The following is a 64,486-nucleotide window of genomic DNA, read 5'->3' on the forward strand; positions in this document are numbered from 1 at the left end:
CCATGATGAGAAGGTGAGGTGAGGGAAATGAATCTTCTGATCTTGAGAGCTTTGAGGTCTTTTCCGGTCCGTCTGTCCGGTCTCACGGGAAAGTAGGAGCTGACCCATAACGTAGGTCAAGATGTCATGTTCAGCCTGACCGAGGCCGGGACTGGGACCCCATTCGGCAGGCCCGGCTGCTGCCTTCTGATGCCTGGGGGCGGGGGGCGGGTCCTGATTATCCAGGGGAAAGGCCTTGTCTCTGAGTATAGAGAGAAAGGGATGGGATTTCCAGAGTGAGGATAGAAACCAAGTCAGTCCTGAGGACCTCAGTTTCAAATGGTGCCCTGTCGTCAGGTTCCTTCCTGAGAAGTTAAGGACTGGCTTGTTCAGCAGCCTCGGTTGAGTGCCTGCTGTGACCCGGGCGGCTTTCAGGTTCCAGGGAAATGCAGAGCGATGTGTTTGCCCTGGAAGAGCTCACAAGCTGGTATTATAGACATGTGAGCAGGTATTAGTGCTGCATGTGGCAGCTGCTATCAGAGACGCTCCAGGGCCGTTGGAACATGAAACACTGCCCGGGAGCCTTGGCGGGCCCCTGCAGGGGGTCGCTGAAGGTGGGATAGGTTTGCCAGAGAAGAGGGGAAAATATTCTTCTGAACAGATATTTATCCTGTGCCCACTGCATGCCTGGTATTGTGCCGGGCCCTGGAGACACAGTGGTGACCCAGACAGATGGGGCCCTGCCCTCAGAGTTTATGTCCAGCAGAGAAGTCCATTGTCGAAGGACCCTCGCACTGGCACATGAGATGTGTGTTAAAAGGACAAGTGTCGGAAGCTGCAGGAACCTACCGGGGACCAAGTCTGTATGTGGTCGCCCTCTCTCTGTATATATTTTCTAAGTCTCAGTGGTTGACATGTTGGCCACTGGAGTCATCACAGTTTTATTTTATAAAAAGGAATTGTATGGATTCACGTGTCCCTCATGGTGTTTGCTGTAACTTATTTCTTCCTCCACCAGCAGTCAGCCTGAGCTGGCGGTGGGCCTGACGGCAGAAGACAGCAGCCGAGACGCGCTGGCGGGGCCAGGGGCTCTCTGGGAGGCCCTCTGGGCGCTCCTGCCCCGCACCAAAGAAGAACTGCGGTTGGACCTCGGTGCGAGCGTGGAGGGGAGTGTGGTGGTGCTGCTGCAGCAAGCCGCCGACCTCTTCTACGGGGGCAGAAGGAGCGAGTGTCTGCAGACGAGCGAGGTGGTCCTTGACTACTCCTGGGAGAAACTCAATACCGGGCTGTGGCAGGACGTGGACAAAGACTGGCGTCGGGTGTATGCCTTCGGCTGCCTCCTGAAAGCCATGTGTCTGTGTGAAGCGCCTGGGGACTCGGCCACCGTGGCCACAGCCCTCAGAGTCTGTGACATGGGCCTGCTCATGGGAGCGGCCATCTTCGATGACATCCTCATTAAAGTTGCTGCCGTCCTCCAGGCGCACCTTCCCCCTGGAAAAAGGCCTGCCCAAGGTCCGGCCCCGGAGCAGCCCCGCTTAAAGGTATCATGGTGGCATTGTCCTCGACCACACCTAACACAACCCAATAGCCCTGTTTTTCTAGAAGTCACCTCTCTGGCTGAAAATAGCATCTCCATCGACTTGGAAATAGAACAGCTCCATCTATTTTCTCAGTTTCTTCTTCCGGTTTCTGCAGAAGCAGTGTCCTTTTGGGAGAGGAAGGGTGCAGCTTCGTCGTTCCTAAGAGAAACAGCTCAGGGATTGTGTGGGTGAGAGTGCAGCCAGCTCGCCCATCTCTTTCAGCTTCTTGGTCAGCTGGTTGAAGTATCACCCACTTTCCTGGCTGCCTCTGTCCCTGTGCTGCTGAGTTTGGGGGAGATAGCACAGTTATCTGTCTTCTGATCAGGTGACTGATCAGTCCTGCCCTGTAGATCCTTGCACATGTCCCTGCTGGTATTTAAGCGCACGTGGCAAAGGATGGTTTACTGAGACGGCTTCAAAGCCCAGTGCTGACACACAGACCTCTGGGCAGGTCTGTTCACAAAGAGGAAACATCTATAAAAAAAGTGTGGGGAAATGTTCAACCTCATCTTGGTTTTAAAAAACAGGCAGTCATTTTTAGCTGTGAAATTATTAAACAAGCTTTTGTACAATATCCAGCATTGCCAAGGGTGCCAAGAGCTAAGTACATGGTGTGTTCACTGACCTTGGAGAGGGCAGGGCAGACGTGTAGACCAAGGGACAAAAACCTGTCCCCTTTGACCCAGGTGTTACAGTGCCCTTTCCCATGCTGAGTCTGTCCCAGGGCATATGGAGCTGGCTTCGTGGCCAAGGTGGTACTCATGGTGTGGGTGGTGTTGGCCAGTGGACATGCTAATAGATAAGGGCCTGAGAGCGCAGGCTCTGGAGCCAGCCTGCCTGGGCTCAAGCTCCCACACCGCCATCCACTACCTGTGAGTCAGGCAAGTGTCATAGTCCCTCTGTGCCCCCGCTGCTCCCTTGCCTGTAAGAGTGGGTTTTCTCAGCAGCTTTACGGAGCACCAGCAGTGGCCCAGATGTGCCAGCGCTAGGTGATGGTACAGTACAGAAGGGCCCAGGCCCTGTCCTCCCAGCGCTGACAGTCGAGTGAGGCTGTAAAAGGTGGGGGGAGGCAGCTTCAGGGAGTGTTCAGGGAAGGCCTCTTAGATGAGGGACATCTACATATATAAAAGCCTAATACGAAAAGTGTCCCCTCCGGAGTTCAACTGATGGAGTTCCATTGCTCACTATGACGTGCCCTGACCACCAGGGGGCGGTGCAGAACGAAAGAAGGCCCCGGCCAGCAGCAGACAGCCAGCAGCCGCTAGGGACCCTACCCATGCATGAATTTTGTGCACTGGGCGTCTAGTATGAACACAAAAGCTTGTTGTGACAGTGACGAGAACAAGCAGGTACAGGTCCCAGCACATCCTCTGCATGTAAGGATGTTAGCTGCGCTGCTGCCACTGCTGCAAATGTGGAGAACAGGCTTGGGGTCCGGCGATGGGGGCAGAGGACGCTGACACACGCCAGGCGGTCATCCTGGGTTCACACATGAGAGCTCGTCTCCCAGTAGTTTAACAGATAAGGAAACTGAAGCTCAGAGACAGTCACTTACTCAGGTCAGTCAGTTGGGAGATGAGTAAGTAAATTATGATGTAACCACTCCTGGGACATTGCAAGGACTGGTGGAATCAGGGAAACTGCTTTAGATAAATTATTGGACGGGAGAGGCGGAGTTGCGTGTTCATCATGAGTATATTACCCACAGATCAGCAATGTGTCTGAAATGGTGGGGAAGGCACTAGGGAAGGAGAAAGAATGCCCTTATGTTAGATGATGGAGTGTGGGATAGTAAGTTTTCCTCTAATGCAGAATTTCTGTGAAAGCAACATACTACTTTTATAATTGAACAAACATTGGAAATGACCTGGTAAAGAAAAAAATACCTTGCTCTCAGGAGAAGTGAACAGTAGCAGCAGCAGTAATGATGATAATAAATGTTAGCTATTACTGTTATTAATGACCCAAAGCTCTCCTACTGTTGATGCAAATTCCTTGGTGGTTGCCACCTGTTTTGTTTTATTTTAAACAGAAAGCCAGGAATGGCCATGTTTCGATTCCCGATATGAGGTCAGAGAAAGCAGTCCCCCGGCTTCACTGTCCGTCCCTGCAGCATTTCAGGAAGCATTATTTGATTCCACAGACGCCTGTGATCTTGGAAGGCGTGGCCGACCATTGGCCGTGCATGAAGAAGTGGAGGTGGGTGGCTGCTGAGGGCCAGAGGTTCTCCCTCCTTTCAGCATTCCCAGACTCCCTGCACTCCTCCCCAGCATCTCTAAGTAGCACAGCCCCTGGACATGTCACTACCAGGCCCTAGAGTGGGTGGCTGAGGGTTAAACAAGAACTGACAGCCCTGGTCTGGTGTCTCAGTGGTTAGAACATCAGCCTGCACACTGAAGGCTGCAGGGCAAGGGCACATACCTGGGTTGCAGGTTCGGTCCCCAGCCTTGGTCAGAGTGCATTCAGGACGCAACCATTCGATGTGTCTCTCACATCATTGTTTCTCTCACTCTCCTCTCTCCATCCCTCCCTTCCACTGTCTCTAAAAATCAATGGAAAAATTATCCTCAGGTGAGGATTAACAACAACAACAACAAAAGTTGTGGACTCAATTCTTGGTCAGGGCACACACCTAGGTTCCGGGTTCAATCCCTGGTAAGGTGCATACAGGAAGCAACCGATTGATGTGGCTCTCTGACGTCAGTGTTTCATTCTCCCCTTTCTTCTCTGAAATTAAAAAAATAAAAATGGGAAAAGGAGAAATATGTAATACTTTAAGCAATAAATAAATAAGTAAATCCTCGGGTAAGGATTAAAAACAAACAGCACCAGTCAGAGCTCTGGATCTTCGCCAGATCTAAGACTCTCACCCTCCCACTTGCTTGCCCGAAGCCGTTTTTAATTCGGGCTTCAGGGCAGTCCAGGGTTAAGTCTCTTACGCAGTTTTGTAGGATCTTGGGAATTTTGTGCACTTCCTCGAGGGCCCTGAGGTTTCAGAGTAGAAATAAGGGCCCCAGAAACAGCCTGTCCCCTTCTCTGGGCACCTACGGCTCTTGTGTTTGCTTCCTCCTCACACCTGCCTGTAGTCCCGCCTCAGGCTCAGGCTCAGGGAGACAGGCAGCTGGAAAGGGGCCGTATCACCATAGCTGCGCATCTTTTTGGAAATGAGGAGGGTCTCTAGGGAAGGGTGAGCGAGTCAGCCTGCCACGGTGGTAGCCTTGTGGAGGAAGTGGCTCCCACTGAGACAGAGGAGCTCTGACTGCAGCAGCCCATGTGCCAGCAAGCATGCGGCATACGTGCCAGGCATGTTTCACTGCGTGCCAGGCGTGTTCCATGTTTCACTGCATGCCAGTGGTGTTGCATGTTTGCTGTGTGCCAGGCGTGTTCCATGTTTCACTGCATGCCAGTGGTGTTGCATGTTTGCTGTGTGCCAGGCATGGTACATGTTTCACTGCATGCCAGTAGTGTTGCATTTTTGCTGTGTGCCAGGCATGGTACATGTTTCACTGCATGCCAGTAGTGTTGCATTTTTGCTGTGTGCCAGGCATGGTACATGTTTCACTGCATGCCAGTGGGGTTACATGTTTGCTGCGTGGTACATGTTTCACTGTGTACCAGGTGCCAAGACAGGCCCTTGCCATGTTTAACTCTCTTTTTCCTGGTTCCTGTGGGACAGGCACAGTCGTCACCACCATTTTGCAGTGATGACCAGAGGCTCAGTGAGGTTAGGTAACTTGCTAGATCCCCAGGTCTATTGCGGCAGGGTTTGGAGTCAATGCCAGGCCACCAGGGTTGAGACCCAGGCACTTCTCCACGCTGTACTGCTGGCCATTTACTCAGCTGCGTGACAAGGCGTGCAGAGAGAAGGCTCCTGGCAAGCTGTAGCAGAGCAGCCAGGGAGAACTGAGGCAAATGAGGTTTATTGGATCTGTCTGCAAAGCCATCCAGCGCCAGGAGGGCGGAGCCTCACCTCTGCCCGTGGGTTCTAGTCCAGTGGTCGCCAACCGGTGGTCCGTGAGGTCCAAAAGGTTGGCGACAGGTGGTAGCCAGTGCAATGGGGGTGGCAGCTTCCACCTCACAAGTGGTGATGCTGAGAGGAGACCAGTGTCCAGCGTGCTGAGCAGAGTGCCCTGCACGCGCGAGCAATAGTGATGAAGTGACGTGTATGTTTTCTGACAGCTTGGAGTATATACAAGAAATTGCTGGCTGCCGCACTGTCCCGGTGGAAGTGGGCTCCAGGTACACCGACGAGGAATGGTCCCAGAGGCTCATGACGGTCAGTGAGTTCATCAGCTGCTACATCCTCAACGAGGTATGTCATTCTGACTCGTTTCTAATACTTATTGGAGGAACACGTTACATTTGGGCACATAACTCCGTGCACCGCACTGGAGGGTTGGGAGTGGTCAGTCTCTAGGAGTCTTGTCAGGAGGCGGCCACAGCCAGGAAGGCAGGCTGCTGGGTAGGCAGGTGGGCCACGTGACAGGACGTGAGGGGCTCATTTCAGAAACGTTGTTGTACATTTCAGTGTCTTGAGTATATTCTAACATTGTGCAACCATCCCTACTGTGTAATTCCGGAAAATGTTTATCACTCCCAAAAGAAACCCCAAACTCAGTCATAGTCGCCTCCCACTCCCTTTTCCCCATCTCCGGGCAACCACTAACCTGCTCCTGTTTCTGTGGATTTGCCAGTTCTGGGCACTTCCTGTAGATGGAGTCATGCAGTGTGTGGCCTTCTGAGTCTGGCTTCTGTCACTGAGCCTCATGCTTCCAAGGCTTGTGGCACCTGTCAGTGCTGCCCTGCATTCCTCTTTACGGCCGATCGTATTCCACTGTGTGGAGAGACCATGTGCTGTTTATCCGTTCGTCATTGGGGGCAGTTGAGCTGTGTGCACTTTCCGTCAGTATCAAAATGCTGCTGGAGCCCTGGCCGGTGGCTCGGTTGGTTGGAGCATCTTCCTGTACACCAAAAAGGTTGTGGGTTCGATTCCCTGTTGGCACAAAGCCAGGTTGCAGGCTCCATCCCCAGTCGGGGCACATATGGGTCCTTCACATATGGGGTGTGCTGCGTGGGCCTGGGCATCTCCCTCCGCCAGGAGGAAGCCTGCTTGCTCGGCAAAGGCGGAGCCAGAGGGTGTGCGCGGGTCAGGGTGTGCGCTTGCAGTTCAGGCAGAACAGCACTGTATCCAGCACTGGCCCTGGCTGGCTGTGTGTCGTCGGCTGGTTACTTAACCTCTCGGGTCGCCAGTGCCCTGACCTTTGGTTAGTTAGGTCGGTTGGGGTCGGTTGAGGTTACCGACTCTTCCTAGGGTCATTTCGAGAGTAGCAGGGGAGCTCCAAGAGCACAGCTGGCGCTCAGTTACCACGGCCTTCGGTCCCTCTGCACCAGGGGCTGGAGGTCACGTCACATCTGGCTCTGCCGGCGCTTAGTGCAGGGTCTGGCATTTTTAAACTGTTTGTGGGAAGGAAGAGAGGATGAAGGAGAGAGACAGAAAGACAGATTTTTGAGGAATCCTGGGGGAACTTCTTTCCTTCAACACCGTTTCAGCCTCAGAGCTCGAGGCCAAGCCAACTCCGCCCTGGAGCCCGAGGGCTGCACCTGGCGTCCCTCCACTCCTCCGGTGGATCCTCACCGAGGCCCAGGCGCCTGCAGAGAAGCCCTCGGCCCGGGGCCGGTGTGTGAAACTGACCTTTTCACATAGTGATAATCTCCAAAGATGTAGGAAAATGGGCGCTCAGATTAATTGCTGGAAAGAGTCTAAATCATTTAACTTTGGGGCAAATAACCCGGCAGAAGCTATGAAAATTTAAAAAGCACATACTCCTTGTCTCAGTTCTGCTTTTGGACATAGTATCTTATATAATAAAGAGCTAATATGCATATGGTCATCACACCCTCATGACAGGGCCGGGGGACCTGAGGCTGAGCCTCCTGCCTTGTGGGGCTTGATGGGGGTGGGGCTGGCCAGGTCTGGGTCTCACGCGATTTCGAGGCGTGCACGGGTGGGCAGGGACTTGACTCTGGGTCCCGCGGCACACCCCAGACTCTGACAGGAGGGAGATTTTTATATACATTTTATTAATTTTCTTTTGTCTCTGACACTTCTATTATAGAGAAAGGGCAAACAGCAATATTAAAATATTTCCTCTAATTAATTCCATTTTAATGTGCACGAATTTCATGCACCGGGCCACTAGTATGAATATAAGGACCAAACTATTAGGCTGTTGATGAAACACTAGCAAACACCCCAAATGGGCAAAACAACCCCAATGTCCACCAGCAGGGGGAAAGGTGAGTTAATAACAGTGTATCTGTCAATAAAGAAGTATCCCTCAAAAGAATGAGTCAGACACGTATGTATCGACTTGAGAGATTCGTGGTGAAATGAAAAAAGCAGATTTCAAAGTAATACATATAATATATATAATATGATTCCATTTTTATTTTTTTAAATCATCCCCTTCATTTTTTCTCCAAGAGGATATTAAATTGTTTATTGATTACACATGGTAATGGATGATACACAGGTTTCATTCCCATCTGTAATTTTATCTGGTGCTGTAATTCAGTGTAGATATATTGCACAGGATAAGTCAACAATCAGTAATAACCTAATAGACTCCATGACTCTGCTTGGGTGACCCTTTTAACGGTGAACTCCAGGCCACTACACAGTAGCTGTCAGTTCAACACACCAGGGTTTCTGAAGACACTGGCTTCTGTGCCCAGCAGTTTCAGATGGAACCTGACATCACTCTGAAGTGATTCCGACGTCACACCTTTGGGGTAATTTACCAAGATGGCTTCAGAGCAGCCTAGCTTTACCCAGCACATGTAATAAAAGACACGTCACTCGGTGTCGTGATCCGACTATTCCATTTAGCCATCAACAGCATGGTGCAAAAAATCTACATCAAACCCTTTGTCGGAATGCTTTCCACTTTCCCCAGAACAGAAACTAAAATAACCTGTTACACAGTTAGTCACAAGCACAGTCCTCGAGGTTTTTGCCCTTTCACATGAGTGTTTCTAAACCAGCGGTCGCCAGCCTTTCAGACCTCACAGACCACCAGTGGTCTGCGGACCACCGGTTGGCGACCGCTGGTCTAAACCACATCTTCTTGGTAGCAGCGAGGCCCTGCCACCACTGAGCTTGGCTGCGTTCACAGGTCGCTGTAGCCTGCAGCTTCCCTGGCCCTTCTCTGCTCTCCTCTCCTGCTGAGCATTGTTTCCCGGTAATTAAACCTGCCGCTGCTGGAGCCGCCACAGCCACCTTGGTTTCGTGGTTTGGCAAAGTGTTCGCTTCCACCACCATAGGAGCCAGAGCTTCTGCCTCCAAAGTTTCCTCCTTTCATGGGTCCACAATTTGAAGATGCCAAAATCACTGTAGCTTCCGCCACCTCCAAAACTGCTTCCATCATTACCAACCCATGACAGCTACTGTCCCCACTGCCACCAAAGCCACTCAGCCACAAAGTTCCCTCCACGACCAAAGTCGTCATTCCCACCAAACCACCTCCACGGCCACCTCCGAAGTTTCCAGAACCCTTCGACCTCTTGGGCACTGGCCATCTCTTGCTTGGACAGGGCTCTCCCTACTTCTCAGTGTGGCCATTCACAGGATGGTATTTCTGAATGACAGTCTTGTCTATGGAGTCAGGTCACCAAAGCCAACCTCTCCTCTCGCCACTGCCTGGCTCAGTCATGGTTTCAATCACTCCATCTTCCCACAGTTCAGAATAGCCTGTTAGGTGAGTTCTCCTGTGTCTTCTTCAGTGCAGCCAGCAGAAATCTTCCTCACAGTGCGGTGGGGACCAGGTCTTTGAGATTCCTCTGGACACAGCCCTTGCTGACCTGGCATTCGTGGCTGCATCCACCTGTTTGGCATCATGACAAGCCCAGAGCCTCAGGGGCGCTTGGTGATTGATCTCATCACAGCCTGTGCCCCCTGGCTCAGAAGGGCTCCTCCGACTCACATCGTTTGTTTCAAAGCTCAAACCTCCGATGAGGAGCCTTGGCAGCTATTGGCTCTTTGGGAGACTCGGACTTAGAAGGGTTGATGACTGCGGAGGGGAGACCAGCGATGCTGACTCCGCGGCTCCACGGCAGAAAGGAGTGATCTAACCAACGTATCTGCCCTTTTTTTAAATTGATTTTAGAGAGAGGAAGGTGGAGAAACACCAGTTTGTTCCACTTCTGCATTCGTTGATTCCTTCTTGTATGTGCGTTGACTAGGGATCCAGCCCACAATCTTGGTGTATGGGGATGATGCTTAACCAACTCAGCTACCTGGCCAGGGCCTGCCCCTTCATTTTTAATTTGAGTCAACTGAGCCCTGGGCACAGGCTGATAAGCTCCAGCAACCTCTGGCAGAGGCAGCACCGGTCCTGAGACCACATCAGCCGCTGGGTGGGAGGAGGGGAACCAGCAGGACAGAGGGGGCCCTCCGCGTGGCTGCCCGGGGCTGGGGCAGGGGCAGGGGCATGGGGTGGTGAGAGCCAGCTAAACAGTAGTAGCACCTGGAGGGCGTCCATCACCACTAACGGGCTTTCTGTGTTGCCTCTGGTTTTTCTCCCATGGACCAGCCAAGGGACGTCGGGTACCTGGCCCAGCACCAGCTCTTAGACCAGGTAGGTCTGAGACCGCGCTCCTCTGCCCTTCACTCTCAGCTCCCCTGCTCCCTTCCTGGGCTCTGACCCCAGAGGGCAGCAAAGGGTAGCAGCCTCATTTGCCACCCACTGGTGCTCCTCCCTGCAGAGAGCAGACTGGCGCCCTGTGCATCGCCCTCCTCACCAGCAGGTGGCAGGAGAGCTGGCAAGGCCACCAGTCCTGAGAGCCCAGGGCCCCAGGATGGCTAGGGATGGGGGGGGGGGGGAGGAGGGGAGGGATAGTTGGGGGAGTCCACAGCTTCAGGTGTGGTCAGAACTGGAGAAGGAGTCCCAGGCAGCCAGGCAAGGGCGAGTCGCTGCCTTCCCTGCAACAGTTTTCTGGGCAGGTCCTGGCACCGCCCTTACACGTCTCATGTCCCCGGCAAGGCTCTCCCCACCCTGGGCCTGCGCACTCGTGGCAGGGGCCGGGTTTGACTCCCTGGGTACCCAGCCTGGTGGCCGGATTTAAGGCCCCGAGGACACACCTGCTGAAAACTGAACGAGGAAGGGGGCACAGGCTGCAGCTGGGAGGAAGGGGGCGCAGCGAGGTCAGAGGCAGGAGGAGCTCCCAGCGGGCAGTGCCTCACTCAGAGGCCAGAGGGGCCAGTGGGACGGCCGTGTTGGGTACATCAACCAGCCTGGGAGGGTTTGTCCAGAATTGCAGAGCAAGGAGCCGGCGAGGAGGGAGGCTGGGGCCAAACTGGGGAGGGCCTTGAATGCCAGGCCAAGAACTCAGATTTATCTGGAAAACAGCAAGGAGCCCTGTGAGGTTTTTCACAGGAGGGTTCCTAGTAAGAGGCAGTAATTCCAATGGAATCCAGCAGGACAGCCAGGGAGCCGGGGTACTTGCGAGGGACAGTGATGGGGGGCGGGGCAGGCGGGGGACACAGCGTAGGGAGTAGAGGTGCCGCTGCCACAAATCAGCGCCTGTGAACAGACAGCAGAGCGTGACCCTGGCCAGCATGGGCATCACTGGGAGCTCCCAGCCATGTGGCCTCCATCCTGGGGCTCGGTGGCTGGGCTCGAGGTGACGGGGGCTCCAGAGCCGCCAAACTTGGAGCTCACGAAGCGGTCACGGGAGCTCGGGACCTCCTGGCTGTGGGAGCGGAGAAAACCAGGGCGCAGGACTACGTAAAGGATGCACTTCGCTGCGCTGAGGACGGGAAATGCCACAGAAGATAGCAGTGATTGTCTGTGGGCGCTGAGCGGTCTTTTCCTTCTCATTTCTGTAGTTTCCAAATCCTCTAGAATGAGTATGAACGCCATCATAATGAGAAAAGGTAGACTTGTTTTCAAATGCAAACAACCCGAGAACCAAGAGAAGTGGCAGGAATGAGGTTGGGCTCCTTTGCAGCGCTGTCTACTGAGGACGCTGGGCAGCCAGAGGCGGCTCGTCCTGGGGAAAGGGGTGAAGTTGGGCTTTCTACCCAGACCCTTCCACGTGCCCACCCCTCACTTCTCACTCAGCACTTGGGGGGTGGCTGGGCCAGGACCCGGGGCCAGGAGGGAGTGGGCTTCTCTGTAGGCCCCTGTGCACCAAGCACTGGGCCTGCCCTGGATACGGGGCTAAAGGCGTCAGAGTCACCCTGTCCCCGGGGGCCTACGACCATCACTCAGATGGTGAGGAGTCCCCAGAGGAAGGAGGGGCTCCAGGAGGAGGCTGGCGGGAGAGTGGCTCTCGGGGTGGGGCAGCCAGGGAAGGCGTCTTGGGGTCACATTGGAGCAGGGCCCCGAAAGGTGAGCAGTGGCCAGCCATGTGAGGAGGTGAGAGGAGGGCGGCCGGCAAGGGGAGCAACAGGAGTGAACTTTCACCTTCAAGGGGTGGGGGCTGAGAAGTAGGTGGGGCTGGGTGAGGAAGGACAGTTTTCCGAATGTGATGGGGGACTAGAGGGTGGTGTTGACAGCATATGGGGTGCTGGCACCTGGACTGGTGGGTAACCGAGGTTGAGGGAAAGGGAGCAATCAAGGACGATTCCTGGATTTGGGAGCCAACCGACTCATTACATGAAGGAGTCCAGGAGAGGTGCTGGTATGGTCTCAGCCAGGCCAGAGACACGGGGGGTGGGGGGGGGGGGGGCAGCAGGAATGCCCAGGGAAGGCAGCTCCTGCAGGAGGCGAGGCCAGGCAAGTGAGTCGGTGGCAGGACCACAGCCAAGCATGGGCTGGGCCCCTGTCTGCCAGCGCTATCCTCACTGCCTGTCCTGGGGTGGGGTAGGGGGTCCCAGGTTCAGTAGGGGCTGCGCCAGCCTCCAGGAACCTCCACCCCAAAGTTAGAGAGGGCTGGGTGGGCGTGTTGTCTTTTCCCCAGGCCTCCCGTATTAGGGCTTGCAGGTCCTGCCTCCTGGACTCTCTTGCTAGGAGGAGAGGGGGTTCTCATTGACCAGCCCCTACTGTGTGATCCGAGACCTCAGTCACACTGGGCACAGCCTCCCAGGAGGCCGTGAGCCACAGGAATATGGCTCTCTGCCCTGGAGCAGCCATCGGAGGAGAACAAGAGGAAGCTGTTTGAAGAGAAGGCAGCTTGTGATTATTTTGAAGATGTTTTGGCTGTTGCCGGAGTCTTTATCTGGGGTCCTAGGGGCGTTTTCCCCTCTGCTGTTCAGTGCGTGGTGGGGAAGTGTGAGCAGCGGGGCCCTGGGGCGTCATGCGGGGCAGAGGGGCTGGGGCCTCTGCGCTGCAATCCGGGCCTTCTCTGCCCACGCGAGGCTCAGGGCCGCCCACTCAACCTCTTGCCCAGTGTCTCTTACTGACCTCCTCCCAGAGGCCCCGGGTTTAGGTATTGGCGACTGCACTAGGCCTGCTTTTAACTATGTCATATTGCGGGAGGCTTTCGTCTCTTGGGGTCTCTGAATCCTGGGCCAGTGCTCTGATAACATCAACCAATCACCTTTCGGAAATCCTGATGATGTCATCAGGAACCAGTGAGCTGCTCAGCATCCCACAGGGCCTGGTATGGGGAGAAGGCCACGGACAGGGTCTTCTCCCTTAGCCCTGAGCAGTGCCCACAGACGCGTTTCTGTGTCTACACCGGCTGCTGAGACAGACTTAGACCACAGACTGCAGGGTCTGGTCAGGGTCCTGCAGGACATTCCAGCTGTTCCCAGCACCCCAACTCGCAGTAGCCCCTCTGCAGGGATGGCGTGGCCAGGCTCCCTGCCCAGGACACCTGGCACCTGACACTGGGCACCTTCAGACCAGGCGCTTCCTCTGAAAGCCCCTGAGGCAAGTAGCAGAGGTGGTTCCAGGGCCAGTCCCATCCCTCTCAGGCTGGGAAGTGCCCCTGGGCTCAGCTGGCCCTGCCACGGGCTTGTGAGGAACCCACACCCCTCGGGGTGGGGCTGGAGGCTGCTCTGGTGGGGCCGGCACTGGGGGTCGGGGCAGGAGGTGGGTACATCCAGGGTGAGAGGTGTCTTCACTGGGAGCCGCTGGCTGGTTCTTTCCACATGAGGCCAGGACCAGCGCGCCCTGCCCGCACCGCCAGGGTTGCCCGCACTGGCAGTGGCCCTGAGGCTTTGGGAAATTCAAGGGAAACTGAAGCCTGGGCCCAAAAAGAATCGCATGAGTTAGAGCCATAAAGGAAGTCTGGTTGAGCACAAAATGGGCTGGGCTCGCAGGGAAAACGTCTCCTCTCACTCATTGGGCGCAGACGGTCTGTCTCGGGCGGTCCCTGCGCCCGGCCTGTGTGCAGCTTTGGAAACCTGCGGTAGACCCGCCGGGCTTTTAGAGGAGGAAGCCACCTTGATTTCCAGTGTCCTCCTTTCCTCCTCCTCCTGAGGCAGAGATGTCAGGCTGCCTCTGCCCAAAAGAGGGCGTGGGCTGGGGAGGCAGGGGCGGTGAGGAAGCAGTAGAGGGACCATCTTAAAGTACATCTTATCGGACGCCCTGACGTCAGACGAGATGCAGACACTGATGGTGCGGGCAGCGAGCCCACAGCACCTGCTTTCCTGGCAGCCTCCTCCTCCTGGGAGCGGGACATCACAGCCTCAACCCCCCACCCGGGAGCGCAGCGCAGCTCGCTTCCATCTGTCAGACGCGCAGGCTTTGAAGCCTTGTGCAGAGGACCGCCTCGCTATCTGAATGGCTTCCCGCGTGGCGCACCAGCAGCCCCGCGTGGGCACCCCTTCCACCACATCCTCACCACGCTGGCTGCTGCCACTCTGCAGCCTGATGGGTGGGAAACGATAACATCTCATTTGGATTTTTTGCTAACGGGACTGAACCGCGCCTTTATATCTAATTCATTTCTAGGTGTTATCTCGTTTTTGTCCTTTGTAGTGGGGTCCTTATCATTCTGAATGAACTGTGTACGTTGACCCTGACTTACACGGTTGCTCAAGCAGGGTGCCCGGTCTGCTGTCTTCATAACTGAGTGACTTGGCGCGTGCGGCCGTCGTTCTTTACCGTTGGTACATCTGGGAGCTCTTCCCCCAGAGATGTGATCGTCAGTCCCATTTTCTTTTTGTTCTGATTTTTTAAAATAATTAACTCTTTAGAAAATTACTAACTGAAAGAAAAAAAGAAAAAGAAAATTACCAACTGGTTTATTTTTTTTTAAAGGGTGAATTAAACCCATTAAAGACACATTTATAAGAAATTATATTCACGTAGATTGCCTGAGCCCCTTGTGCAGCCTGAGAGGGGAGATGAGCGCATTTAAGTGAAAATGTCGCCGGACGCCCCTAACTGGTTTATCCTTAAGTACAAAGACAAAGCACTGGTGTTGGGTTTTTAAAAGGAAAGACACATAAAATGCATATGACATGGAAACAAATCTGACATAAAATCATAGCTCTTCCCTATGATTACATTTTTCAAATTGAGTTTTAAATTCCTGTCCAGCACGAGAGGCCCAGTCGTGTATTACACAGGAGGACAGCGTGCATTTGGCCTTCTGTCAGGTAGTCCTGTGACTTCTGGGCTGCGTGCCCGGCCTGGCCTCGCCTCCCACGCCTGCTCTGCCACCCACAGATCCCGGAGCTGAAGCAGGACATCAGCATCCCTGACTACTGCTGCCTGGGCGACGGGGAGGAGGAAGAGATCACCATCAACGCCTGGTTTGGGCCCCCGGGCACCGTGTCCCCCCTTCACCAGGATCCCCAGCAGAACTTCCTGGCCCAGGTGGGAGTCGCTCCAGAGCACCTGCCGCTCCCGCGCCCGGCCCAGTGCTGCCTCATGGCTGCCTCCCCTCCCGCCCCTGCCTGGCTGGCCTCTCCTGCCAGAACCCTTCCCATGAGGAGCAGCTGCTCGGCCCCTGGTTTCCTGGGACCCGGAAGAGGGCAAGGGAGGGCAGCTGTGCAGCCGCCTTAGTGTTTCCTAAGCACAGGGTCCAACCGATGGGAACACGCCTCCAGCCAGGCAGATGGGTGCACAGAGCAGGCTGCCCCCTGCACACCGCTCGGCCCAGCGCTTTGTGAACCGGGCAGCTCACGCCGCCTCGCCAGCCCTGTGCTCTGTGGTGGGGAGGACCCGCCCCTGGCGGTGGGGTCGGAGCTGGTCCATGTGAAGCACTGGGACGGTGGCTGTCACAGCAGTGCCTAGCGATCGGCCACAGTGACAGGCACTGGTCGACGGTGGACCTGGAGGGACAGACGCTGGACTCGGCACATGTGCAGCGGGGATGGGATGGGGATGGGGCTGGCTGGTGCGGGAGCAGCGTGGAAGGTGCAGAGAGGCAGGGAGGGGGTTCAGGGACCTGCAGTCAGTGTGGGGCAGCAGCGGGAGGTGAGGTCGCAGCCGGCTCGCTGACGGGTCGCTCTCTTCCAGGTGCTCGGGAGGAAGTACATCCGCCTGTATTCCCCGCAGGAGTCGGAGGCTGTCTACCCTCATGACACGCACCTTCTGCACAACACCAGCCAGGTGGGCCCCGCGCCTCGCAGCTCCCCCCCCACCGCCTGGAGGCAGGCATGTGACTTGTTCTGCTCCCTCCAGGTTGACGTGGAGAATCCAGACTTGGAGAAGTTCCCCAGGTTTGCGGAGGCCCCGTTCCTGTCCTGCATCCTGTCCCCGGGAGAGCTGCTGTTCATCCCCGTTAAATACTGGCATTACGTGCGGGCCCTGGACCTGAGCTTCTCCGTCAGCTTCTGGTGGACATAGGCATGCCTTGTGCTGGCCAGGTGTGTGCAGGGAGAGCCCAGGACATTCCAGGCCGTACGGCAAGGCATGGACATAAGGCCTGACGTGTTGGGAAACGGGCTCTGAGGTTGGCGGCCTGGGTTCAAACCTGGCCCCATGGCTTAAGTGCCGTGTGATTTGGGCAAGTGTGTCTCCACCTGGAAAACGGGGCACTGGTCCTCACCACAGAGGGTCTGGGAGGTGGAGCGTGTGCAAAGCCCGGACAGTCATGCTTCTCACACAGCTGTCATGACGGGGCCTCCACGCCCTAGCCTGCAGGTGGGCATGGTGGGCATGGCCCTGGTCACGGGGAGAGTCCTTGCCAGCTTGCTGGAGAGCTCAGACCTCTGCTGGGCAATGGGAAGTCCACGGACATCCTTTTTGGTTCTTTATTTATTTATTTTACTCATTGATTTTGAAGAGAGGAAGGAGGAGAGAGAGAGACATCAGTTTGTTACCTATGCATTCATTGGTTGGTTCTCACATGACCGGGGATGGACCTGCAACCTTGGCACATCAGGACGACACTGCAGCCGAGCTCCGTTTCCGTGCTGTCACTGCTGAGGTGTGACCTGCCTTCGGGGAACTGCGTGGTGCATTCCCTGGGGCCCTCCCAGGAGGCTGTTCCCAAAGCAAGAAAGCGACCCCTCGCCAGCGCCAAGCAGCCCCTCCTGCCCCCCGGGGGCTCCACCCTCCCAGCTCCCAGCTCACTGCTCTCTGGGGAGAGGCCCGGATGTCAGGCTTTCCATGTACATTTATTTTGTTCGTATAAATGTGTTGGTTCTGTTTGTATAAACATAGCTTGTTGTTTGTGTTTAGCCATTAAGACTTCCCCCAGCCCTGTGACTGCAGGCAGGCAGGCAGATCCCCACAGCTGACACCAGGAAGGCCCCGGGCCTACTTGCCGTCCACGGGTCCCACATTAGTGCCATTTATGCAGGACTGCCTGCAGGTGACACTTGTCACACTGTGACCGTGAGGTAAACAGTAATCTGTTGCAAATCAATCATAAAAGAAATTTTAAAAGCTTATAATAAACCTTTAAAAAAGTGCAGTCTTCCCCTGGCTGGTTGCTCAGTGGTTAGAGCACCGGCCCAAGCACTAAAGGGTTGTGAGTTCAATTCCCAGTCAAGGGCATGTACCTGGGTTGCGGGTTCGATCCTCAGTTGGAGTGCGTGTGGGAGGCAATCAGTCGGTGTATCTCTCTCTAAAACTCAATGGGAAAGTGCCCTTGGGAGAGGAATAACAACCAAGTTATACAGTCTCACTAATACTCAACAATATGCAGTTTGGACAAGCTCCCAGCTACATTATAGCAGCTTGTTTAAAACTACTCCGTGCTGAGAAGGAGGATGTCCTGCTGGGTTCAGCTTGACAGGCTCGCAGCAGCCCAGCCTTACACGCTCACGCCCGCCGCTGGGCCTGCTCATCCTCTTCTGGAATCCGTCCCAGGAGACAGCACACGGCGGTCGGAGACACATGCCGGTCCGTACAGGTGGCGTCACCTGAAACAGCGGTGCTAAGGGAGAAGCCCCACTGTTTTCCTTTTCAATACACACCAGGCTCTTGGAACACTCCTGACACTCCGCTCACCAGATGGGCAGGGGCACCAAGCAAGCCTGCGACACGAGCTGGGTGTCCTGCAGTTTACTGCGGTTCTGACATGTCTCCCGGGGGAGTGGCAGATCCATAGGGTAGGGCTCAGTCCCACGGGCTGTCCTGGGCAGGCAGCACTCGGGCACTGAGGACAGGGCAGAAGAGCAGGCTGCTCCCAGCCTCGGGCAGGCCGGCGGGGGCAGGGGAGGGGCGGTCCAATTCGTTGGCAGTAATCACGGTGCTGGAGGCTGGTGGGACCATGTGAGGTGGTCACAGGGAGGAGGAAGCATTGGACCAGGGGAGTCAAGGGCGTCTGGAAGGACACACAGAAGACACAGTGTGGGCCTGGAGACAGGGGGGCAGCTCCTGTGTTTGGGATTGCAAGAGGCCAGGATGGGGTGAGGGCCGTGGCACAGGATAAAATCAAAGGTCATGGAGTCGAGGCCGTGCTGGCTCTGGCTGCCAGCGGCTGGGGCTCACTGGTGGCAGAAACCCAGCTCGGGCAGTTTAAGCAGAAACAACAAAGCAGGTGCAGTGCTCCGTGACTGATGCCGTGGAGGAAGCCCAGGCCAGGCCTCCCTCCGCCACACTGCTGGCCTGGCCCTGGCTTCAGTCTCTCCTCCGGCAGGTGGGTCTCCCCAGGGGAGATGACCCAGCTGGTCAGCTCCACATCCTCCAGCACCAGGACCCGAACTGGGGGCTCAGAAACCCCAGGCCACCCGGTCACTAGGAGAGGCTGGAAAGTCGGTGGTGAAAGCTGAAATGGCGGCTAATGTAACTGGCCAAGGAGATTGAACTTGATCACAAAGGTCTCAGGGTTTCAGAGATTTGAGCAGAGACTTGGAATAAACACAGGAAAGCTGGCTGGTGGCAGGGAGGCAGGCGGTGGAGCTGATGTGGTGAGTGAGCTCAGGTGGGCAGTGTGCACGGAGAACGGCCAACACCAGAGCTAAAGAATGTGGAGTCGAGCTCTGAGCAACTGCCTGTGAGGATTTCCTCCCCTCTCTGGCATCATTAATAGTTACTCACCTAATTCTTCACATGAATTTCCAGCAAATACCACCAGTGAAGGTAGTGAGGCATGGCAGCTGCTGGCCATGGAGGAGCGTAACTCAGGGGTCTCGAGCGGAACTCGCCCTTCACAGGGGAGGGCGGCTGCCGCTCCAGCTTCTGCCACGGGCCCAGCCTTCACAGCTGCCCACTCCTGCTCTGAGCCGCTGTGGAAGAACAGCGGTTCACCTGGAATGTGATTCTAACGTCAGGGACCAGAGGAGAGATCATTCTAATCTGACGTGGCCCTAGCCGGTTCGGCTCACTCGATAAAGCATTGGCCTGTGGACTGAAGGGTCCTGGGTTTGATTCCAGTCCAGGGTACATGCCCAGGTTGCGGGCTTGATCCCTAGTAGGGGGCGTGCAGGAGTCAGCCAATCAATGATTCTCATCATTGATGTTTCTCTCTCTCCCTCTCTGAAATAAATAAAATTATATATATATATATATATATATATATATATATATATATATATATATATATATATATGTGTGTGTGTGTGTGTGTGTATTGAAAAAACTGACATGGAGGCCTGCCTACCTCAAGCAAACGCCCCTTGTCAGATGGGCGTGTCCTCTGGGCAAGGCTCCGTCGCCTAGATATGCAGCTAGAATTGAGACCAGCTTGGGGAAAAGTGCCAAACTGCTGTTCCCTGAGCCCAGGGCAGGTGCTGGCACGAGGACCCACTGCCCGCCCATCGGACAGGACTGAGCCGGATAAGGCCCCTCCCGTGGTGGTTCCCACTATCGTGGGGGCCCGTGAGGACAGTGACAATGGGATCATGCCGAGTGATGAGTGCGATGCAGACAACAGAACAGGGTCACAAGTTAAAATGTGACAAGGGAAGGGTTGGTGGGGACATGAAGGAGCTCCAAGAGCAGGTGCAACGGTCCTGAGGCAGGAAAGTGTCGGCCGTGGGTGAGGAGGAGCCGGTGCAACGGGGGCAGCGGGAGAATGACAGGGGCAGGTGGGCAGGGGCCTGGCTACAGCAGCAGAGGGAAGGACGGGGCTAAGCCAGGGAGGCGGGTGGGCTGCGTGTTGCTGTGTGAGAAGGGCCTGAAAGGAAGACAGGAAATCCGAAGAGCAGGGAGTGTCGGTCCAGTCAGTAACTCCCGAGCGACTGTCAGGCTGCACAGGGAGCAGGCAGGGCCATCACAGCGACCGTGAGTGCCAGGCAAGGACTTGGGGTTTTGTGTTCGGGTTTCGGGTGGGCCGGGCCCAGGAGTCCGCAGGAAGTGCAGGTTGGTATGAGCCCAGGGGAGACTGGTAGCAGGAGGGCCAGTGTCCCCGCAGCAAGGAGCTCGGCTCCTGGGTCACAGTTAGGACTCAGCTGCACCTGCAGGAAGACCCTGCCTCCCCTGGCGGGTAAGACCAGCCACCTGCCAGGACAAACGAGCTGCCCTGCCCCCACTCCGGGGGTCAGTTTGCTCTTAGCCCCGGCGTCTAGCCTCCCTTCTTCATGGATTGCATTTGGGAGACTACCTTTCCCGGGAGGGCAGCCTCGCAGTCCTGGAGGGCCAGCCTGGGGCTGCATCCTGAGGATGACTGAAACTGCTGGGGTTCATTTACGGTGGCAACAGTGCCATGTGACAGGAGTGACTCTGACCACCCAGGCTTTTCTGGACTGTTCTCCTGCCTTCCCCACGTCTCTGCAAGCTCCCTCATTCCCTCCCAAAAGTCCTGCAGCCGCCGGGATGGCGCCTGTTCCTGCCTGACACAACTGAACCCGCAACCCAGTCAGTCATGGGCACCCACAGGCCTCTGCCAATCGGCTGGCACGTGCCTTGTGAGGACTGGGCAGGACCCCAGCTGCCTCACAGAGCTCAGCCTTCTCACTGCCTGGGAGGCTGGCATGAGGGTCCGGACACAGGACTGCGCTGGGTGAGCCTCCCACCAGCAGGTGTCATCCGTCCACTCCTAGTGCCCGCTTCACTGGTTTATGGAGGGGACCAGGCAGAGCACCCTGCCTTCCCCAATGGAGGCCTCCCCACCCACTCGGTGCCCACAGTTCACTCTCTGCCTGGTAACAGCACCTGCAGTTTGCTCAGCCATGTGGTTTCTGAGGGGCTGCTCCCAGGTCCCTAGGTGAGCCCCAGGTGGTAATGCCAATTGGACCATCCGTCCCCGCCTCTGTGAGTATCCGATTAGAGCTGTAAACCATGAGGATGTTTGCCAAGTGGGGGAGACACTAACAGACCCCCCTCTTCCTGCTGACACCGGGGGGGGGGGGGGGCCTGGATGCTCGGTGCCCTCGGAACACCGGGTCGAGCCTCTCCTGGAGGCGCCTCTGGCCCAGGCCTTCCTTGTTTAAACCAGTTGGAGCTGGGTTTTCTGTCCGACTAACAGGGTCCTGACTGACACCGAGGGGAAGAAAGACAGGAACTGAAATTGCGTGGCAAGTGTGATGACCCAGGGAGTGACGCCCAGCCAAGACCTAAAGGGGGGGCAGGTGCCAGCAGACACAGGCAGGCTCCAAGGAAGGAGGTTCAGGCAGAGGGGACAAGGCAAAGGCTCAGAGGGAGGAGCAGGACCTCGCTCAGGAACCGGGAGGAATGCTGCCCCGCTGAAAAGGGGGGAAGGAAAGGCCATGAGATGCGCAAGGGCCTCATCATCTGGGCCCGTGAGTCCTGTGTGCCTGGACCCGAGTCCTGTCAGCAGTCACAGGGGTCTTCAGCAGGGGCGCCAGGCTGATTGGCATCATGGGACGGTCACTGTGGTAGAAAAGATGGAGCAGGTGGGCCGCTTGGAACCAGGAACAGTGAGGAGCCGGTGCAGAGGGAAGGTGGAGGAGGGACCTGGCCCAGGGCAGCCATGGGGGGCTGAGGGCCACCTGGCAGGTGGGCAGCCAGGTGTCATGACAGGTTTGATGCAGGAGGCCAGGGAGGAGGAGGCACCGAGGCCAAACCCCCAGTTCAGGGCTGGGGCAGCTGATGGGCAGGGCTGCCAGGCACTGAGCCAGGACAGAAGAGCCCACTGAGGAGGGTACCTTCAGCCGAGCCTGCAGGCTACATGCCCATTTGGGCCAGTTGCATCATGGGCCAGAGGAGAGTCCAGACCATGGGGAGGTCAAGGCCAAGGCCCTCACCAGTCCAGGTCTGGCTGGCCAGTGCTGGTGGGACAAGTAACCAAAGCTGGAGAGTGATGGCGAGGCCACCCTGAGCAAGGACAGTGGGCCCCCTGGGCCGGCGCTGTGGCACCTCCCCCGCTGGGACCTGACCCAGGGCTCCCGTATCAGAGAGCTCCAGGAAGACCTGATCGGCCAGGACGCACTTCCCACAGACGGGCGCATAACACAGAGGGGGCTGCGGTGAAGTAAGTTTTATTTCAAACCTGCTAATAAGGGAAAATAAAGCTCGGAGGAGGTGACACGTGTGAACTCGAGGCACGGGTCTTCCAGCCGGGGCCACGACTCCCGCTAGTGCTGCCTGGGTCGCAGGGACTTCCTGCTGGGTTTGGAGAGTCCAGCCCCCCGCTCCTTCTCGGGGTCGAAGACTTCTACACACAGAGAACACCGGAGGACACTGAAGGGCAGGGCTGGCTGCACTCCTGACAACAGCCACGCTCCCAGCTACACGTGACGTGCCCGGGACCCTGTCCTGACAGTGCTCACTGCTAACCCTCCACCCACTGCGAGGACGGGAGTGAGCCCGGTGACACGTGCACCACCCGAGGGAGCTGCTGGGAGAGAGCCTCGTCTAGACCAGGACCCATGTGCCTGGGGCTTTCTAGTGAGTTCCAGGGAGCCTCTGAACCATGCAAACCAGGAGCCCCGCTGACCGCAGAGCCCTCTGCATGGGGGGTCCCGGCCCTGCTGATGCAGACCCCACATGCGCCCCACCTCCCAGGGCCCCTCCCACAGGCCAGGAGAGCCCAGGAGCCTCAGGGACACCAACCTGGGATCTCGTGGGGCCAGTAGTCGTTACAGTTGGGGCAGCGCGGCTCGGAATTCGACTGGAAATACTTGGCCACACAAGGTAAGTGCATCCTGATCCCACAGGTCTCGCAGCTCTGACCCTGGAACAAGAACAGACAGCTTGGAGCCCCGTTCGCACCTCCGCGCACACACCTGCAGGAGACTGTCCGGCTCGCTACATGTTTGTCTTCCAAACCCCAGACGAATGATAATCATCCCAAAGTCCTTGGTGCAATGGGTTGATTAAAGAATTCCAACGAACGCAGCTCAAGACTACAGGCCAGGGCAGGCAGTGGTGGCTGGCAGGCCCCGCAGAGCAGCAACAGCACCCCAAAACTCAGCTCCCTGCACGTGTAGGCCTCATATCCTGCCGGTGGATGTGATACAACTTTTCAGAAAGCACCGGGCAATGTATTTCAAACACTTAAAAAAACACCTACACTCTCTGTCCCAGGAATTCCACCTCCAGGGATTCAGCCAAAGGCAGCAATCACCGGGCACCCAAGGGGGCAGGTGCAAAGTGGCTCATCAGAGTGCAGTTAGCGCTGCACAAAGATAAACGTGAACGAGGAGGAGCCCTAAGTCCAGCACTGGCTCAGCGGCTGGGAAGCCCCACAAAGTCCACCGTGTAAAACCAGCAACGGGCACGGGAGGACGGTCCCCACACAACAGCCGAGATGACAGGAACACGGCCGACCTCTGACCGCCTCCTGGAGAAAATACAGTCAAGAGCCCTGGGATCGGCAGAGGGCCAGGCACTGCGTTCATGGGGTCGTCCAGACACCTCCGAGGAGAGGCCCTCCTGCTCACATCGGGGGTGACGGCAATGCCAGAGGCCGGGGCCCACGCAGTTCAGTGAGGTGCCCTCAGAGCGCCGGGGCCGCGCACCCGGTGGGGAGCCCCACAGTGGCACCTGGATGAGGAGGCCGTGGCAGATGTTGCAGATCTTCACGGCGTCGGGGTACGTCTCGCGGATGTGCTGCTCCATCTCCAGGATGGCCCGGGTGTGCAGGGTGAACTCGCCTTCCTTCTGCAGGGACACAACGGGGCAGCATCTCTTAGGCCACCGCACAGCAGCCTCCCCGCTGGCATCCTGTTCCCTCTGAGCCACACGGCTCAGGGCCCAGAGGCACAAAGGCCCGATGCCCTCAGCACTTCGGGTGCACCAGCCCCGGCCCACGGTGTCCACACTGGCCCCTCGGCAGCGCCCCCAGTGGGAACCTAGGCAAAGACCGAAAGAAATCGAGGACCCCAAGCCCTCACATTTTCTGAGCACCTCACTCATGCCTAGACAGATGAGTCACGAGTCTGCAGAGCAGCCCACCTACAATGGGGCCGACCAGGAAGGGAGACAATCTCCCCAAGGGGTGAACTCAAGACAGTCCCCTCACTCCCTGGAAGCATACCAGGTGCCTCCCAGCACTGCTGCCTGGAGCCTCCAGAGACCAAGATCACGTCCGGCCACATCACCTTACAGACAAAGCTGGGAACTGTGCCAACAGGGCAGGGGCAGGCCCCAAGTCACACTGTGGTGGCACTGGGGGGGTGAGGGGGGAGGGAGGAGGAGGGGGCCTCCCTGGTCCCAGGTCCAGACACAGTCCACACGCCATGTGACCTAAAATCCCTGGGAACACCAGGAAGTGTGGGAAACCCGAGGAAAGAGCTCAGCTGGCCTGTCACCAAGTTACAGGGAAGAGGCGGCTGGCTGAGGGGGACCAGTTCGGAGGCAAATGGCACCGAAGCCCCTGTAAGTTTATCTTGATTCATAAAGTCAACCAATGAACCGGGATGTGCTCTGTTGACCATTTTGTTACGTCTGAGCCTGGCCTCTGATGGGAGAGGGAGACGCCTTGCCAGAAGGTGCCCCTGAAGACGGATGCCTCCACATCATCCCCAAGGGCCCCTGTGCTTCTGCTACTTTCTGTCTAATTTTTACAACAAGCAAGAGCAATTTCTCTCACTTCGGACATTAAGCACCCCCACCCCAGCTCCTGCCCCAGGAAATGGTGTGCTTGTGTGACCAAGCCAGGAAGTGCATTCACCCACTCCGGCCACCACAGTGGCCCCAGTGACCACACAGAGGGAGACGGGCCCACAGGTGCAGAGCGTCAGGCCGAAGAGCTGGCTGCAGGGAGCAGGAGAGCGGCAGGAGGCACTCCCGTCCAGCACTGCAGGCCGTCCAGCGCCAGAGTGCGTGGGCGCTGTGCCTCAGGTGTTGTGGGCATAGTCCTGTAGCTGTTTCCTTCTCAAAAGCTCCCAAATCCATATGGAGTCCCTGTCCACAGCCACCACCCATCCACCTCACTCCGCCTAACTGCACTCAGCCCCCTCCTGCCCCTCTGCAGCACCCTGAGCTGTGCAGGGCAAACAGCCTTGTCTCTGCCTCGACCCGTCAAGGCTGCCCCGTTCTTGCTGAAGAGCCAACCCGTCACCATCGCGCAGGCTCACTGTGTCCCGCGTCCCCCTCACGCCTGTGCTCAGCACGCTCTGGCCTCCGCTCCTTGAGCACCTGTCCCCTCGGGGCACCGGGCCTTTGCAGAGGCTGCTCCTCCAGCCCTGGGTAAGCTTCCCCACCCCAGCTGCCTCCCGCAGCCTGCAGCTCGTGCCAGTCCTCAGCGCGGGCAGGCGCCTTTGTTAACGTTATAATGACATCATGTTTGCTTTCTATCTGCAAGTACTTCAGGGAGATGGCTGACTCATTTCTGGGCTCTTTCCCTCCACCCCCGGCCATGAGCCCCTGAGAGCATGAGCCGGTCTGCTTTGCTCCTCCGTGTCCCAGCACTGCCGTGACCAGCTCTCACCCCACGAGAAACATCTGAGGGGAGACAAGTGGACCTTGTTCAGCTGAGTTGGGCTCGAACCGTGTGTACGAAACACCGGCTACATGCCTGAAACTGCCCAGTGCTCATCCGTGACCTTCCTCAGCCTTGTGGACGCGTCACAGGGAGGGCCGTGTCAGGTGCCCAGGCAGGTGCCAGGCCCTCCAGGGGAGACCACACAAAGTGACCTCCAATGCCTTGCATCTGACCACCCCACCCAGGGCCTCGGACAGGCCACACAGCCGCCTGCGCACCTCCATGCCCAATAGAGGGCCCCCCGGCACTAGAGTCCTCTGTAGTAATGAATGCGAGGTGCCCACAAGTGTGTCTGTGAGGGCCCATTCTGAGGGTGTCCCTCTGATCGCAGTGCTGCCCCAGGAAGGCTGGTCGGGGGCCAGCCAGCACCCCCAGGCCCCAGCTGCTCCTCCACAGCTCAGAGAGGGGGTGCTGTGGTGAACTGGGCAAGAGCGGAGCCTGTCTTTTGTGGGAAGAGAATGGAAGCATCAGTTCTGTTCATCAGTAGAACCAGACATGGCTGTCTAGAAGCTGCAGTCTGATCCTCGCACAGACTCCCCACGCCTCAAGCTGGTCTGTGTGTCCTCGTCAGGACAGTGCTAACCACGACAATGAAGGCAGTTCCTCTGGGAGCCCATCTCCGGGCCCCTGACACACACCACTCATTCCGTCCTTCGCAGCCCTGAGGTGGATCCTATACTCCCTCTTACAGACGCAGAACTCGAGGTCACCGGGCCATGATGCAGGCCCAGACCTGACACTGCACCTGTGCTCTTCACCGCTGTACACACTGCCTGCAGCCCACAGACCTGGGTGCAACCCCTGGCTCTGCCACCGGCTGTGGCCCCTGGACAGATCGCATGTGGGCATCAAAGCAGATGAGGGCCCTGGAAGGACATCAGCTGGGTACAATCGGGTTCTGAAGGAAACAGTATGAATTCTAAAAAGGGAGCCACGCTAGCTGGGAGCCCACGGGGCAGAGTACCTCAATCAGCCACTTGTTTTGTACGAACTTCTGCAGCACCTGCTCAGCTTCCTTCTTCCGCATCTTCTTGCCTTTAAGTTGATCAACCACATTCAAAATATTTGTGGAAGAGGCAAAGCCAGTTTCTGAGTCAATAATCAGTTCCAACTGGAATAAACAGCAGGTATCACATTCATCTATTAAGTTGGCAAACACAAGTTTTAAGCAGGGATACCAATCCTGGTGGGGGAGGGGGGCTAGTAAAACTACTCATATCACAGGCAGAGCTGCACACCGGTACGGTCCTTCAGGAAATCTCATCTCATCGCATGCATCAAAAGCCACAAACTGCCTGGCCAGTGGCTCAGCTGGTTGAGCACTAACCTGTGCACCAAAGAGTGGCTGTTCAATTCCCAGTCAGGGCACATACCCAGGTTGTGAGTTCGATCTCCAGTGCTCTAGTTGGGGTTGTATGAGAAGCAACCGATTGATATTTCTCTCTCTCTCTCTCTCTCTCTCTCTCTCTCTCTCTCCCTCCCTCTCTCTCTCTCTCTCTCTCTCTCTCTCTCTCTCTCTCCTCCTTCCTTCCTCTCTAAAATTCATTAAAAAATAAATTAAAAAGCCATAATCATGTTCACTCCTTCTACCTCAACAGTCACTCTTGTAACATTGTCCCAAATAAATCCTCTCAATGCTCCCAAATCAAAGAGGGTCACCTCACCTCTCATGTCCCTACCTCCCCGAAGATGGAGAAGCTGAAAAATGGATAAGTGAGTAAATGAAGCTGCACCCCTACAGCTCAAAGGTGGCCAGGCCCCCAAGGCTGCCTGACTGGCAGGCTGGAGCCAGGCAGGGCAGAAAGCAGAGCCAGGGTGGGCTGGGAGAGCGCAAGCTTGGAGCCGCAGAAGCACTGTGGACCCAGGCGGGGGAGGCTGACAGGCGAGCAGCCCGACACAGGGCGGAGTCGCTGGGGAGAGGCTTCCTGCACACACAGGTATGTAGGGTGTCTCAGAGCCTGGTCCTCAAGCCTGGCTGACTGTCCCCAGAGGAGGCTTAGAAAGGAATGAGTCTAGGACTCTGTCCTCAGGGACCTGGATTGGATAGACCTGTTGTGAGGCCAAATGTCGAAATTATTTTTACTGACCCAGTTACTGTAATGTGCACCCAGGGCTGAGAACCGTCTTACTCAGCTACTCTGCCAGGTGAGTGAAATGAGGACTGAGTAACCAGCTCCGAAGCAGGGCATGCAGAGCAGCGCCGGTCCGTGTAAATGAGCCAAGGGTCTGGGTGAGGACGGGATGAGGCCTTCCTAGCAAGCTCCCCGGTGCTGCTGCTGGCGGTCCCAAACCGCACTGCCCGTGCCTGCAGTGAGGCTTGTTCACCTACATCACACGCCCATGAGGCCCGATGCTCGTCAGGGGTCAGACCTGGGCCAGCCCTCTCGCAGGCAGCCTCGGTGACCTCCCCACCATCACGGGGCAGCTGTAAATTCGGGGTGGGCGCTCACTGACATCCCCCTGCAAAGGCTTTCTTGGGCAGCAATGGCGGTGGCCCCTGAAGACTGCAGTTTCCATTTCTAATGATGAAGGCTTCCCATAAGAAGCTCGGCTGGTGGGAGTCCCTATTACTTACAGCCTTTCTAAACAAATCCAGTTCGTTCTCTGCAAAATCTGAGGCCATTTTGGAGATCGCAGTTGTTGCAAGATTCACCTAAAAAAACAAGTCAGCATGACGGTCAGGCTGTGCCTTCACTTGTCAGCTAATGCACTTGCTGATGCTCCCTCCCAGCAATGAGGACCTATGTCCAGGCCCTGTGGGGCCACAACGATGGGATTGTAACCAGTCTGATATTAGAGACATAAATCTTTAGCTCAGTCAACATGTTTAATTCTCAACGATTTGAGAGCTCCAGAAGTTGTACAATATTTTTCAAACTCAAGATACATCTGGAAGATCTGTCTGCATACTCCTGGAGCTTCACACGCACAAGCACTGAGCAGGGCAGTGAAGAGGTCTGACCCACCGTTTAAACTGCATTTCCAGTTATTTGACTCCACAACCCTTTCTTCCCTGGTACAGAGTTTGGGAAACCTGCACTGGAGTCTGTCTGCGTGGGCCTGACTGATAGGAGCCTGATCTCTTTTGATTGGCCTCAGACAGTTCCCTAGCCAAACAGGGGGGCTTGTCAGCTTCTCCCGCCTCTCCTTCACCTTGTTTGCTAACTAGGAGGGAAAATCTAAAAACAGGAGGCTCCAAATGGGCTCAATCTGTTGTGCCCCACACCTTTTCTTTCCACAGTTCCTAAGTCTTGTTCCAAATGAAGAGCATTTTATCCCTTTAATGCTAATATTCCATACATTTGGGTGACTTCTTGCAGAACACGGTCAACAAACAAAACAAAGTCAAATGCATCCCACTGGGGCAGTGAGGCGAGCACTGAGGGCAAGAGTCCAGGTGCAGGTTCTGGTCACCCCGCCCTGAAAACAGCAGGGGGTTCTATAGAGACCACAGTCCTGGGGAGCACAGAGCGGGCCAGGTCGGGAGGTGGCAGGGCTCAGCCATCTGTCTGTCTCCCTCCTGTCTCAGAGCCCTCGTTGAGGCGGGTCACCCTGTTCCCCCGGAGGCACCTGGCAGTTGTCTCAGTAACAGTTCCTCACAAATGCCACTAGAGGGCTCTGTCTGGCACTTACCAGCGCATAAATGGGTCTCCCGTCATCTTCGGTGACTCCTTTCTTTATCTCAATATACAAGGACTCCAAGACACTGTTAATGTTGTGGATGAAGTCCTCCAACTTCTCCACAGGAGCGTTGCCTGGAAACAAACAGACAAGGGGGAGGGGGTGTGCTTCATCAAACGTGTGTCACCCTGAACGGCAGAGCAAAGCCAGAAATGGGCAAAGGCCCCAGCCTCTCTGGTGAATGTGGCTTCTCTTCCTGGTCTGTCCGGAGAGACAACGGGTCCTGGGAGGTAGAAAGGCCCAGGACAGGTATGTGAACCTGCTGTGGTCTTTCTGTCTTGGCTCACAGCCCCAGCCTGCTTTCCCACACAGCTCCCTGATGCCCAATACCATCCCCACACGGCACCTCGCACACCCTTGTGTGCCCAGAACCTGTGCTGAGCACCTGCTACACGCAACTCACAGCCCAGCTCCCCACCTCGTCTCAGCTCCCTACACGAAGCCTCTGTCCCTGAATATCCTCACAAACAGTGAAGAACAGCAGCTCACACCGAGCATTCCCAACAGATGCCCTGGTCCCAGCATTCTGCACACAGTAATTCACTGACCCTGCCAACAGCCCTCCGAGCCGACACTACCATCCTCCCCCCAGATGCGGAGAGGGGGCTGATGCCGCAAGCATCACACCATCAGGCACGTGAAAGCAGCCAGGCTGACTGCTCTCCCACCTCCACGTTGCCAACAGCAGGCGCACAGCCCAGAGACTACAAGAAGGCAGCTACTACTGGCAGGGTCCATCAGCCAATCAGAGGAGGGGATGGACAGAGCGCCAGGTGGGGCCACCCAACCCAGTATTGCAGGGGTCTGGGGTGAATGGAAAGCAGAGAGCCTGGGAGGGAAGAAGGGCCAGAAGGGCCGATGAGGCTGCAGTGGAAGCAGGAGCCAGATGGCACAGGCCCTGCGGGCAGGGGAGCGTGTGACCTTCCTCCTGTGGGCAATGGGGAGCCTTTCCGAGTTGGAAGCAGGATGGTCAGGGTCACCTTTCCTCTTCGTACCATTTATACTATGACACATTTTAAAACCAATATTATGTATTACTCTTTTCACTTATTTCAATAATCAATTGAACTTCCAGTCAAGATGGCAGCTTAAACAGTACTCACCTCCTCCCACAATCACATTAAAATTACAACTAAACAACAGAGCAACCATCATTCAGAACTGCCTGAAATCGGGCTGGGTGGAACTTCTACAATTAGGGATTTAAAGAAGCAGCCACATTGAGACTAGCAGGAGGGGCAGAGGTGTGGAATGAGTTGGTCCCACACCCACATGTGGTGGATAAAAATCGAAAGGGCTATCTCAGCTGTGGAGGTTCCCCCTCAGGAATGAGGGTCCCAGCCCCAAACCCGGCCCCCCAGCCTAGGATTCCAGTGCCAGGAAGATAAGTCCCCAAAACTTCTGGCTATAAAACCAGCAAGGATTGTGACTGAGTGAGACAGAGGGCTGCTGGAGTCCCAGGCAATTCCTCTTAAAAGGGCACACGCACAGACTTACCCAGACTCACTCGCTCTGAGCTCCAGCTCTGGGGCAGCAGCTTGAAAGGCATCAGAGACATATGGGAGGAACTGAATTGTCCAGCATCAGGGCGAGAGCTGGAGGGGCAGCTTTCCCCCAGACAGAAGTGCTGGCAGAGGCCACTGTTCCTTTGATGAGCCCTCCCCTCCCAGAGACAGCAGGCTGTGCCATATCTGAGATTCCCTGAGGCCCCGCCCCACCCAACTTTGGGGCCCACCCACGCTGTTTCCCAGTGGCTTTTCCATATGAATGGCCTCTCTTGGCTCATGCTTCAGATTTTCCTAAAATCTCAAATAAGCAGCATTTGGCCTCAGCAAGCCCCATACCTCTTACTAAGTGGCCCAGGCCCAGTCCTAACAGCAGTCAGCCTTGGCTCACAGGTTGGCCTTCCCAGGGCACCTTCAAGCCCCGCACAAGTAGCAGCCATCTGCAGATTGCTTTATAGCTCATGCCAGATGGCCCTGGGCAGAACACAGGCAGTGGCTGACCTTAGCCTGCACATCCCAGGAGGCCCCAGAGCCAGCGCACCCAGTGGACAGTTCAGATCACATCAAAGCACCACCACCCAACCACCTTCACAAGCGACAGTTAAGTGGCAGATTCGGTGGAAACCAGAGACCTGCTGAAGTAAGTCCTGATCTGTGGGGTGGACCCCTGCACAGCTAATCCTCCATGGTGGTCAGAAGTCAGTGGTCTGTGGTCGCAGCCAGTCCTTGCGGCTGATTGGCCCAGGGGTAAATCCCTCCCATTGATGTACCAACAGCATTCAAGGCTCAACTACAAGAGGAGGGTGTATACAGTCCCCACAGGAGGTGCACCTCGAGTGCCCAGTTTGGGTGGGTGATCAGGAAGGCTGGGGCACTGGACCCTTCAGGACACCTACAACATTACACCACTCTCTCAAGCCTGGGAGACGTGGCAGCTCCAATGCATAGAAGCAAACAGAGGGAGGCTGCCAAAAGGAGGAGACAGAGAAACATGTCCCAAATGAAAGAACAGAATAAAACTCCATAAAAAGAACTAAACAAAATGGAGACAAGCAGTCTACTAGATTAAACACTGGTTATAAAGATGCTCCATGGACTTAGTGAGAACCTTAACAACACAAAAAAGGACCAGTCAAAAATGAAGGATACACTAACTGAAATGAAGAATAATTTACATGGAAACAACAGTAGAGAAGATGGAGCTGAGAATCAAACCTGCAATTTGGAGTAAAAGGAAGCAAAAAACACCCAATCAGAACAGCAAAAAGAAAAAGAATTTTAAAAAAGAGGATAGTGTAAGGAGCCTCTGGAACAACTTCAAGCGTACCAACATCTGCATCATGAGGGTGCAAGAAGGAGAAGAGAGAGAGCAAGAAATTGAAAACCTATTTGAAAAAATAATGACAGAAAACGTCCTTAACTTGGTGAAGAAAATAGACATACAAGTCCAGGAATCGCAGAGTCCCAAACAAGATGAACCCAAAGAGGCCTACACCAAGACACATCACAAATGAATAAAAAAGTTTAAAGACAAAGAGATTCTTAGAAGCAGCAAGAGAAAAGCAGTTAACCTACAAGGAAGTTCCCATAAGATTGTCAGCTGGTTTCTCAAAAGAAACTATGCAGGCCAGAAGGGAGTGGCAAGAAATACAGCGGAACCTCGGTTCCCAAACTTAATTCATTCCAGAAGGCTGTTCTAGAAGTGATTTGTTTGAAAACCAAATCATTTCTTCCCATTAGAAAAAATGTAAATTGAATTACTCCATTCCAGACCCCCAAATGATTCCCTGTTTTAACCTTTCTCAATTGCAGGTGATCATTGTTTCGTGAGCACTTTCACACCCTTAGCAACATCAGCACTCTTGATGGCCTCTTTATGTTTTAAAATTGTGCTGAGAGTCGATTTTGCCATGCCATCCTCGATAGCCAGATCAGACACACACAAACACCTCTATCATACTTTGCAATTATGTTTTCCTTTTTTTAAAAAAAAATCCTCACCCAGGGATATTTTTCCCATTGATTTTTAGAGAGAGTGGGAAGGAGGGAGGGAGGGAAAGAGAAAGAGAGAGAGAGATCAACTCGAGAGAGACACATCAATCAGTTGCCTCCTGCATGCGCCCCGGAGGTCATGGATCGAACCTGCAACCCAGTACATGCCCTTGACTTGGAATCAAAGCTTCGACTCCTTGGTGCACAGGCCAGTGCTCTAACCACTGGGGACACCAGCCAGAGTGCAAATATTTCTTTTTAAGCTCTATCACTGTTCTCTCAACTTTCCTTTTCACTTTGCTGCTACCACTAACCTCCTTAGGACCCATGGCGAGTTACTGTAGGTATTTAATAACAACAATAAGCAGCAACAAAAAGCAAAAGAACATGAAAATAATCACAGAACAATTTCCTGAGATGTTAATAATGTGAGGTTTAGCAATAAACTGACTTATACTCACGCATTCTCTCCTTTGTTGCCTGAGACACGTGACTGATCACATAGCTTTCAGCAGTAAAGGGTTATCGGGTTGAGAACTGAAGTTTTGTTGGACAACAGACATTTTTTCCATAAACAAGTTAGTTGAGAACTGAATTGTTCAAGATGGGAGATGTTTGAGAACTGAGGTTTGTATTCAAAGTGATGAAAAGCAAGGACCTACAACCAAGATTTCTCTACCCAGCAAAGCTATCATTTAGAATCAAAGGACAGATATAGAGCTTCCCCAAACAAGAAAAAACTAAAGGAGTTCACCACCACCAAACCAGTATTATATGAGTCTTCTTTAGGAAGAAGAAAAAAAAGATAAAAAATATGAATAATAAAATGGCAATAAATACACATCTATCAACAATTGAATCTAAAAAACAAAACAAACAAGCAGAACAGAAAAAGACTTACAGATACAGAAAATGTTTTGACAGTTGCCAGATGGGAGGGGAGTTGGGGGATGAGTGAAAAAGGTGAAGGGATTAAGAAGTACAAATTGATTGTTACAGAATAGTCATGGGGCTATAAAGTGCAGCCTAAGGAACATAGTCAATATTCTATTAACTATGTATGGTATCAGATGGGCGTGAGATTTATGGGGATGATCACTTAACAAGTTATATAATGTCTAATCACTGGGGTATACACCTGAAACTAGTATAATAATGTATGTCCACTGTAATTGGAAATTAAAAAAATGATAAAAAATTTTTAAATAATTGATTTCAAAAGATTTGTGCCTTAAAAATCACTCTGAGAGGGAAAAACCAGCAGAAAACACATTTGTGGGACCATTTATGTTAAAAACAATAATAAAACCAAGGAAACATTACTGCAGGAAAAAGGCCTGGCAGATTACCCACCAAGTTGATGACCACGGGGGTCATCCCAGGGCATTTAAACGCTCTCTGTATTTGACTTCCGACAGAGAAAGGTATTTGTAAGCTCCTTGTGTACATAAATATCATTAAAGAAAAGATCACGCTGGTGGCAGGGGAAGGCACAGCCATGAGGGCCACATAAAGGAGATAGACAAGAATCTTGACAGTAGAATGACAATGAAATTTAGCCACAGCTGCTGAAAACTTGTGATCAGAGGGGTGAGACACGACCATATTTCCTGCCTCCGTGCCTCTGCTTACGTCCTTCCTTTCTGAAAGGCCTCCCTCCTTCTCATTCCTATTTCTGCCTACTAGTTATGAAAGCCAACTCAAATGACACTTTTTTCCATGAAAGCTTCTCGGCTGCCCCCAGTGCAAAGTGCTTCTGCGCCTTCTTCCTCTGCCCCACCACCCAGAACGGAGGGTGGGCCTGCTGTTCTGCACAGGCCTGTGCCTTGGCTTGCTGGAAACCTCCCTGCAGAGCACACACTCTGGGAACCTCAGACCTGCAAGAACTACCTCTCACTGACTAACTGACAGGGTTCTTCATAGCAGGAACCACTCCTGTTCGCCTCAGTGGTACAGCGGCAAGTCCCACCTCCCTCTGAAAGTGATGGTTCACATTTTCCACTGAAAAGGCCTCTCCTGGGGACCATTCAGAAAAATGCACTCTGGGGGCAGATCAAACGCATTCTAATACATCAGACTTTCCAGACATCTGGGCCACGTGAAGATGAGCCACCCTGCACTGTCCTCTCTCCCCACCACCTCTGATTTGCTGTCTAGTCTCATATTTCAAAAACATGAATGTTTTTACTGTATTTTTATTTTAAAAGCTACTTCCGACTGCTGTCCTTACTTATTACAGAAACCAGCCATCTGCTCAGTTGCTCACGTTCCCTTGAGTCCCACCCTCTCCTACCACACAAGCTTCCTTCAGGGCCACGTGTCCCTCTTCACTGCTGATATTCTACGTGTCACCGACACCCTGTGTCAGAAACCTGAGAATAAACTTCTCTTTTGCTCAGTGACACTCCCCCACCAACTTAACTTTCTGGCAGCAACAGAGGCAGCCGGTGCCATGGGGCCAGCAGTGCGTGCGCTCCAGCCCAGTCCTGCCCACCTCTCTGTGGGTCCCTGGCAAGTCTCCCCCTTTCTCCCACCTCTGAAGGCCACCCATCGCCTTACCCCCAACTTCACACATGCCTCGCACACATCCCTGCCATCGTGTTCCTACCACCACCGCTGGCTCCAACCACCCAGGCTCCAGTTCTCTAGCATCCGGACATGTCCCCTCCTATATAGGCCCTCCCTGACCCGACCAGATGCAGTTCCCATGCCACCCTCCAGTTCCTATGCCACCCTCCACAGTTCCCATGCCACCCTCCACAGTTCCTATGCCACCCTCCACAGTTCCTATGCCACCCTCCACAGTTCCCATGCCACCCTCCAGTTCCCATGCACCCTCCACAGTTCCCATGCCACACTGAAGTCGTCTGGTGATACCTGGCTGCCTAGCAGCCGTTTTCAACCCTAACCAGACCCTAGCTTTTCTTGTTGTTGTTTTAAATTGCCTTTCCCCTATATGTATGATTTTGGTGGGAGAATTATCCCATATCCAGAGAACCAGAGGGCAGGAAGCTAAAGAGGCAGATCTTAGGTCAGCCAGGAGTGGGCCCAGCGGCTACACTCAGCCTGTCCGGCACACTCAGCCTGAGGCAGGGCAGTGGGGAGAGCTGGAGGTGGCTTTGGCCATGAGGTGCAGCTATGGTTGAGCCCTTGTGCTCCTTGGTTCCTGCCAATTCCTCAGCCTGGCACCCAGCCATCAGTCAGCCCTGTGTGCCCCTCCCCCAGGAGCCTCCCAACACGGACGTTCCTTTTGAAGTTGGCCATAACTGGGGTCTCTGGCTCACTAACAAGATCCCTAACATGCTCATTACGTGTCAAGGTTACACCAGATTAGCACTTCCAGTACTGTCCTCAGACCAGCTCATCTTCACTGCTCTGCCCAGCCCCTCCCCTATGGCTACAGCTCATGGTCGAGGCTACCGCTTGCAAATCTGCAGGGATGCACTGGGCTGCCGGAGCACCGGAGGATCCATTTGGCTCCAATATCCTATGAGTCCACGCCCAAGATGAAGTGCACAACATAAAAACGGATCACACAATTCTGAGGCAACTATTTCATTTCCAGTCTTGGTTCTACCACTTTAAGGACTTCACAGAACTAATTAATAAAGCACTTCTCCCTTCAGAATCCAAACTAATCGGGAAAAAAAACACTACAAACTTCATGTAAGTATGAAAGTATCAGAGGTTTTTTGCAGCTAGAGCTGGATCAGAGCCTAGGTCCCTCGATCCTGCTGACCCGCAGTCAGTGACGTGGGATGAACAGCTACAAGAAGTGAGGAACAAGGCTGCGCCTATCACATGCCTCTCCTCAGAGAGCAGACACCCTAACCCGGCACTTAGCACCATATCTGAAGCAAGCAAGGGTCTGCAGAGCTTAGGTGCCACCTGTGTTCTACTTGTCAGCAGGCTATACCTGGGCACGTTCTGTGGGCTGTGGTGAAGTCGCTATTGTTAGGCCTGCAGATGTGGGGCTGTAATTCACCTTAGAATGTGCTGCCCACCGTTCATTAGCTTGGTTCTTCTCATCACTGCAAGAACAGTAACTCCGTGAGTTATTAATATCATCTTTACATGTAAGGGGCTGGGAGATGTTAAATAAGTTCTCCAGAGCTCCCACAACTTGGAAGTGGAGCCCAGGCCTGCCCTGCTCCAGATCCCAGGCTGGCAGTAAGCCACAGCCTCTGTAGAGCACAGCCAATGCTCTGAGAACACTCCCCATGCCAGACCTACCACAGTCACACGGGCATCCTCTGGACCAGGCACTGCATCTTCGGAGTCACAAAGAGGGACTCAGACACCAGAGAAAGATGAAGTGTCTGCAGTGCCTGGGAGATGCCCGAGGCGGTGCTGAAGACAGAGGGCTGCGCTCAGAGGACACTGGAGGCTGAACCCAGGCCATCGCCATCACTTCCGTGGCAAAGAAGGGAGGTCCAGCCCTCAGCACTCGTCCAGGTCCCGGGGGGTCAGCACACAGTGCTGCAGGAGGAGCTGAACTAAAGGCCAAAGACCCAGGAAAGGACAGAACAGCACTTTCTCTGGCAGGAAATGCCTTTTTGTTGGGGAAATTAAAAAACTGGACTCAGGGCAGTGGACATGCTGGGGCAGCACTGAGCAAAATGGGACACTTCTCCTCTGAGAAGCGGGGATTGGTTCAATTCATTCTGAGAGATTGTTTTCTGGCCACCCCTGTACATATTACCTCCTTTTCTAAAAAATTAAAATTTTAATTTAACCAACAAACCTCTTCTTACTAATCGAGCCCCCCCACTGGGTTCTGGTACCTAGGGCTCGCTGCATTCTCGGCCAGCAGGCAATCGGAAGTCTGCTGCCCTAACTTCTGAACAATAAGTAGTTTTGTTCCAAACTAGACATCAGATAGGAAATGCTATTTTTAGGCAGAGGAAATAACAGCAAAAAATAAGACCCCAGGGGACCAACCACTGTGGGCCCTGTCATAGCCCTCGCATCTGATGAGGCTGGCTGGGGGGTCCTGCTGACTGTGGCGCCGACAGTGGGGAAGCTCGGCCCCTGGATCAGACAGGGGAGCGGGAGGGGGAGCACGTTAGGCCTGAGAAAGCAGACCCCAGGCCCGGGAAAGGCTGGCAAGCAGGGACAGTGGGCCACCAAGGTGTGTGAGGGGTCACTTTTCAGACTGTGGCTTTTGCATCAATTTCCAGGGGGAAAAGGTTCTCTCGAAATTCAGATATGTGAGTGAAAAGATGGGAGGTGACAATGGCGCTCCCCAAGTATGGCTGGTGAACGGTGCTGAGAAGAATGGAGGGAGGAGAGCTGTCTTTTGTGCAGCAAATATATTAGACAAGTCATTCTCTCCATCTGCACATCATTCACCCCGTGCTACCGCTCTGCCCCTTACGGTCTGTCCATCAGACCCTCCACGGAGGTGAGCTGGGATGCGGCACAGTCTGTTCTTCAAAAGAGGACACCAAGGGCCACAGGGGTTAAGGACTTACCTGAGATTACAGGGCCAGTACGTGACAAAGTCTGGACCAGAAGTCAGATGCCTGGACTTCAGTTTGGGGCAGTGACAAAAGGACTTGAGCATGCATTGTAAAAAAGAAAAGTCTTATTTAGATTCGCAATGATGCCTCAGAATTACTTTAACATAATATGGGGTAAGTAGGTTTGAGTACAGATAAAACAAGATGAGTCATGAGTTATCATTTTAATTGGGTGATGGGTACAAGAGGTCTCATTGTATTATTCTCTCTGCTTTCTCTCTGTTTCACTCTTTCCATAATAAAAGCTTAAAAAACATTTCAGGGCTCAACAACAATGTAACCTGACACCTTAACCCTCAGGAGTCTGAATCACAGAGAGAAAAATGACAGCGCGGGTGACAAGGTGGATTAGCCAGGACTCGGCAGGACTCGGCGGGTACAGGGTGGAAAGGCTTTAACAATGGACTTTTTCAAACCTTTGGTTGAGAGATCTGTTTCCAGGTGCGTATATGTAAATCTTTTTTTTTTTTAATCAAGAGCTTATTTCAGTTAGGAAGTCTTTGTCCTTTCTTCAAATGACAGTGCATAAAACCTATTTCTCAGTGCTTGGCACAGTTCCTGCATATCAGCCGCATGCCCTAAAACCCATAAAACAACACGGCTGGAGTGGACGTAGGCCCCTGTCCCCACATGTGCAGGAAACACACCTATCACCATCCCTCTCACCAGAGCTGTGCCGGTCAGTTCCCAGGGAGCAACAGAGCAGTGCCTTCATCGTGAAGGCACTGAGGCAGGGCAAGTCCTGAAGTCCAATCTGAGTCATCGCAGAAAACTAAACCACTTTCAGCTCAACTTTACTGTTGATGCTGTTAATGTGCATTTCATTTTTGTCTCACGCTTTGAAAACAGGTGGTCTGTTGAGATGAGTGGCAGGCCCCACTCCCACCTGCCTCGGGGAACCCCAAGCTGCTGATGAAGGCTCTGCAGGGGATGGCCGGCCACCCTAAAACCAGAGCAGCTGGCTCTGTCCCTGCTGTGTAAGCTTCCTCTTCCTGAGATTTCACCTGAGCAAAGCTGAGACGACCCATCAGATGCTCAAATTTACATGTTAGATGTTACTTTTCATGCTGATTTTAATGCCACTTTTCAGTTATGACCACAGACATAATTCCCCTTGATTAACTGGAAAGGCAAGCAGGCCCAGACAGTCGTAAGTTTATTAACTGTTCATCATGTCCAAAGAGGAGAAATGTACAATGAAATCACTGTAGGAGGAGAAAGTACTTGGAGCCAGCTTCTCAGTATCACTGAGTCCTCCTTGGAAAGAGAAGGTATTTACAGCTACAGATACGAGATGGCACACTAACCCAAGATGTCAACAGTATCGCTGTGACTCACATGCATGCATGCAGCCTACTGTGTGCGTGAGCCTTAAATACTCACCAAAACAACGAAGCAAGTCTAGTCTCCTAAGTCAGCGTGAGAAAAAGAAAGCTAGGATGAATGTGGATAGAGGTTTGACAAAACAGAAACTATCTATCAAACCCCAATGTCCTTCTGATACTGTACTCACTGATCTATTCTTGTTAAGGTATTTAAATTAACTTGCTTTTTGCCTGAACATCATATTATTTATTCTGCTCAGTGAAATAATGCCAGCTCCTAATTTTTTAATCTAAAATTTTAGATATTTTACCTAATTTGTCCTTGGGACAATAGATAATTTTAAAACCCACTAACAGTTATAAAAAATAAAAATAAATTTAAAAAATATAAAACCCACTACAGTTTAAAAATAAAACATAACACAACATAATTACAAAAGGTTGGTGCTAGAGTATAGAATAGCTCCTCATAGCAAGTTGGTAACCAATAAAGGATGAGTGCATTTAGGGAAGAAACACCAACAGACGCTAAGACTAGTGGGTAGAAGTGGGATGCTGTGCCCTGCAACTTGACTAAACTCACTTACCATGTCTGGTAGCTTTGGGGAGGACTCCATAGACTTTCTACACAGAAGATCATGTCTGTGAATAGAGTTCTACTTCTTCCTTTCCCATCTGGAGGCCTTTATTTGTTTCTTGCCTGAGTGTACTGGTTACAACAGAAATGGTGAGAATGGATGTTCTTGGGGGAAAGTATTAAGTCTTTCACAATTAAGTGTGATGTTTACATAGGTCTCCTTTATCAAGCTGAGGAAGTTCCCTAGTTTTCCTACTTTTTTAAGGGTTTTTATCAGAAATAGCTGTTGGCTTTTTAAACTCTGTGCAGAGAGTTGTTGACTAGTCTCTCCTCTCTCGCTCTAAGCCCAGAGGTTCTGTATATCTTGCTTATGCCCTGCTCCTTAGGGTCTCTTTAGTTTTCTGTAGGAAACATCTGCTGCATCAGGTCAGACAGGCGTAAGTAGAGTGTTTTCCTGGTATCTGTAAGCCATTCTAGCAAACTGTTAAACCTGAGGAGGGTGTCATAGGAGAAGTAGGGTGGTCTGACATCTGAAGTGGGGGTACCCTTGTGGAATTGAGCCCCTTTAATGTGTGGGATCTGATACTAATGCTAGGCAGTCAGTATCAGGACTGAATTAAGTTACTGGATATCTAGTTGGTGTCTAGGGAATTGGAGAGGTGGTGTTAGAAAAGAGAACATGTATTTCGTGTCAAGAGGGGGACAACCGCCCTCGCCAGGTGGCTCAGTCAGTTGGAGCATCATCCTGTGCACCAAAAGGTTTCAGGTTCAATCCCCAGTCAGGGCTCATACCTATCTTGCAGGTTCAATCCCTGGTTGGAGCATGTACAGGAGGCAATCCATCCATGTCTCTCTCTCACATTGATGTTTCTCTCTCTCCCCCGCCCACCCTTCCTTTCCCTTTTCCCTCCCTCCCTTCTACTTTCTCTAAAATCAGTGAAAAACATATCCTTTGGTGAGGATTTGGAAAAAAAGAGGAAAAACCCTCACTGTCTCTGTCAAAAGATTACTGTCCTTCATTGACTAATGCCGTGTTTCATATAGTCTGTCCATTTTTAATTATTTCAGACAGAAGGTAAACTAGTCCCTGTTACTCTGTCTCAATCCAAAGCAGAAATCCTCAAATCCAAGTCTTCCTTTTTTTTTTTGTTAATCCTCACCCAAGGATATTTTTTCATTAATCTTTTAAAGAGAGTGCAAGAGAGAGGGAAAGACAGAGAGAAACACATCGATTGGTTGCCTCCTGCATGTGCCCTGACCAGGGCCCAGGCCGGGGAAAAGCCTGCAACGAAGGTATGTGCCCTTGACCGGAGTCGAACCCGGTCCTTTGGTCCACAGGCCGACACTCTATCCACTGAGCCAAACCGGCGAGGGCAAATCCAAGTCTTCTTAACCACCACTCCTGAGGCCTCCTGTACCCACCATTAGGAGTGTCTACTGGAATCATCTGATTCTATATGTGTAGGACGCACAAGACCCAAGATGCAGCAAAACTTTATCTCTGTGGCAGCTGTCCCTAGCAGAGGCCTGGTGCTCAGGAGAGTCTCAGGAAGTTGTGCTGAACGACCACATGCGTGTACGCAAGCCCTGGCACAGAATGTAAGGGGCACGAGGAATACAAGTCCCGGTGCCATTCAAAGGCCAAAACCAAGGCTTTCCACCAGGACCGCAGAACAAAGTCTAAATTCTTCACTAGCCGGGAGATTTGGGAAATTTGTTTTCCCCTAGTGACAGTAAGAAGAGACCCCAAAACAAAGCCCAGAACAGGAAGTTCTTTGATAAACTGGACAAAACCCAAGGGAAACTGCAATTACTCCTTTGTTTTTACTTCTCTTAAAAGCTAAATATGTTTCCAGTTGGTAAAAGGGCCTTTCCTAGGCATCTCTCAAAAGATAAGAGACTGACAATACTGGTTTTATAAGTATTTACTTAATTTTAGGTCTTTTCTTTCCATCATTCTTTGTTTAAAACCTCTCAAGTAAGAATAATACTGTGAATGACCTTTTTTTTTTCATGAACAGGAGAAAACAAACTATAGTTCTACCCTGATAACCATAACCATATCTTGATGTACAGAAATGGTACATAAAGTGTGAGAATAAATCATTTCCTAGACACATTCTACAGGACTTTTCTATATTAGATCATAACTACTTTAAAGGTCAAATAAAGGCAAAAACACTTTCAATCTTAGTATTAAGGCATCATACGGCTCTTTGCAGTGAGCTATGAAACTTCCCCATCTATATAACGTTCATATCCGGGACATATATAAGATACTAATGGGAGAAGGAATGAATTGTTACGGAGAGACAAGAAAAGCCTGCTATGCCCATCACTGAAGAATATTGAGGGGTATGTTTAAAGCCCTGTTGTACTTTTTAAAGAGCAAGAGAAGCTAGCTTGACAGGTGTAATATTCCATGAAGGAGGCTCTCACCGAAGACCCCGTCCACCACAGTGCAGGCAATTAGAGCAGATATGTTCTCACCAGGAGAGTTCCCAAACACGGCACTAATTCTGTCACTTCTAGCTTCAAATCCTCCTGGAGGTCCGCACTGTCTACAGAATTAAGAGGAGAGAACAACACGACTATGGTAGCCCTGGCCAGGTGACCCAGTTGGTTGGAGCATCACCCCATTCAATTCCAGGTCAGGGCACATACCTAGATTGTGGGTTTGACCTCAGGCCAGGGCCTATGCGGGAGGGAACGGATCTATGTTTCTCTCTCTCTCTCTCTCTCTCTCTCTCTCTCTCTCTCTCTCTTTCCCTCCCTCCCTTATTCCCTCCCTCCCTCAAAAATCATTAAATCATACCCTCAGGTGAGGATTAAAACACACACACCAAAAGAAAAAACCACTACTATGGTATACATACTATGGGTTTTTCCAGATCTGTAAACCTACACACAAAAAAACTTATTCTCTTCCCACACATCATATAGTTTTATCTAGGGTTTCCTGAAGTCTATTATTTGTCAGTTAAGTTTGGATACACAGGATTAACAAAGGTAAACAGGTTTCCTTACTATAGACCCGTCAAGCCTTTATTTGTGGATGTATAACAAAGCTCCCAGAATTCCCCATAGAACACCTCAATGGACCAGTGGCTCAATCCGTGCCTCTTCTCTAACCTGCCACCCTCTCCATCTCCCTTCTGCATGTCATGAATGGACTTGTTTCTGTACTCTCTCCCTCCTGACGCACACACTCCTCCACCCTCCGGGATTGGCTTCCGCCTCTATATGCCGCAGACGCAGTCTCCAAAGTGACACTGGGCCTCGTGTCCCTCCGCCTAGGACTAGGTGCTTGAAGCCTCTTCCATACCTTTCCTCACCCCTCTTGACTTGGCTCACGTCTTTTTTCCACTCTTCTTTTAACAATTAAAAATAGAGAGAGGTCCTGGCCGGTGTGGCTCAATTGGTTGGAGCACCATCCTGTACACCAGAAGGTGGGGGCTTCAATTCCTGGTCAGGGCACATGCCCAGGATGTGAGTTTGATCCCTGATCGGGGCCCGTGGGGGAAACAACTGATCAGTGTTTCTCTCTTACATTAATGTTTTTTTCTCTCTCTCTTCCTTCTTCTCTCTCTCAAATCAATAAAAAAAATATACTCAGGTGAGGATTAAAAAATAATTTTAATAGAGAAAATACAAAAACACAGCATATAAAACCTATATTCTCATTCATCAGAAGTGACAACCATTAGACTAAACTAATAATGCCATGTTTGCCTCAAGTCTTTTTTTGACAATAAAAGAACAGAACAGGGTAAAGATGAAGTCCTTTGATTTCTGTTGACAAGCCTATTCCTCTCCTCCTCTCTCCAAAGGCAAGCATGTGAGTGTGCTGCACATCTTTCCAGTCCACTTCCATATTTTCACATGCAGGTGTATGCACTCATGAACAATAAAAATCACTAAGTTTTACACAAAACCTAACACAACGGCATCATACAACAAGTATAATTTATAAACTTTCTGCCCTAGCCTGTTTGGCTCAGTGGATAGAGCATCAGTCCCCAAACTGAAGCATCCCCGGTTCAATTCCAGTCAAGGGCACATACCTCAGTTGCAGGCTCAATCTGTGGTCTGGGTGCGTGCAGGAAGCAACCAATCAATGTGTCTTTCTCATATCAATGTTTCTCTCTCTGCATCTCTCCCTTACACCCTCTCTGCAAATCAATGGGAAAATATCCTCTGATGAGGATTAACAATAAATAAATAAATATTAAAAAATATAAACTTTCCTTTTAACTCCATAAGACCTACCCAGGCTGACACTCGACAAGACCTAATACTGATTTTATCAATCTATCAACATTGATCCCGTTGCTTTATTGAAACCTCCAGTTGCTGAAAAGTTAGTACGCACCAGCGGTCCTGTCCCTAAGTGCTTCACGTGTATTATCTTATTCACCCTCCCAACAACCACTGAGATGTTCCAAATGCCGACAGCCAGCAAAGCAGGAAGGCACTTTTCCAGGGATGGCCACGTCCCAGGCTGCGCCCTGAACCATATGCTAAGCTGCCCTCTAACTACCAATAGCCAACTAAGCACTTTTCCTGTGCCAGGTGTTCTTTATGGATCATGTCTCTTAACTCTGAACCACAGTATGTCAAGTACAATGAATTCTCCCCGTTTAGTGGTGAAGAAACTCAGGCTCGAGGCGGTGCTGGAGCCCTGCTGTGAACCATGACTCCACTGCTTCAGAGGCCAAGTCTTACCTAACCTGAGCTAAGTGCAAGATTTACTGAAAAACAAGTCAAAGATGAGATGAGAAAGATGGGCTGAAGGGAGACTGTGAGAGCCCTGAATGGCCAGGTCAGGAGGATGGGCTGACTGGTTACCTGGCATTATACCAATGTCACTAGCCCCTGATCACACAGCTCCAGAGCCTCCTGGGAACAGGAAAACGATACTTACAGTCATGGACCTTATAGCAGTGCTTCTGCAAGCGCTTAACCTCCCATTCCTCCAGCACTCCGTGAGTCATCAGCAACTGGAGGAAGCGCCGGTGGACATCAGTCATGGTGCCCGTTCTTCTGGAGCTACCCTGCATGGTGACGGAGCTAAAAAAGACATAAATGAAATCAACTTACCTCTGAACACATCAAAAGCAATGTGCTAGATTGTGTATGAATTTGCATTAACAAATATAAGTTTGTTATGGTTTCTAAAATCAAGGTCAACATGCTGAATAATACAAAAATGAAAAGGACACAAGCCAGGGACTAGTCAAATGAGTACTGGGCAGTGGTGAAATGCGTGGGTCGGAGCCAACCCGAGGCCGGCATTCACAGCTGCTCCATCACCTCGGGTGTGAAATTGGGAAACGTCACCTCCAAGTGCTTCAGTTTCGGATCAGTAAAATCAGAATAATGATAAAAACGTTCTCCACACAATTACCATGAGGAATAAATGAAATAACACACAGAGAAGCCTGGTAACAGACGAAGCACTAAATAAGTGTTAGCTATTTTCACTATTAGATGATTCTAGATCTGAAACTTGGCTTAGTCACTTACCAGCTCTATGGCCCTGGATAAATTTAGCTGAGGCCCCATATTCTCACTAAAAAATTAGAGTAACATTCACTGCCTAGAGAAATGCTAGCACACACTGAATACGTGTTAGTTTCCTTCCCTTCTCCCAAACCACTAATAAAACTGACCTCACAGGACTACAGGGTACTTTCTAAACCTCCTGCTCTCTATTAAAACAGTATCTTTCCACAAACCACAGAGATCAGAGCTGATCAAAAAGCCCGCTGCTGCCAGGGGTCCAGTCGTTGCACAGGGGCTAAGAGCGCGGGTTCAGAACTGGACAGATGGCTCTGAGACCAGTTCTTGCTAGGCCTGCCTGAGCTTAAAAATCACATAATCTGTGCATTAAAAATATGCACCCATGGCTTCTTTCCTGGAGGTTCTGACTGCATAGGGGCCTGGCATTCTGAGATTTTTAACATTCACTTCAGGTGATGCCATGATCTGACAAGAAATTTGCCGTTACTTAGGCAAATATAACACGTTTAATCTCCCTGAGCCTCAGTCTTTTCACCTATAATATGAGGGTAATAATAACTATATTTAAGGCATAAGTTTAAGTGAGATATGACTACCAAATGTTTGCCAAGGACCTGGCCCATAGGAGATGCACAAAAAGACCAGTTACTGTTCTTTCCAACAGCATCACCAGCTGGACCTCGGAGCTGGAAAGATGCACTGTCCCAGGATCGGTTTCCCTGCCTGCCTACAAGCTTTCCTCGAGCCTCTTTCACCAGCATCTCAACCTCAACAAATCCTAAACCGGATTCCTTCTCCTTTCAGCATCTGCAACCCTTTTTCTCCTGAGTGCTCTTTGCAAATCACCTGCTTTAGGTGGTACAGTCCACAGTCATGCAAACACCACAGACCTGATCCTCCTTTCCCTCAACCTCAGATCCAGCTCTCTCTCTCTCTCTCTCTCTCTCTCTCTCTCTCTCTCTCTCTCTTCCTCTCTCCCCCCTCCCCTCCCCCCCCCCTCCCTTCCTCCCCTTCTACTCTCTAAAATCAATGGAAAAAATATTCTCGGGTGAGAAGGAAATTCCTTTGTCTACAAAAACCTACAGCAAATATAATACTTAGGGACAAGATGTCGAAAGCAATCACTTTAAAATCCAAATTAGGCTCTGGCCAGGTAGTTCACTTAGTTGGAGCTTCATCCCACACACCAAAAGGCTGTGGGTTCCATCCCCAGTCGGGGCGTGTGTGGGAGGCAACCGACTGATGTTTCTCTCACAGTGATGTTTCTCTCTCTTTCTCTCCCCTTTCCTCTCTCTCTAAAATCAATAAAAACATATCCTAAGGTGAGGATTAAAAAAATTAAATCCAAATTAATCCAATGCAACTAAATCAACGCAATTCCAGTCAAATTCCCAATAGGCTTTATGTCTGTGTGTGATCTGACAAAGATGATTCTAAAATTTCATGGAAAACATAAAGGCAAAGCAGCAAAGGCATTCTTGGAAAAGATAAAGGAGAACTTGTCCTACCAGGTACCAAGTAACTGGAAAGCTAGAGCAGTGAATAAAATGTGATACTGGTATAGAAATAGACAAAGATCAATGAAACAGAATAAAGGACTCAGAACAGAATTGTAAATATGTACGGGTACTTGACATGTTGGAGAAATGGAATGCCAGATCAAAGCAAACTTTTCAATAAAAGGTGCCAAAACAACTGACTATCCATACATGGGAAAGAAAAAAGAACGAGACCCTTACCTCACACTATGTACAAAAATCTATGGCTAAAGATTAAGGTCATAAGAAGGGAAACACTATGAAACTTTGGTACAACAACACAGAATATCTCCCCCCCCACCACCATCCCTCCCCCACCCAGGCCACACTGCCTAAAAGAATATCTTCTTGACCAAAAGTAGGGTAGGATTTCTTTAAAAGATTTTTAAAAAGTATAAATCATAAAGGATTATAATGATATATTCAGCTTTGTTAACATTAATGACTCTGTTCACCAAAAACACCGGAGAATGGAAAAGAGAAATAGAAGACAAGCTACAAACCAGAGGGTATTTAAGCCACAAAATATTTGCATTCAGAACATATAGGGAACGCCTACAAATAAGGGAAAGACAACTATAAGAGAAAAATAAGCAACAGAAATTTTACAAAGAGGATGCACAAATTATTAATAAATACATAAAAAGATGCTCCACCTCAATGTCATCAGGCAAATGAATATTAAAACCACCGTGATTAAAGTCTTAACCATCACCAGATAGGAAAAATCCTTCAGAGTGGCTGAGACCGAAACTTTCATCCACCACTGGTAGAGCATACACTCTTACAACCACTTCAGACAACTGGGTACTGCTAGCTCATTTGGGTGTCCTTAGAAGTCTGTTCGATATATACCTTACGGAAACTTTTCCACACTGGCCCCAGGAAATACGTTTGTAAAAGCACCACGTAATAGCAAAACACTGGCAAGAGTACAGCTGAAGAACACCTCCGTAAAGCAGGTATAATCATACCATGGAATTCAAAGCAACGAAGACCAAGTAGAGAGCTACTCACATCAACAAGGATGCATCTAATACACATATTATATGCAAAAGTCAAGTCCCACAAGATATATATTAGGATCCCATTTATAAAAAATTCAAAACCGTGCATTGCATTCATTAGAGATATATCAACAGTAAAAAACTACAGAGAAAAACAAGAAAATTAGTAACAATACTCAGAGCAGTGGTTACACAGTATTTGGCAAGAAGAGTGAAAGATTCAGTGGGGGTTTTGAGGATACGAAAATGTTCTATTCCTTAAGTTGGTAGTGTTCCTTTAATTTTCATTCTTCAAACTTATTATTTTTACAGGTATGTTACATATCTTAATAAAGAAGAAATTATGTAAATACTAGAGGCCTGGTGCACAAATTTGTGCACGGCTGGGGGGAAGGGGCAAGGGTGGTTGGTAGGCTGGCCCCACCCCTGATGGGGTGAGGGAGGGGCCTCGGGCAATTGGCCAGCCGCCCCACATCCTGGTCAAACTCCCGGTTGAGCTGTAACCGGTTTGGCTCAGTGGATAGAGCATCGGCCTGCGGACTGAAGGGTCCCGGGTTCGATTCCAGTCAAGGGCATGTACCTTGGTTGCGGGCACATCCCCAGTGGGGGGGTGTGCAGGAGGCAGCTGACGGATGTTTCTCTCTCTCATCGATGTTTCTAACTCTCTATCCTTCTCCCTTCCTCTCTGTAAAAATTCAATAAAATACATTTTTTTAAAAAAGCTATCTTATTTAAAAAAAAACACACACACACACAAAACTCCCGGTTGAACTCCCAGTTGAACTCCCAGTCGAACTCCCGGTTGCGGGGACAATTTGCATATTAGTCTTTTATTATATAGGATGTTAAGTAACACCCAAAATAAATGTTAAGGAGAAGGAAGCATAGAAAGGAATACAATGCTATAATCTGGGGTAAAAGGAAAATGGGGGTGAGAGATACAGACAGGCTTGTTTATGTCTAGAAACTGGTGATCTCTCTGAAGACTGACTGGGCAGGGGAGGTTAACCATGGACAGGTACCGCCTATCCAGATAATTTCAAAATACGTAGAAACGTTTGTGGAATAGGCAAACCTCAATCTTAACCATCTGTGCCGCGTGCTAGACACAGTGTTAGTGCTTCACACCCGCGGTCTCATTCACTCCCCACCAGAACCTCGGGAGGAAGGCATTACGGAGCCCATTTTACAGATGAGGAAACTGAGGCGCCAGGTGGCACACACTGTTAGTGATGGAGGTGGGGGTGCCCTGCAAAGGCACAGCTCAGCAGCCGTGGCACACCCCTCGGCGAGGAGGAGAAGCAGACAGTGACATCAGGAGCCCAGTCCCTTATCTGCAATTCTCCAACCTGTTTTCTGGAAAATCTCTTAAGTTTGAAAACTTGATCTGATCTCAGGTGAAGCTACTTATGGTTGTTCCTTATCCCTTAAAGAGTTAGGATAGATAGATAGATAGATAGATAGATAGACAGACAGAGATATATCTGTGAAAATATTAATGTATTGATTCCAAACACTGCCCCGAACCCCGCTGAATGTATGCAGAACATAGATATGCGCCATATCACCTTCCGAGACCCGAGAACTGCGGGATTCTGCGCACAGCTAGCCCAGGGGACGTGCACAAACAAGTTTCATACACAAAGTCGAGGGGAGCAGCAAGTACGGCGAGATAACGGAGGGTGCTCGGCGAAGGCCTATCTTATGTATTCAGTTCGGATATATTTTGTATTCTGCTTTTTCACCTAATATGATGAAAAGTGTTTTTTCACCTACTATTGCGATTTTAAAACGTCTGCGTGTGAGAGGGTCGAGTTTCAGGTCTATGTGCCTCACTGCCCCTCTCTGGGCCTCCGTTTCCCCCTCCGGAAACGGGAAACCCCCGGGTCCCCGCACCTGGCGCCCCCTCGGCACAGCGCGGGCCGACCGCGGGCCTGACCGCACCTCCCGTCTTCCCTCGTTTCTCGGGACCGCTCTCCTCCGTTCCCCGCCCCCCCGCCCCCCAAAGCGCGCCACCGAATTACCCTCCGCGGCCCCGAAGCGCGAGTCTCACAGCCGACGGCGCTAGCAGAAAAGCGGTTCGGTCCCTCCTTCCGGGCGGAGCGAACGCGGATGCGGTGCTCCCATTGGTGGTTACGCAGATTCGCCCCGCCCACTGGGTGACACACTTCCTGTTCTCCCGCCCGACGCGTTGCCATGGTGCCACGGGATCCTCCGTGAGGTAGGGAATTGCGCGCTTCCCCGCCGCTCTCGGCGCCGCCGGAGAAAGGGCGTCCGCGTCCGGCCCAGCAGTGACAGACCGCGACCGCAGAGGGGGGAGAGCAGGCGGGCAGCGCACCCCACGCCATGGCCGGGCCTCAGTCTCCCCCGTGTGTGGAACTGGTAGTGTGAGCTCGTGGCCAAGAACGAGGGCTCTGTTGCCAGGTCCCCTGACTGGAGTCCTGCCTCTGCCCTTCACTGGTTGCTGGGTCGGGGGCAAGTCCCGCAGCGGCGCTGAGCCTGTTTCACCTGTGAAATGGGGAACAGTCCCTGTGAGGCAGCGTGTTTGTGGGGTTCGCACACGGCCGTGCTGACTGAAAGGTCCTGCTGCCCGGCCCAGGGAGCGCCGTGAGGGGTCCGTGGAGGGATCAACAGCAGCGAGCGGATGGCTCGTGGGAGGCTCCGGGCGGCCCTGGCCCACGTGCGTACAGTGTTCGGGCCGCAGGTCTGAGCCGGGAGCGCAGCCCAGCGCGGGGACTGGTGCCGGGACCCACCTCCCGGGCGGGAGCTTCTCATCCTGCCTGGCCAGTCCCAGTTCCCGCGACCTTAGACTCCTCTGCCGCCTCCCGGACCTCCGTCTTCTCCTCTGCTGAGCAGGGAGGCGCGGCATGTCTGGTTCGAGGCCTGAGGTCCGAGCTGGGCCGGCGGGACTGGAGTCCAGGTTCTGAAACTCGGCGTCTCTGCGACCAGGACAGCCACCGAAGCCGCCCCTCGCAGTCTGCTCATCTATAAGCAGGATAATGGTTGCCCTTTGCTGATGTAATTGTTGTGAAGGTTACATGAGCTAATGCATGCAACCCACCTGGGAGAGTGCCTCACACATAGTGTGCCCTCAGTCCGCACATAGTGTGCCCTCAATCCGTGTGAGCTGCCATCGCTAATGAAGAACTTTATAGGCTGCCTTGGGGGCCCTGAAATAAGAGAACAGTCCTGGGCAGGACCACCCGCGTTTTGTTTGTCCTGCACAGTTTTGTGTACGTTTGAGTTCATTATCAATGTTTAAAGTTAAGGGAGTTCACATAAAACTGTGACGGCTCCTGAAAAACGGGGCAACGTGGCAACAACAGACCACACTGGAGAGCTTAGTAGAAACACCACCCTGTGCTTTCCCGGGGTGTAAAGAAATAAAGACGGAGGGTTGTGAATAGGAAACACTTGGAACCCGGACATTTCAGGCTCAAAGAACAAAGGAGGGGGTAGCGAGAGAAGAAAGGGAGTCAAGATTGAGTGGTATCAGAGGCAAATAGCTAAGAGAACGTTTTGAGGTGCAGGGTGTGGTCAGGATTGTCTGTGATCTGGAGGAAATCACGAAAGATAGGCCTGGTGCGCTCAGGGTTGAGTGTCGAACCCTGAACCAAGAGGTCACCGGTTCAATTCCTGGTCAGGGCACATGCCTGGGTTGCAGGCTCAATCCCCAGGTGGGGGAGTGCGGGAGGCAGCCTATCGATATTTCTCTCTCATGAATGTTTCTATTTCTCTATCCCTCTCTCTCTCTCTCTAAAATTAATAAAGACATTTTCTAAATAATAAATAAAAGATAGGCTACGCTGATCTAGAAGTTAATGGTCAATAAGAGCCCATAGAGAGGCGAGGAAGCTCACATCAGCCTCCAAGAGGAGTGCTGATTGCTGTTAGGAAGGATGGCGTTGGGAAGGGGAGATCAGGGGCAGAGTGAGTAATGGATAGATAAACACAGGGAGACAGGGGAGGATGGGGTCAAGGGTATATGGGGACAGGATTACTCTTACCCTAGAGAAGAGGGGAGACACTTCTGAAGCAGGAGGAAGGGAGGTAGAAAAGGCTAAACGAAAGCTCACCCTAATGTTTCTGTTTTCTCCATAAAGTAGCAAACGATCATTCGGCTGAGTAAAGGAGCTGGGGAGATGCTGAAGATTTGAAGGGGATCAAGAAGGTTGAAGCAGATTCCGAAGGAAATACAACAGTGAGGTTCCAGCTAAGGTTGAAGCCATGAACATGTAGAGAGGACAGTTGCTCACTGATTTCCCCCACAACCTCCATCCCCATGCCAGGGGCCTCTGAGCAGAAGCTCAGTGTGGATTCCACCCGGGATGATCTCTGTTGGGCTTGTGCAGTTGTCTCTAGAAGGCAAAGCCCTGGACAGCGTTGTGGAAGGGTCCTTGTATGGGCAGGCGGAGATGGGAAGGGGGAAGTGCAGAGAAATCAGCATGCAGGCTCACAGCAGCTGGAGGTCTCAGAGAGCTGGGTTGGGTTCAGAAGGAAGAAGTAGTGATGAAGACTGGAACTGACGATGAGGGAGTGACCCACCACAGAGCAGCTGTCCAGCCTCAGCATGAGTCCACCCTCAGAAGACAACCCATTCAGTGAGATTCTATTAGGATCTTTGATTTGCCAGACCTTGGACTGTCCACTACAAGACAACTCTGACAGTTCAAATGTTTCAGAAAGTTGACCCTAAAAGGTACAAAAGCTGCGTGAACATAAATTTTTTGTACATAAGGAGGTGGCCGAGGCCTTGGCTAGAGAGGAATAAGCTAAATCTTAGGATAAGGGCCCAAATCATAGGCGAAGGGCTCTGTCTTTCACCTGAAGACCATTGAAGCTGAGAGAGGAAGTGGTAACATCTGGTTTGTATTTCAGAAAAAGAACATCGGCATATCTGTCTTTTCAAACATGTTTGGAACATTTACAGAAATTGACTCTGTACTGGCCACAAAGGAAGCCTCAATGAATTCCGAAGAATCTATAGATCGTATTCATGAACCACAATGAAATAAAATTTAAAATCAACAACAAGCCTTGGCCCGTGTGGCTCGGTTAGTTGAGCAACATCCTATGCACCAAAAGGCCTTGGGTTTGATTCCCAGGCAGGGCAACATGCCCAGTCATTGATGTTTCAAACTCTCCCTCTCTCTAAAACCAGTAAAACATATTTTTTAAAAAATCAACAACAAAGCCGAAACCGGTATGGCTCAGTGGATAGAGCATCGGCCTGGGGACTGAAAGGTCCCAGGTTCGATTCCAGTCAAGGGCATGTACCTAGGTTGTGGGCACATCCCCAGTAGGGGGTGTGCAGGAGGCAGCTGATCGATGTTTCTCTCTCATCGATGTTTCTAACTCTCTATCTCTCTCCCTTCCTCTCTGTAAAAAATCAATAAAATATATTTTTAAAAAATCAACAACAAAAAGATATCCAAAAAGAAACCCATACAATTCATAAAATATATCTTAAATTAGTACCAGCAGTTACTTCTGAGGAAGGACTAGGAAGACAGGATGGTTTGTTTATCTTACACATCTATGACTTATCTATACTAATAAAAGGGTAATATGCTAATTAGACTGGACGTCTTCCGGACAAAGCCACAGTGGCGGGGGGCCAAGGCAGAGGCAGTTAGGGGCGATCAGGCCGGCAGGCAGGGGAGCAGTTAGGGGCATCAGGCAGGCAGGGAGGCAAGCAGTTAGGAGCCAGCGGTCTCAGATTGCGAGAGGGTGCAGGCCAGGCTGAGGGACCCCCATCCCCTCCCCATGCACAAATTTCATGCACCGGGCCTCTAGTCAATAATAAAATGTATAAGCATATGTTCTAGTTTTATTTCTTATACTTTATACTTTTTTATGTTAACAGATTTTATAATACATTTTAAAAAGAAAAAGAACACACATTTGGAAACAAAATTACATATGTTTTTTAAAAAATCAATATGGAAATTACAAAATATTTAGTAGTGAATGACAATAAAAGTCTTACATAATCAGACCTGTGGGATCCAACTAAAACAATAATTAGAGGGGGATTTATAACCTTCAGTGTACTTAATTAAAAACAAGAAAACAAAATTTAATTTGTATCGATTTAAAAGGTAGAAAAATATATAAATCCAGAGAAAACAGAAGGAAGGAAATAATAAAAAAGCAGAAATGAGTAAAACAAGAAGCAAAAGAAAATGAAGTTGCTTATGGAAACCATATGCTCACATTTTTATTTATTACATTTTCAGTTGGATCTGGTGGAGGTGATGGGCATGTGCTGGTGAAGCAGAGAGGGACAATGATTCCGCTCAGCTTATCTCTCACCAGAGAGGGATGGTGACAGGCCCCAAAGGTCATCTTTAAAAACAGTTCCTGTGTAAAGTCCGGGGAGACTTGGACACTGGGCGGGGAAATATGCACACCGCCGGAAGCAGTGCGGACCATTCAGCCCTTCAGCACAGACCGTTGGGGGGGGGGGGGGGGGAGGAGGCGGCGGCGCGCTCTCTAAGAGCCTGGACATAAATGTTGTTTGACCTGGTGATTCCACTTCTGGGAACCTGCCTGCGGAAATGACCAGAGATGCTCACAAAGGTAAATGCAGAGAAGGGCATCATGGCCTTGATTCTTCCAGGGGAAATGGCAACAGCTCACACGTCTCCCAATACAAAGGGAAATGGTGGTCAAAATAAGCGAAATTCTGCAAAATCTTATGCAGCCTGAAAATCATGTTTTCAAAGAATACTTGAGGTCAGAAGGGGGAAAAAACCCATAATGTATATTTTAAGAGAGAGAGAAAACTAGAAGACTCTATATACCAAAATATTATTGGTGAATATTCCTGATTGGATGGATATTAGGTAAACTTTTTCTTGTCACTTTTTATGTGTTTCAACTCTCTCCAGAAGCATGTTTTATAGTCACAAGAAATATTATTTTTCAAAATAAATGGACTCTATGTGATCACAAAGATTTTAGATATAATGAAATCGATACTATATAAAATTGGAATATATTTACAGCCACATTTATCCAGCATCATCAGAGAATTGTTATACATTAGTGAATTTTCTATATAACTAGAAAACATTTTTTAAGCACAAACATTTTTTTAAAATCCTATTCCCTATATTAATAATCCTAAAGTATATACTTATCTCTCTCTTATGACATGACGAGCACAGCGATGTCTTTGAAGACAATTGCTACATCTCGGGCTTTTTGCCTTCACCCCAGGATTAGCCCTGTTCCTCTGGCACCTCTGTGTTTTCATTTTTAATTTCATGAGTTTTCATTTTTTATAGAGTCAGCTTTTCATAGTATTTTCATGTCTTTCCCTCTGTCAAGTATCAGCAGTCCTAATCTCTTCTTATAATTACCTTCTTTCAGCAACCCCTGGCCTGAGCAAATAAATAGCCAGTCTTATTGTAAAATGGGAAAAATAAATAAATAAAGCTAAATACCAGGAAAATGCACACATTTTAGTGTGTGGAATTGGTTACACCTTTTTCACTTCTCAGGCCTCTGTTTTGCCTGCTTCTGTGTTCTCAACTCGTGTCTAAAGAGACAGTGAAGTTCCCAGAGAAGTGATTTCAAGATAAGAGACAAGGCTATGGTAATATCCTAACAGACGTAAAGAAAACTGATCAAAGATTGAATTCAGGGCAACTTGATCAAAACCCCAAATTCAGTGTGGTCCCAGGTGGGCCTGTCAGGAGCTCTTGAATTGCAGTGGTGATTCTTAACACACTCGGAGCGTCTACAGCTGCTCCTCCGAGGTGGGCTGTGGACCAGCAGCAGCAGAGTCTGAGGCCCCGCCCTGACCTGTTGCAGCAGAATCTGCATTTTAACAAGGTCCCCAGTGAATTACATGCCTGTGGTCTAACACATCTAAATTTATTCACATCTCCGATGTCCCATGCCCTTCAAGTTCGTTCCAACAAAAACATTGTGCCAGGCTGGTCTGGCTCAGCGGCTGAGTGTCAACCCATGCACCAAGAAGTCGCTGGCTCAATCACCAGTAGGCTGCGTGCAGGAGACAGCCAGTTGATGTTTCTCATCATTGTTTCTCTTTCTCCCCCTTCCTCTTGCTCTAAAAATCAATAAAAATATATATTTAAAAAATATATATATATTTCTGTTCAACTTTGGTTTCCCAATTCATTTTCAAGTGAGCATTAATTAAAAGAGATCCTAAATATGATTACACCTCTGTTTTTATGATGAAGGTGTCATATATATTTTTTTCAATCACATTATGATGTCATAACTTTAAAAACTTTATTAAATGCCAAAGAGTAAAATACTTTTGAAACCTCTCTCTCTCTCTTTCATTGGGAGCAGATTGTAAATTATTTTCATTTATAGGTGTCTCTTTTTTCTTTTTTTTAAAATCTTCACCAAAGATATTTTGGGGCCAGGAATCAAACCTGCATCCCAGATACATGCCCTGATTGGGAATCTAACCCACAACCTCCTAGGGCACTGGAAGATGCTTCAACCCATTGGGCCACACTGGCCAGTACTATAGGTGTTTCTTTTATTTATGTATTTTTTATTTTGTATAGACATAATTTATTTAAGCAAAAAATCACAACTTTTTAAGTAAAGAGGGGCAAGCTTACTTTAATATCATTATGTCAGGCTAAGCTCATTTTTCTATACAGAATTATTATAAGTTTTTATTTTAAAGTGGAGGATCTGGTCCAGCAGATTCCTGAGGCACCTTTTTACTGATGTGAAAATTATTAATTTCTTCAGGAACAATAGACAAATACATCCAAATTGCTGCTTCTCCTTTTGTCTACAATCTGATGTTAAACATCAGGATTGGGAGTGGGGTGGGACAGGAAGATGAAAAACTAAACAGCCTGCATGTAGTGCCTGTCAGGAGTTGAGAATGAACTGAATTTTGCTGTTGTTCCGATGTTTCAAAAGTATTTTACTCTTTGGCATTTAATAAAGCTTTTGAAGTTATGACATCATAATATGATTGAAAATATATGCCACCTTCATCATAAAAAAGAGGTGCAATCATATTTTAGGGTCCCTTTTAATAAATGCTCTCTTGAAAAAGGATTTGGAAACCAAGGTTGAACAGAAAGTATCTAGTTGATTCATCCAATTTTTCATTTTCCTTCCATTTTTGCATTCATTCAACATATAATTATCAAGAGCCTTATAAGTGTACGCTAGTGTGATAGGATGCAAAGTTGCTCTCAGCTAAGAAGGAAAAATAAGACAAATGCACGTTAATAAGTGTATGAAGAAGAAACTGCTAAAGACTAAGAGTTTATCAGTTAAGCAATTTTAGATGCAAGAAACTTGTGTAACTTGAGCAAAAAGAAAAAAAGCATATTGGAAGGGTAGGAAGGGTATGGGGTATGTGTTATTCAGGTTATGGTGCTGTAACAAACATCCTCCAAATGGTTATTTCTAGGGCATACTACATATCACATGAGGGTCTGCAGGGGCTCCGCTCTGCACTCACTCAGGGACTCAGCCAACAGAGTATCTGCGATCTTGCAGCTGCATCCCCTGAAACACCTGAAACACAAAGCCTCCTCGATGACCATGCGGGGGTCTCTAGGGATGGAGGTTTGCATGGGGGCTTTTTTTACCGCCTCAGCCTGAAACTGGCATGTGTCATTTCTACTCTGTCATCCATCAGCGCTAGTTACAAGGTCTGCCCTCCCTGCAGGTGGCTGAGAAATAAATGTTTGGGGACAAATGGAATAATTGGTGAGCTTGCTGTCTCTGCTCCAGGGGGGCTCAGAGACTCAATGGAAAAGCTGAAGAATCAGCTCTGGCCCTGGACAGGGATCAGAGCAGCTGGGAGACCTGGCCTGCAGGAGCTCGGTCAAGCAGTCCTCTATTAGGATCTGCCCTGGAGGGAGAGAGCAGCTGATTGGCTCAGTCAGGTTTTATGTCCTACCCAGGACAGGTAAGTGGACAACTTGATTGACAGTTCCACCACAAAGCGGGAGGGATCACGTATCCAAACAAAACTGGTGTGCTGCTACAGGTGGGCAAAAACACATACCCGCTCCAGTGCCGGTCAAAATACCCAAGTGCTCAGAGCTGACACAATCGAGAAGGTTTTATAGAAGAGGTGGCATTCAAGAACCAGAGTCTTGAGGGATGGGATATGTGTAGTGAGGAGAGCTCATCTAAGCTGAAGAGGCAATATGAGCAAAGCATGAATGCAGAAGAGTAGCCATCATGGACTTTAACTAGAAGTAATTTTTAGTTACTTTCTCACCCAGCTTACCCTGCCTGCCTTTGCTCCACATGGTGTCAGCGCAGGGGAGCAGTGGGGAGGGCTGGCTGGTGTGGCCCCAGCTCCCTCAGAGTCCGGCCTTGCTACTCTGTACTGCCTGGGCCTCTTGGTTCTTTCCAGGCGCCTCTCCTGTGGTCTGGCTGCACTTCCTCACCACTTGGTGGTCTCAGCGCAGTTGGTGGCTCATCAGGTGGCTTGGGGCTGCTGAGGGGCGGAAGCAGAGTGTCCTCGGTCCCTGTGGCCCAGGTGGCACAGCTTCGCGCCCTTTGCATTCCGGGAGTTAAACTGCTTCACAGGCCCAGGGCAGACACGGGGGAGGGCTGCACAGGACTGTGAACCAGGGAGATGGTTCATGCGGGGCCATCCTTGGGACCAGCTACCGTGGAGGACATGCCTGCCCTTGGCCTTCCTACCCCCAGGCTCCTTGTGAGGAATGTGAGGAGGAGTGGATAAAGCTGGAGGAAAATCAGTGGAGAGCTGTGGTCCAGGCCTTGCATGCCAGCCTGGAGAGTAAACTTCTAAAGCATAAATGCTTCATGGACTTTGAGGATGGTGCTGGTGGGAGGAGTGACAGAGGTCTTCCTCTCCCTGGGCCTCTTTCCGGATTTCCCCTGCGTGTCTTACCGGCCAGACCCGAATCACCTCGCCACCCCGTGCTGCAAAGGAGCCGGACAGTGGGGATCTGCGAAGGGGTTAGGATTACTCTCGCTGGCTTCGTCAATCATGAGTCAGTCTCCAGGCAGGGCCTCTGCAGCTGGATGAAGTGGAGGGAAGAGGGAACAGTGGGGCTGGGTGGCTCTGCACAGAGGCTGCCACCAGCAACAGAAAGCAGGGAAGGAGGTCCCCTTAGTTTGGGCGAGAGGGAGTTAGGGCTGGACCAGGGCAGAAGCAGCGGGAGAGGGAGTTAGGGCTGGACCAGGGCAGAAGCAGCGGGAGAGGGAGTTAGGGCTGGACCAGGGCAGAAGCAGCGGGAGAGGGAGTTAGGGCTGGACCAGGGCAGAAGCAGCGGGAGAGGGAGTTAGGGCTGGACCAGGGCAGAAGCAGCGGGAGAGGGAGTTAGGGCTGGACCAGGGCAGAAGCAGTGGGAGAGGGAAGTGGGCCAGATGCGAAGAGGAATGCAGAGGTGGAGCGGACAGACCACGGCGGCTCCTGGCTGTCTTCCGTGAGAGAGATGGGGAAAGAGAGAGACAGAGACAGAGAGGGAAGCCAAAGATGACAGCATCGTTTCCAACTTGCTTAACTGGAGGCCACACCTTCACTGAGGCTGAGCACAGAGGGCAGCAGGGCTGGAGAAGGGTGATGACTTTGGTCGTAGGCCTTTGGGGTTGGAGGGGTCAGAGGGAGAGCGGGGGACATGCCTGCCCGGTGTGGGCGCCAAGCACTGGACATGCGAGCCCGGGCAGGGCCAGGTGTAGGGACGGGCATCAGCACAGCGCTGCAGGCACAGCCACGCTATCGCCGGGCCTCTGCTCACACGTGGTCCCCCAGCACGCGCATCTCCAAGGGCTCCTACGGGGTCCTCCCGGGAAGGGGGGCCGGGCGGAGTAGATCCGGGGGGATGTCCGCTGACTATGTACGTACACACGCTGAAGCTTTGCATGTGGCCATGTATCCAATGAGGGAAGGTGGGCTTCTGAATGAGCTGAGCAGGGAGGACATGGGGAACGATTCTGTTTAGAGGACAGGATGAAAAGGAAGAGAAGAACCTGACTAGAGAGTCAGTCCCGAGTCCTGTCAGTCAATGCAGAACGTTCCATGAAGAAGGAGCGGCTGCTGAGCTGGAGGAGAGGGGAAGAGGCCTGTGTGCTCAGTGCCGCTGCCATTGCTGGCCCTAGAAAGTGCGCGAGGTGGAGAGGAACTATGGTCAGATTCACGGAAGCGTGGTGCCACCAGCAGAGAGCACCCAGCTCAGAAAGCATCGGGCACAGAGAGGGCATTTCTTGGCTACAGGTGACCGATCATATTCCTAAAATTATCCCACCACTCCCCACTTTTTAGCTAACTTTTGACTTGCCATAGGACCAGCACACCTAGAAGCATGAATGTAAGTATTACACGAACCTGTACGAGGTACACACCAGTCATTCCTGCTACACCCTGCGAGGCCAGGGGACCGGTAGTTGTTGTGGTAAAGCTGGGCTGTGCCTGTGTCTTTCCCAGAACATTTTTCTAGCCACAAAATTAACCAGAAACAAGAGAAGCACAACCTCCTCCCCGCTTTTCTCAGCAACAGAAAAGCAGAGTCTCCAATAGAAGAGAATAAATAACGGACCAAAATCAAGTTAGAAATACCGGTGAGGCAAGGCTGGATGGCATGCAGTGGGCTCTTTGCCAGCCAGCAGCTGACTGAGCTCAAGGTTGCAGTTTGGATGACGATGCCCATATTAAATGAACAAGGGACAAGACGGAGCAAAAACAAAGCCCAAGGGTTTTGAACTATTCCCGTCCTTTGCACTTGCTTTTGCCACGAGTTCACCCACTTTCCTATGGGCAGGCTGCAAACTGCCCGAGCCAGCACACGTGCTGGTGGACCGAGAAGCATTACCCACCTATGACCTCCGTTGGCAGCCAGCTCTTCCCCTAATGTGAGTCTGGAGGGTGGGGGGAGGGGGGGTTGGGGGCCGGAGACCAGGGGGCACTCATCGAAAGCCCGCTCACCTGAGCCTCAGTGTTCAGGATTTCCATCCTGGCCCTGCCACTTGCTTTCAAGAGTTGCCAAGTATCTCTTTCAATAATAATGTACTCAACGAACTATATTTCAGCGGCTGATACTAACCCGACGAAAAGTGGCCTCACAATAAGGACATCTCAGATATCACTGAACAAAGTGTTCTCAGCTACAAGGTGCCAGTGTTGGGGCAGCGACTCCACATGCTGTGCAGGCCCACGCCGCCCCCCTCTCTGCTCTGACAGCTTCAGCGTGTTGGCTTGTAGCCTCAGCTCTGCCCTCACGGTCACCAGGTGGCTGCCGTAGCTCCAGGCACCGCTGCTCTCCACGGCTGTGTCCGAAGTCAATTTCTATCTCTCTGTCTTTTGGTCAGAGAGGTCATCCTTCCCAGAAGCCTTTGCACTCCTCCACCCAAGTCCCGCGGCCCAGATGGGTCACGTGCTCATGTCCCAGCTGCACAAGGACGGGAAGGAGAGCACGTGGTACACTCAGTCTCTGTAGCGGGAAAAAGGAGTTGGGATGGCTGTTGGGTAGGCAGCCAGCATCCACTGCAAGCAGCAATAATGAGAATAAAAAGTAATATAGCCGCTACCAGTCGTGGAGCTATCAGGGCATGTCAGGCAGTGTTCGAAGGGCTCAGCTCGCCTTACCTTGGTTCATCCCAACCACACCGCTACGAGACTGGTATTTTACAGGCCAGGAAACTGAGGCTCAGAGAGATTTTTAAAACTTGCCATGGTCGGTCAAGGGCACGTGCTGGGGTTTCGGGCTCGATCCCCGGTAGGGGGCGGGCAGGAGGCAGCCGATCCATGATTCTCTCTCATCATTGATGTTTCTATCTCTCTCTCCCTCTCCCTTCCTCTCTGAAATCAATAAAAAATTTTTTTTGAAAAAAAACTTGCCACGATCGATCTACCATTAGGAAGCCCACTCTCGGCCCGGAGGTGACCAGGGTCAGTGCGGCAGCCGTGACCTCGGAAGACCCACAGTTCAGAGGAAGCCCAGGCGGGAGCTGAAACAGCACAAAGTGGTGAGATAAGTGCTATCGATGTAACAGGGCGTGAGTTAGTAAGAAACCGCTGGCCTCAGCCCCCCTTGCCTCTCCCCTAGGCACACGAGACCCACATTGTGCTTCCAATAAAAGCTCCCGGGGGCCTCAGGAGGGGGCGAGCTCCCCAAACTGGGAGGAGGGGTGCAGGCATTTCGGGCTGTGTGACACTGCAGGGCTGCCTCACGGTGCCCAGGGAGGTGACAGGACCCAGGGGAGTGCCTGTGTGATGCTCTGAGGGGAGGGTCCCCCCACACACACACCCCGAGCTGCCTGGGCACGCATGTCCAAGCTGGGAAGGAGCAGCGAGGACCCCGCCTAGCAGGGCAGGCGGACTTGGACTTGGACCTTGGACGGCAGCTGCTCAGATGGGAGCCCAGAGGGCTCGCCATGAGTGTCTGCCCTGCACGTGACGCCTCGCCCTCTCTTTCACCCCGGAGGCAGGGAGAGATGCCAGCAGCCACAGAGAGTAATTGATTATATTCTGGGGCCAGAGGGCTTGGCATCAGACTCAGTTTTATTTGGAATAACACACTCCCATGGCGTTCCGTACATCCAGGGAGAAGCCAGCCTGGCCTGACAGCTGCGTGCACAAGCAGAACAAGGAGTCGCTGCTTCTGCCCTGAGGAGAAGAATTCCAGGGAAGCCCGCACAGGTGAGGTGCAGCTTAAGCAGGGGCTGAGGGGTGACCAGGAAGTCACTGGGGGACAGAGGAGGGGGGGGTCTATGCAAAGGCAGAGAGGTCTGAGGCCTTGCTGCTCCGCAGCAGTGTGAGCAGCCTGCGCGGTGGGGGCACCGAGGGCAGGAGGGGAGGCGGCTGAAGAAGGCACTGCGGCCTCATCTTGAGCTCCAGGACGTGGGTCGGTCACACCCACCTGCAGAAACAAGTCTGAATTGCAGGCTTAAAACTGCAGAAATGAGTTGGAATCAAAGTTTCTAAACTTGCACTTTTAAATAGAACATTTTCTTATTCATGAGCCGCTGTATACATTGACGTTAACTGCAGCTCCAATCTATAACTAAGACACAATAGAGATCAATTTTTCCTGACCACAATGGTCTTGGGGCAGGAAGCATGATTTTCCTAGTGTTAAGCCTGACCTGCGTGCCCAGTGACAAGGCCGGTGAAAAGCTAACCACTGTCACTCTGAAACCCTCCCCCAGCCAGAGTCAGTGAAAATCCAGGGTATGACCCGGTCCGGATGGTGGGGAGGGCCTGCAGTTTCAGTCCACCACGTGTGACTTCCAGAACGTGGACTCCCTCTGCGGTCACCCGAACTGGCTCCCCAATGCAGGACACAGGACCTTTCCCTGGTCCAGCGTCCCCGGGGACACCAGGCAGCCATTGCCTTTGAGCTGGGACAGGGCCCCGGCTCCTCCCCAGGACTCTCAACTGGCGGTGCCCCCCCCCCCCCCCCGGAGCAGGGAATCAGCCCAGCTCAGCCCACTTCTGGGGGCCCGGATCCCCCAGGCCCTCTCAGGTTAAAGTTCAAGTGTCGAAGCCTGCTCTAAAGCAGTGTTTTTCAAACTGAAGATCATGGCCCATCAATAGCTTATAAAATCAATTTAATGGATCATGGCCTATAACGCTGTAATCATTACATGTATTATTTTTTATTGTTTAAGATTTGAAGGGTGAAATGACTCGTTAAATTTTATTTAATGATTCATTTGTTTTGGTCATGCATACATTTTTTTTTCAACCATCTAAGATCTTTTTAATGTTTTTTGCCAAACATCTGATTATGAACAGGTTCAAACACATCAAAAGTTGAAAGAGTTGTACAATGAACATGCATATCCACATCATCTAGAACAGTGGTTCTCAACCTTCCTAATGCCGCAACCCTTTAATACAGTTCCTCATGTTGTGGTGACCCCCAACCATAAAATTATTTTCGTTGCTACTTCATAACTGTAATTTTGCTACTGTTATGAATTGTAATGTAAATATCTGATATGCAGGATGTATTTTCATTGATACAAATTGAACATAATTAAAGCATAGTGATTAATCACAAAAACAATATGTAATTATATATGTGTTTTCCGATGGTCTTAGACGACCCCTGTGAAAGTGTCGTTCGACCCCCA

General features: G+C 51.5%; 2 protein-coding genes across 4 annotated transcripts in view; one reads left to right on the top strand and one right to left on the bottom strand.

The window, feature by feature from the left end:
* Window positions 1–17,120, top strand: part of KDM8 (lysine demethylase 8) — an 18,264-nt gene extending 1,144 nt beyond the window's left edge. The window contains exons 3-9 of the mRNA XM_023746055.1: window positions 998–1,520; window positions 3,592–3,758; window positions 5,739–5,871; window positions 10,151–10,195; window positions 15,182–15,331; window positions 15,977–16,069; window positions 16,142–17,120. Coding sequence (XP_023601823.1) covers window positions 998–1,520; window positions 3,592–3,758; window positions 5,739–5,871; window positions 10,151–10,195; window positions 15,182–15,331; window positions 15,977–16,069; window positions 16,142–16,306 — 1,276 coding nt within the window. The 3' untranslated portion in view covers window positions 16,307–17,120. The remainder of the gene's footprint in view (window positions 1–997; window positions 1,521–3,591; window positions 3,759–5,738; window positions 5,872–10,150; window positions 10,196–15,181; window positions 15,332–15,976; window positions 16,070–16,141) is intronic.
* Window positions 17,121–22,274: 5,154 nt separating this feature from the next.
* Window positions 22,275–50,500, bottom strand: NSMCE1 (NSE1 homolog, SMC5-SMC6 complex component). Of its 3 annotated transcripts, XM_006104940.2 has the most exons (8): window positions 50,434–50,500; window positions 45,266–45,411; window positions 29,373–29,494; window positions 28,315–28,392; window positions 26,704–26,850; window positions 23,798–23,914; window positions 22,865–22,985; window positions 22,275–22,466 (listed from the first exon to the last, which is right to left on the bottom strand). In XM_006104940.2, the coding sequence occupies exons 2-8, from the start codon at window positions 45,399–45,401 to the stop codon at window positions 22,387–22,389; spliced, it is 801 nt and encodes a 266-aa protein (XP_006105002.1). In that variant the 5' UTR covers window positions 45,402–45,411; window positions 50,434–50,500; the 3' UTR covers window positions 22,275–22,386. The 3 variants fall into 3 exon arrangements, with proteins under 3 accessions (XP_006105002.1, XP_023601833.1, XP_023601834.1); XM_023746065.1 differs by lacking the exon at window positions 28,315–28,392; XM_023746066.1 differs by lacking the exon at window positions 26,704–26,850.
* Between the last annotated feature and the right edge of the window lie 13,986 nt (window positions 50,501–64,486).

The sequence above is a fragment of the Myotis lucifugus genome, unplaced genomic scaffold (assembly GCF_000147115.1).
Source record: "Myotis lucifugus unplaced genomic scaffold, Myoluc2.0 scaffold_624, whole genome shotgun sequence".
NCBI lineage: Eukaryota > Metazoa > Chordata > Mammalia > Chiroptera > Vespertilionidae > Myotis > Myotis lucifugus.

Bases quoted from the DNA above. Each gene is read 5' to 3' on its own strand.
- NSMCE1 (XM_006104940.2), bottom strand. From the start codon at position 45,401: ATGCAGGGTAGCTCCAGAAGAACGGGCACCATGACTGATGTCCACCGG. The intron at 26,851-28,314 runs GTAAGTAATAGG...TGTTTATTCCAG, and splicing joins TGGATTTGTTTAGAAAGGCT to TTGGAACTGATTATTGACTC. The intron at 22,467-22,864 runs GTTGGTGTCCCT...CTCTGTGTGTAG, and splicing joins CTGGCCCCACGAGATCCCAG to AAGTCTTCGACCCCGAGAAG.